General features: G+C 38.0%; 1 protein-coding gene and 2 non-coding genes across 7 annotated transcripts in view; 1 reads left to right on the top strand and 2 right to left on the bottom strand.

The window, feature by feature from the left end:
• NOVA1 (NOVA alternative splicing regulator 1) overlaps positions 1 to 9,583 on the bottom strand; it is a 144,576-nt gene extending 134,993 nt beyond the window's left edge. For 2 of the 5 annotated variants that reach the window (XM_056134404.1, XM_056134405.1), the window contains exons 1-2: positions 9,441 to 9,583; positions 7,393 to 7,536 (exon numbers count right to left, since the gene is read on the bottom strand). In XM_056134404.1, the coding sequence (XP_055990379.1) occupies positions 7,393 to 7,536; positions 9,441 to 9,576 (280 nt within the window). In that variant the 5' untranslated portion in view covers positions 9,577 to 9,583. Of the gene's footprint in view, positions 1 to 7,392; positions 7,537 to 8,597; positions 8,766 to 9,440 lie in introns of those variants that run through there. The other 3 variants (XM_056134409.1, XM_056134407.1, XM_056134408.1) reach the window with 3 other exon arrangements.
• A 24,060-nt stretch (positions 9,584 to 33,643) lies between these two features.
• Positions 33,644 to 33,750, bottom strand: LOC130042161 (U6 spliceosomal RNA). The gene has a single exon (XR_008795135.1). It is a non-coding gene; the product is annotated as a U6 spliceosomal RNA (small nuclear RNA).
• An 11,092-nt stretch (positions 33,751 to 44,842) lies between these two features.
• On the top strand, positions 44,843 to 45,003 carry LOC130042293 (U1 spliceosomal RNA). Its single transcript, XR_008795218.1, has one exon. It is a non-coding gene; the product is annotated as a U1 spliceosomal RNA (small nuclear RNA).
• The last annotated feature ends 27,086 nt before the right edge of the window (positions 45,004 to 72,089 follow it).

Here is a 72,089-nt window from a genome sequence, read left to right as displayed (position 1 = left end):
TACACTACCCTAGGTCTCCTCTTATACCCATCCGCACCCTCCCCAATCAGCCAAATTACTTGATATTGTTCATTAACAAATCTAATTCCTTGGAGCAGCAAATTATGAACTTAAATGAAAACAAGTTTATTCTTTAAGAAAGAAATGACTTTAAAAAATTCAATCAATTAAACATGTACTACACCCTAAAGATAATGCAGGATGTGGTCTTATTTAGTTTCTAAGTTCATTCTGTGAAAATTTATCCTGCAAAAGAATTAAGGAGCATCAGTCTTATAATTGTTCTAAAAAAGAAAAATCTCTAAATCAAAAAAAGTTAGCCTTAAAACTTAAAAAAAATGCTGTTTCACAAGGAATGTAAGCAATATTATAGTCTAAAGCGTAAAAAATTACTGAGTTCAGAAAAAATAAAAATTAGAATATACTGAACATCAGTAAGACATAAAATGGGTTTTGAAAGAAGGAAAAATGGTAAATTTAAATATTTCTACTAAATAAAATTATTTCAAGAATGATTGTTTCAAGTTTTATTTTTCACACCAAGTAATCTTACCTGAATCATTTTGCTGTTAAAAAACTCAAGATACTGATTTCATTTTTCATCTGGTCCTGTCAACGATGCTATGACAGGCCCTGCAGGAAGCAGCAAAAGATCAATGATGGAGTGCAGATATTATGTGTTTTCATGATCAAAGTTTGTTATGGAAAAGGATATCCATATAGTGGTTTGAATTAACAAATATTGAAAGCATTTCAAAAAGTTTGTCCTGTGTACATATTTTTTGATTTTATATTCCTACAATGTTTATTCTTATTCAATATCTTTTTTATCAAAAGTTTTCAAACAGTGGTAAAATATATGCAAAATTTTAAATAATCATTTATATTGATGATAATAAGAAAAAAGTGCATTATGTCAAAAAATCTTGATTCAAAATGGAAATATATTTAAAAGTGTGGGAAATGAATCTCTTGACATCTAGAGATGATTATTTTCATCTTATTTCCCTTAATTACTATAATTACCAACAAATTACCAATGATTATAATTTAATTAAAATGAAACTTAAAAGACTTCTTACAAACAGTAACTTCAAACTCTAATGTTATTGTCAATATCAGCAAAAATATCTTCAAGAAAATTATGTTACCCAAAAAAAAAAAAATTAGGAAAAAATTCTGAGTAAATCACAGAACTTAGTTACTCTGGCATAATTGACAAGTTACATTCAATGGATATCAAAAAATCCAAAACAGTAAAACAGGAAAGTCAAAGGCTTCGCAAAAACTCTATTTTAAATTCTGAATAATCTTATAATAATACAGCAATTTTCCAGATTTAAAAGCAATTTACCTTTGAGACTGTTTCTCATTCAAGGTCCAATTAATAAACAGGACTGTGATGAGACACCTATATTAACTGGGAACTCTACTGGAATACATAAGAAGATGTTGTTTTCATAAGAAAACAGTATGAGTCGGTACTTCAGACAGAAACAAACAACAGACTAATTTTTTTGAGATTTAGTCAAATTTTAATTCATTGATAACAAAACAAATTATATCAATAGCATTCCATTAGTGAGTTGAAACATACTAGAAATATTTTTATATATATCTACCTGTCATTTGTTGGAGGGCTTCTCATAGGTTGGAGTACTTCAAAACACTCAGCAAAGTTTGTTTGCCAAAGCCCTAAACATGCTAAAAAGATACAACTTAATTTACCTGGGTTAATTCTATCAAATAAAGTCAGTTTAAGACTGACTTTTGAAACATGAACTAGAACAGATTTCCACTTTTTCCACTTATCATTTGAAAATGTACTTGCAAAACAGGGAAATGAAAACATTTCTGACTTAAGACTGTTTTTGGTTTTTAACCTAGGGTCTCCATCTCTTTTTCATGTGGATTCTATCAGATTCACCAGTGAATGTAAAACCATTTTAGTTCCAAAAGTTTCCATAGTAAACATGTGCAAAAGCTGGTGTCATATTTTTTAAAGACTATGATGAAGCAAAAGGAAACTTTTCAAACTCCAGAATCAGGAAATGCTGAAAAGTAATTCTTCATTTCTTGCATGTTGCGTTTTATAGTATGACACTTCAGTCTCTGAGGGTCAGATTAATTAAGCGCCATAGCAGCTGCAGTGCAATGTGAGAAACACTCTGCTGAAGTCCCCACCAGTCCAGTCCAATTACCTGTAGTATTCCAGCACTGGACAAGTGACAACCAACCACTCCTCTCTAGTCACTTGCTCCCACTGGTCTACTGATAAATGTTAGAACAAACTAACCTCTTTTTTGGAAAAGACTGCAAAGCTGAATGCACCTGCTGCAGGCTGCAATGATGAGTCCCAGAGAGATGTTTGTCAGTCAGATCTCTGCAGATGTTGTTTAACTTTATGCTAGAGCTGTATCCAAAGATGGAAATGAGATGGCAATCAAGCACAAATCTCCCCATCCTTGTCCCCCCAATTTTATTTCGAAAAGCTGCACTTGCTCATAAAAGTTGTGCTTTAAAACAGAGCTCTACTAAAGTGGAAGCCACCGAGTATGTCACTTTTTTGTTTGGGTTTTTTTTTTTTTAAGGTTTATTAGGTAAGTTTCAGTTAATAGTGACACAGATGTGTTCAGTAAGTGTGACTTGTGTCAGCTAAGAGCTTTAAAATTTAATTCTCTTAAGCCATAAAAACATAATAAACAGCTATAGCATAAAAAAGATTTTATTTTGCTCATATTTTTGTGATATCCCATACTCCTTAGTGTTCCCAAGACACAGACCTCTTTCCCTGTATGTATATTATAAAAAACATCTTCAATATATAAATATTAAACTCTCCCACTAATTGTGTTCACTATGTTTTAAACTATTCCTTAAATCTATTATCATAATATAACTAAGTAATGTTGTTAGATATACTCTATTTTCTTACAATGTCACAAAATGTTAACTTTCTCAAAATCCTTGAAGCTTCAAACAGCAACTTCAAAATTGACATCATGGCATATAATTCACATAAACACCAAAACAGAAATGAATGGTGTTCCATAGGTTACCAAATTGCTAATGAATGATATAAACACCAAGTTAAATAAAAAAAGAAATAGATGAATAGCTATGATTTTACTGTTAATGAAATCTCATACAAAATATTTGCTTTTACAAATATAAAAATTATCTCTCAGAAACTGTACTTTTTGTATAGACTATGCTATAATAGTATCAGTCCTTTGATGATTTCCGCTGCTTAAATAAAGTATAAGAAATAAAATTAAAGCACTTATAAGAGAAAAATAAATATCTAAGTAGAAGATTATGGTTCCCTCCTTTAATTAAGGACAGAGAAAAAGCATAAAGTAAACCAAAATAATAGGAGACATAACAAGTACAAAATATTACAATCTTAAAATTAAACAAAAAATTTTGTGTCAGTAATTATTTTAGCATATTAAAATCAAAGATATAATACAATGTATCACTAACTAGCCTATTCAACTAACAGTTCCGGGAATTATATTATTTTCTAGATGTGCGATTCAAGTTATCTACTAGTTTCACCTTGAAATAAATTTCTTAGATGCTTTACATCAAAGATCAAAGAGTATATATTACAAGTTTTAAAGAAGCATTCCCATTATTCAAATATCTAAAACTCTTCCTTAAATGATGTAAACAAAAAAGTTATCTATTTTTAAACTTCATCAACTTCTGATTTTAAAAAAAATCATTCTAAAACAATCTAAATCATAAAGGTTAAACCAGCCATTAGATTTTTCCATGTTAAAACTAAAATAGTGTAGGGCATTTTCTTCACTAAAAGAAAAATTCACTTACACTACTTACTGTTTTTAAAAATTTAATACAAAAGTGGTCTCTAACTTAACAAAAAGCCATCATCCATGTTTGGACAGTAATAAAATTAAGACAAAATAAAGAAATAAAAGTTTTAACTTACAATCCAGAAAGGAAATTGTATTAAACATGATCTAGTTTTAAAATACAAATATGAAAGCTGTAAAACACAAACATTTTTCAGAAGTATAGTGAAGGGTTCCTGTTTGATATAATAAATATCTTTAGTATCATGTAATAGAATAAACATAGGTATGCTATGCTAAAATCTAAGGCACATGTGAATATATTTATTCTATATATCTTTTACTACTCTCAATCACAATTAAATAAGCTTTTCCAACTACCTGAACCATTCATTAAATAATTTTAACATAAACTCAATCTACTTTCTAACAAAATCTACACATATCTTCAAATGCCAAGTAAAACGGGGGAAAAAAAACTATAGCCATTCTGAAAATGCATACAGTAATATATTTCTCAGAATGTGAAAGTTGTTTTTTATTTTATTACAAGGCAACAACTCTATGTAACCTAATTATAAAGAGGATAATATGAAAACAAAATTAGGTTGCCTTACTCAAGTTAAGAGAAAAGAATTTATGAACCACTAGTAATAAATTAGTATTTGATTAAGAATTAGGTTCTTTAAACTAGATAAATGAGTTATGCAACACAGTAAAAAGTAAAACCTAATAGACATTTTTTCTCTCTGCCACTACAATAATTTTTTAAAATGGGATTTATAGTTCTTCTCATACACTTTCCCCAGATGATTTAACAAATGACAACCTGAAATACATAATATACCGTTGTAAGAAGTCTAAATTCACACTACTTAATGTGCAAAATACTTTCATCATTTTAGCCAGACTTATAAAAAATTTACTCAAGGAGGCAAGGTTGCTTACAATACTTTAAAGATACGATCAGAGCTAAAAAAAAAAAGTTATAAAAATATAGATAAATATGAGATCTTATTGGCCACAATAAAAACAATGAACCTATCATCTGAATTGAAACCTATTAAAATAATCCCCAAAGTATGTCTGCACTCTGCCTTATATATCCAGAAGAAAGTTTTTCTCAAATACACAGTACTTAAACTAAACCTAATGAACATAATTACATTGTTTCAAATCGTAATTTGAATAAATTCATTAGGTTAGGGCAACTAAAGTATACTTTCCCCTGAATATCCTCTTAGCAAATTATAAACAGAAAAAAACTTCAAGAAGTAATCAGTTATCTTCATGCTAATAGAATGAGCCTATAGATATATAGATATATATTATGAAAAAAAAAACAACTTTGAGTTAACCTTCCACGAAAATAATTGTAATTGGACAAAACAAATCAAAGTTTAGAGCAAGGTAGGTATCCCTAAGAAATATCTGAGTAAAAGAAGTTAAAGGGAGCTCACAGGGGCTCTAGGTTGAAGAATACCACATCCTTAGAAAATTCCACAGGATTGTAGTCAAACAGGACCAGAAAGACATTAAAATTAAAGTCTATAAGAAGAGAGAGATCTGTCCAAACAGGTAGTATCCTAATTTAAAAGTATATTAACACAAAGTGTTCAAAATTATTAAAGCTTCTTATATATTACAAAGCTTTATTTTATCTTTAAAACTGATCCCATGGTGTACGATTGGCTTCCACCTGTTACAGGGAGTATGTCTTCCTTTATCCAGACATTTCAACTCACATTTCATCAGGTTACGTCACTACACACACAAAATTTCATTCAAAGCATTCTATTTTCCACTTTTTCCCAACTATCTTCTTGCACTGTATGACCAACATCCCTGACAACTATACATAAAGTAATTTCGATAGTGTAAGAAAGAAATGCAGAACTAAGTAGACTAAAAACAAAAGAACCATTTCTCTGTGCACCCTTTCCAACCTACTGAAAATAAACTATATTGAAATGAAAGGCATTTAATTTACTATTTGGAATACCCTTGATAAACACCAATTTTCTATAATAACCCTGAACATCTGATACCATCTCATATATAAATGCAAAAAAAGCAATTTCATTTTCATCTATTGACAGTGAATCTAATTTACCATTGCAGCTCTTCCTAAAATTATCACGTTATTAATTCTGCAATCAAGCTCTTTTGAGTGCTTTTATTTGTATAAAGAGTTTTCACAATTCCAAACTGATTTTTTATCATAATATGCCTTTTGTATATATGAACGTAAATATGTTAAGCCAACTTTCTTAATGCATAAGGAAAGTTTTAAAGAAAAGGAACGCTATCTACAAAACTACTCTCAAAACAAACTTTCAAAAGATGGCATATCTAACAGATCACATTTTAGTCTTATAAATTTAATGGTTATCAAATATACATTTAATTTATGTAGTATATAAATGATGATTTCTAACTCTAACACCTTATTGGGCATAATGGTTCTTTTTCTATCGCCAAACAATTGATTGGCTATTAAAAAAGAAATCCTCCAAATATCCTGCTTACATTCATGCCAAAGTCTTTGCTGTATTAAGGCACTCTAACTGAACTAGATAGTGAAAGAAAAGCAGCTTTTCATTTCCATCAGGGTGGAGGGAAAGCAGTACTGGTCCCGTCAGCACTGAATTAACACTTCTTTTGGTCATAAAGACAAAATATGCCCCCTGCCCCCCAGGTGGCAGAAGATGCATCTAAGTAAAAGCAAATCAATGAATGTTTGGTTTAGAAGATACACTATTTAATTATGGGATTTTCCAATTAAAAGTAAAACCTGTTATGTTGAATAACAAAATGATTTTAAAAATAAATAAAATGGACATGTAGAATTGTGTCATTTGCAATAGGGGGAAAAAACACTGAAAACTACAAAATTACAGTCATACCACCTAGAAACTTGCCATATTTCTCTAGGTTACAATACCATACACTGTTAACATTTTAAGAAAATGCAGTACATATGTAACACATTTTGAAGCACTATTTTACTTCTTATACAATATCTTTTATCACATTTACATTAAAAAAATCAGTATTTAAAAAATCTGAAGAGACAGCACTTGTTCTCTTCACTCTAGAGCCAACAAACAAAGCAATGAAGCAGAAAAAGGTACATAATGGTTTCAGAAGTAAATGGTCCATCCTTTAAGATGCTTTCCTCCCCCCCCTTCTGAATTCATTCTAGACTAATTGTCATTACAATGATGTCTGAAAACTTCAGAAGAACCCTATTTCCTGATGCCAGCTGTCCACGTTTCTATCTTTAAATTTTGAAGTTTTCTTAATAAGTAAGAAGTATTTCCACACATCCGAAAGATTCATATCACAATTGGCCTAAACCATTCAGTTTATTGATTACAAGAACAGAATATAATCAACAATAGAAATATTATTAATTTTTTCCACAAATATTCTAATCCAGTCAATACAGAAATTAAAACAGTCTACACTACTGAGAATTTCTTTTCAAGACGGCACACACCACACACAACTCTTTCCGCTCTCCTCTCCCTGGGGATTTATCAAACAATCTCTTCATCATTGCACCTACCTGGGTAAAAATCTTTGGACTTAGACAGCTTGATGGTAGCTCCAGTTTCTTTTTGCAACTGCACAATTGTCTGTCCTCCCTTCCCAATTATAGATCCAGCAGCATAACTAGGTATGAGAACCTTTAGAAAATACTGGCCGTCTTCTGAAAAATGCAAAGAAATATATTTCCGTTAACATGCTATGTTTAAACCTTGTATCTCCCCACCACCTCATGAAAGAAAAACAGCAATTAAAGCATTGGGCGTGCAGCTGCAGGTATTATGGGGTTAAAACATTTTTTGAAGAACAAGATTACGCCAAATTACATGAGAAAAATTAGTCTTTACAATTTTTTTCTAAGATATACACTTTAAAACTTGGAATTAAAATCTAAGCATGCTCTATTATTTTGCAGAACCGTGGAAACTGATGACTAAATTCCAGTTGTTATTCCAAACATGGAAGTCTTCCAATTCCATCTGTGGTTACTATGTAAAACAAAATGAATTGGCCCTTGAATGAAACTTCTGAGATTTGTACCAAGCAAACCTTCACTTCATGTATTGTTAAAAAAAAAAAACTGAAAGTAATGTAAACAGTCATGAGCCAAATTTATTTAACAGTATTGAACACAGAAGGATTACAATTAGGCATTGCCTATATCCTATTTAAAGTATGCAAAATAATCATTCTCCTACCAAATAATCCACCCAAACTGTGGGTGTATTCCAAACCTTCAGTAACTGCCAGGAAATACTCAAAGTAGTATGGATTGGCAAATCTAACTCATCCTGGTGTATTTCTTCAGCACTTCTTAGACTATCAAGATATTGGTTAAGCTCATTAATTAAAGGACCTGAAGAAGAATTTTTGCCAACGCTAAAAGCTCAGGAGTCCTTTCTCTCAAAAGATGCTTAAAAGTGACCCAGCAGCTAAATGCTCCTTCTCCCAAATAACCACCGTTTTGTTTTGTTTTTTCAACGGAGGGGCATCCGGGAAAGAGTGAACCCAGAAAAGAGTGAAACGAGACGGTTTTAGAAAAGCAAGCCAACTCCAGAAACTTTCAATTCCGTCACACTGATGCTGTCTTAAATAGGAAAACGCGCCGGGAAATTCAGCTTCCTCGTGCGAATGAACGTTCCCCCAATTCCTTTTTTTTTTTTGCGGGCGTGCCACTCGCAAGACCCCCCATCCGTCTCTAATGCACACGCGGGATAAATTCACCTCTGCCTCGATGCATTGGGTGCATTGTTAAGATGACTCCAGTGCACATGAAGGAGCGAGTCCGGTCCCGTTATAACTCATCTTCCCAGGAAAGCGCAGGATGTTAACTAACAAGTCACCGTCCCAGACACCCCCACCCTCGCACGCACACCCCTAAAGACAAATCAATGAGCTTATCTGCCCCGATCATCCAAGTGCGCTAGAAGCCTGCACTCCTCCAGGCTGTGCATACTACTTGTGGCCCAAAGCAAGGGGATAGAGAAGGGGGGAAGGAAGGTGGGGGGGGAACCAGACAACTCCGGGGCGCCCCAATCATTTGCTTTCCGCTACCCGAGTGCCATTTATTTATTTATTTATTTGAGCAGCCTGCTCCGGGCAAGCGCGCCTCTCCGGGACGGCCATCACCTCCTCGCGCGGGGGGCATCCTCCTCCTCCTCCTCCTCCTCCTCCACCTCCTCCTCCTCCTCCTCGGACCCCCCACCCCGCCCAGGTCCAGGGTATTTAAAGGGTCAGCTTGGGGGGACCCAAGGAAAGCCAAGGGGGGAGGAAAAAAAGAGAGATCTAGTCCGAAAAACCGGTCGCCATTTTGATGAATGATAAAAAAAAAGAAAAGGAAAAAGGAAAAAAAAAAGCCCGAAAAGGGAAAAAGGTGTCGGGGCGGCGCGAGGCGCGGGGCAGGTGCCGGGCAGGGGGCGTGGGGCAGGGGCGCGCGGGCCGCCCGCTCCGGCCCGGAGCTGTCCGGGCGGCTGGCTGGGAGGGCGCCGCGGCGGGCGGGCGGGCGGGAGGGAGGCCGGGGCGGGCGGCGGGGGATGGGGCTGGCGGGGAGGTGGAAGCGATACCCACCGCCCGTATTGGTCCTCTTGGTGCTGCCGGCTTCTGGGGGGGCTTCCAGCGGCCTTTTCCGCGAGTCCGGCGGGTCCAGGTCTATGGGCACCCCCGTGTGGGTCCCGTTCTGTTGGATAGGAGCTGCCGCCATCATGTTTGCAGTTCCTGCCGCTGCTACGGGGGGAGAAGGTTCTTCTCTCCCTTTTGTTTGGCTTTTTTTTTCCTTTTTTTTGTTTTCTTTTTTTCTTTTCTTTTCTTTTCCTTTCTTTCTTTTTTTTTTTTTTGGCTGTTTGGCTTTTTTTTTTTTGGCTTTTGGGTTATCTTAAGGTTTTTTTTTTTATAATCGGATCAATAGAAATCCCTTTCGGAAAAAAAAAAAAAGCAATGTTGCTGGTTTGACTGAGGAGGGGGCTGGGCCGAGGAGCAGCTGCAGTGCAGTGTCAGGAAGGAGAGCGGGGAATGGAGGGGGTGTGAGAGACGGAGGGTGCAAGAAGGAGAAGAAAGGAGAGAGGGGGAAAGAGAGTGGAGCAGGGAGAGGGGCGAGTGGAGGCGCGGGAGGAGGGAGCGGGGAGGACGGGCAGAAGAGGGAGTGGGAGACGCGAGGGCTGGCGGGGCGCGGGGAGAAGCCGAGGAGGAGGAGGAGGAGGAGGAGGAGGAGGGGAGAGTGAGGGAAAGAGTGAATGAGCAGGAGGAGGGGAAGGAGGTGGCTGCGGAGAGAGCGAGCGGCGGAGGAGGGCAGGAGCCGGGGAAGGAGCGCGGCGGTCCCCGCGCTTAGCGCTGCGCTCGCTCCCGCCGCTGGTGCGGCCGCCGCCGCCGCCGCTGCTGCTGCTGCTGCTGCTGCCCGAGCGGTTCTGCCGTGGCCGGGGCTGCTCGGCGCTGCTGCCGCCGCTGCTGCTGCTGCTGCTGCTGCCGCCGCCGCCGCCGCTGCTGCTGCTGCCGCCCGGTCTCGCTCATTATTTCTCCCGCTTGTGGGGGAGTGGGGGGGGGGGGCTGGCGGGGAGGGAGGGGGATGGCTGCGCGGGGAGGGGAGAGCGAGAGAGCGAAAGAGAGAGAGGGGTTGAGTTCGGAGACTCCCACACACTTCGCGCTCGGGTCCCTGCCTCTCAGCAGCGCCGCCGCCGCCGCCGCCTCCCAACCACGCCGATGCCTCAGCCTGCGGGGGTGGAGGGGGTGGGGGTGGGGGTGCCCCGCCGAAGCAGTGTGGCGGGGGGGGGGGGTGGAGGGGGAGGAAGGGGGTGGTGGAAGGGGGGGGCGGGTGGGAAGATGCGGGGAGCCCGGGAGAGGAGACGCGCGTGCGTGTGGGCGCGCGCCCGGGGCGCAGCGGAGGCGCGCGCGGGCCGCGGAGGCGGGGCCGGGCGCCCGGGCACTCCGGTGGGAAGGGAGGGGTGAAAGGTCGCGGGTCCCCGGCAACGCCGCTCAGGCAAACCTAAACGACTCGTCGCGGAAACCGAAGGGTCCGAGAAACGCGCTAGGCTGGGAAGGCGGGAGGCGAGATTACTGACAAGCGTGCCAGCCAATAAAAGGGACAAGTGCGGAAGGCGCCCCAGCCCCTTCCCAATCAGAAAACTTGGAGAGGACCGGGAGTGAAGGGGCGGGGTGCAATCGCGGTCCTGCTGGGACCCGAGCGACAATTTGGGCTAGACGGGGAAGGGCATTCGAGTGACCGTGGAGTGCGGCGGGGACAGCGTCAAGGCTGGGAGCAGAACCTTCATTCGTGTGCTCCCGGCACTTCGCACGAGACGCGTTCGCGTTCCTTCCTAAGAGTTAGGCGACGGACAGTATAGTTAAGCATCCCACTCGGGCGCTTGCCGACCCGGCGGTTTCACCTAACCAGAATTTGGAGCATCAGATTGTATGGCATCCCTTTGGAAACTTGAAAGAGTTCTCTTATCACCTAAAGATCTTCCCCGGAATACACCGGAATGAAGTTAGGCTTGTGGGTCTCGTCTTGACGAGACACGCTCATAGACAGAAAAACCCAAAGACAAAACGAGCGAGGGGGTCACCCAAGAGTAAATGCGTGTACTGCGAAGCTGACGATGAAATTCAATGCAATCTGCATTTATATTTATTTATTCATTTATTTTTACTGTCATTACGGACAGGTTCTGTGTCACGAACCTGAACCTCAGAGAGTACAGAAAAATCAAAAATGTAGTGTTGGTTGCAACAGACAAAGTCTGCAGGACTGAGTTTACAGATGAGTTAAGTGACTCCGTTCAGTGTTTTTGCTCAAGGTCAGCCTTCAGATGAATCGTTTCATTAGATCTGTATAGTAGGAAACAGGAATAGAGGGGAAGCACAGATTTGGCAGTCTGAAATGCGGGGTTTCAAGTCCTTGCATATTCTCAGTGTTCCTTGGGTAAATCCCTTAACATGTTGCTATTTGTCAGTGCTCAGTCAAGCAGTCCACTTTATGCGATGCTCTTTACATGCACTTTATCAAGCGCCTATTGCTGTCCCTATCTCACGAGTCACTTTAACTTTAGGGATATTAAAAATTTATCCAGAGTCACACTGGTATAAACATTATAATAATAATTCAAACTAGTCTCGCTGCTCCCAAAGTCCGTCCCTTTGAATGGTGCTGCAGCTCAGACCCTTCCACTTAAAACAGGGCTTGCGGCTCTACCTTCATAAGGTGAATATAGATCAAGACAATGTGTTGTAAGATGTGAAATGATGTATACATATTCAATAGATTTCTGGAGCAAAGATGCTTCTCTGTTCTTTCCATTACAGTACTTCAACCGGAAAGATGGTTATGGTAATAAGCTAGCATAAGAAAGAACTTCAAGTGTAGTTCCAACGAAGAATACCTGCATATTCAAGCAATAACCCAAAAGAATAAGATGCAATTTAATTGACGAAAAAGAAGGAAATAGGAAGATGAATAACCCTACTTGTTAGTGTGCTTCATTGGACGGAGTATCTAGAAAACATTGGACTTTCTGATACCTTTTAAATATTGAAAGATGCTGAGTAAGAGAGAATAGCCTTTATTTTGGGAATAAAAGTTTATCTGGAATATGAAAAGCAGTTTTGACTCAAGTCAAGGAGTAAGATTAGCTGAGAGTTGAAAGAAATTGAAAGCAGGGAAGTTAGTGCTTATTAGTAAAGGTCTGTGAACCAAATGGAATTTTGACCTGTTGTATGAAGGAAAAGAAAGTCATAGTATGTCCTTCATAATCAAAATAAAGGAGATTCCTATACACAGTTAGGTGGGGGGAAAAAAGGCAAAAGCAAAAAACAGGAGGCCTGATCAGGAAAAAGCAGGGTTTTGGTATGTGGTAGTCAAGATAGAAAAAAAAAATGAGGCCAAACATTGTGTAATCACAGTTTTCTGTGAAGTGTACAAAAACATTAAAAATTAGAAAAGGGCTGGGATCCGATACTAGGTTGTTTTAAAATAGTAAAAAGACCGGAGAACAACAACAACAACAAAATCCCAAAACAAAGCTAGTTCAAAGCTAGATTAAATCTGAGGCAAAATGTTTAGTTGAAGGTAATTTTGAATTGGGTAGAGCCTTTAAGAATTGGAAAATCTGATGTTAAGGATATTAACAGATTACTAAAAAGAAGAAAATGTTTTAAGTATTTCTAAAATAGGCCAGAATATGTGTCATTGTCATTTGCAAGTTAAATTTAAAAGGAAGCTTTCTAAGTTTAATTGTGTTATAGACATAAATTTACCAAGACACGGCATTGTATTCTTACAGTGTTTATTTATTTGAACTCAGTAATTTACTTAATAGTATTTGAATACTAACCAGTTTTCCAGGGTATCCAGAAAATATGATTTTTCATGTAGATAGTATTCTTAATAGTACAAAGCTATGCTATGTCAGAAATTAGAATGCTCTAAAACTGACAAACTGACCAGACTTCTAAGGCTTAGTCAGCTATAAACTGAGTTAGTTCCTAAAGGTTTACAGAGACTAAATTCTAATAAAGTCAAGATTTCATAGTATATTTTGTTTTAAAAATTATACTTTTTTATTTCTCACTGTATATACATTCCATCTTATGATAATATCTAAATATCTAAGTAAATATAAACACTATATATGTTGTCTTCTGCATTTTTATTAATAAAATCAAATAAAAAAGAATAGCAGCTCCTTATTAATACTTAACATGCTACATACTCTTGTGCTACAATAAATTAAATAAAATATTTTTAAAGGTATAACAGATGCATTTGGCCTTTTGATTCTTTGAAGAGAAACATTTTTTAATCAACCAAGCAATTGACATTAAAAATTTGAATATTTTCTAGCACCTTAAGATACAATAGAACATATGTGCTTTTTGTTACTATTCATTTGATAACTTATGAATAGAAACAGAAGCAAGGATGATAGAAAATGTTAATCTGAAGAGTAAGCCCCCCAATATTTTTTGGCTTTCCGCAAGGATTTCTTCTCCTTCCTAAATTTTAGAGTAATATGGTCATTTTAAAAATCTATTTTCAGTAATAATAATTAGCCTTTTCTTTCCAGAGCAAACACAGATAGCTGATATCCACTTATATTTTCCTAAGCCCATCTCTGTGTCTCCATGATCCTTGCTGTCTTTGATACAATCTGCCCAATTACAAAAAACATAAATACTTCTCTCCTTGATACACTGAAAACTATGTCTTCAGCCTGTATTTTGAGAGAATGCATTGTGTCTTTCTACAAACCCATCCTGAGTCCCTGAGTTCTTGTTTTGTTTTGTTTTTTGTTTTTTCGGTTGTTCTGCATCGTCAAGTGTTATTACAAGTATAGTTTCCAGTAATCACCCATGATCAAAACACTCAACCACACATCATTATATACCTTTATCCTATACCCCTGAGTTTTAAGATTCAAATGTAAGTCATTTTATTTTGGGAGTGACTTTCAGGAAGCACAGTAAGAATGTGGGGAAGTGAGAAAGGGAATGGAAGGAAGGCAATGAAGGGTGAATTACCAAATAAGTTATCAATGTGATGAAGAGTTTAATTTCAAATGGGATTTCTTGGGTACCCATTTAAAATAGCAACCTCAGAATTAACCCAATTGAAGTGTCAGAAAACTAAGATATATACACCAACTCCCTTCAAGCTCTGCTTGAGGTCTGTTCCTAGGGTACATTAATTCCATGCATGCTGACCAACAGCCAGCTCTGCATCATTTTCTGAGAACTTCCTCTAAGGGATAGAGTGTGTTCTGCTATTACACTGGCTGGAAATGCAAGGGAATTAGCACTGACCATTACGGAAAATCCAACCAATATACTACAAAATTAAAAGGCAAGGAGATATGGGTGGACACTATTACAAATATCAACATAAATTTAAGAAAAAGGAAAAGGAGAAACTTAATTGTGACTGCAAGATGTTGTTATTATCAAATAAATATGAAAGAAAATGCAGTTTAAAGTAATTAAAATATACCTAAAATTTTATAACCTTCACATTCCAAATACTATAACCAAGTATTAATGGTAAAAATCTTGAATAATTTTGTTTCCTATTTCTGTTTTATAAAAAGATGTTTGTAGTTTGTACTTTTATGTAATATGCATTTCTCAGATTCAGTTTTTTAGAAAAAGGATTTACTGAACTTCTCAAAAATTTGACCAGCTTTATGCTTAAGTGCTTCATTTAAATTCACTTTTAGTAGATATTCATGGAAGTCTATGAAAGATACTAATTTATTTGTAAGCAAATGTACTCAGAATAGTATTAACCCAAATCACTATCCTAAATATTCTACTTGAAAATTCATCATCCTAATATTGAAAGAGATATATAACATTATAAGTAATCCTTAATTCTTTAGCATTGGATATATTTTTTTTAAATTCTAATATTTCAAATTTTTCTAGCAATTTAAATAATTTTAAAGACTGAAATAACAGTTTCCATGGTGCAATTAAAAGGGCTTTATGAAAATTAATATATGATGGGTCTCATTCTTCTAAAGAGCCTTGAATATAATCTCAGGGTTAGGATGAAGGAGACGTTACTGGGGCCTGCTCGAGGTAATCTACGATTAACAGGATTTGTGAATATATAGCTATGGTATAGGTGAAGCTGGGGAAGTTTATGGGGAAGAAATTTTAAAAACATTTAAGGACACTGTGACATACAAAGTTATTCATAGTTGAGTTTCAGGCATACAGTGTTCCAACATCGATCCCATCACCAGAGTCAACTTCCCTTCACTGATGTCATCAATTTTATTCTCATCCTGAAACCTGCCTTTTTGACAGACATATTTTAAAATTTTGGTTTCCATAGTTTGGATCACACTTTCAATATTGTTAGTTCTATGGTTCAGATATACAGAAATACAACACCTCTACACTTCTGTAAAGGGAATTTTTTAAATCAGTTAATAGTATGTGTACTTTTCAGATATGCTTTAGGCAAAATAAAATAATAGAAAAAGTAAACAATATTAATGTTATAAATAATATATTTGTTCTCTACTGTTTTGCATTTTATAAACAGTAATTTCATTAAAATCTAGAGTTGGAATATTTTCAGTGGACCAAATTTAAAAAGTGACAGTTGGCTGGAGAGATGGTACAGTAGGTAAGTTGTTTGCCTTATATGCAGCCTATATGGGTTTGATCCTCAGCACCACATATGGTCCCCTGAGCCCTACCAGGAGTCATTCCTGATTTCAGAACTAAGAACAAGCCCTCAACACAGAAATGTGTGTCTTATAAACAGAAACAAAAAAGTGCCACAAACAGTGACAGGGTCTTCTTTTAAGCCATTTGAATGAAAAACTTACTCGGATAAAAACAGTAAAATATAAAGATATTAGAGTATAATACAAATGAAAAAAAACTATGAAACTAGTGGTCAGTGCCATAGCTCAACTGATAATGCTCATACACAATGCCCTGAGTTTGAATTCCCAGCACCATACGGCCTCACCTCAGCTCCACAGGGTAAAATCCTGCTGGCTCTGAGGACCCTGACCCCCAATACTTTCCGGAAGTGACCCCTATAAAAATTGCAAAAGTATTTTAAATTAGAAATTTTAATAACTTGCTAATCACTTATTTTATAAACTAATAAGTTGAGTTAATTAAACCACATTTAAGTGTGAGTCTCTGGTGATATACAGTACTGTTGAGGTGTTATATCACCTGTCTGTTTCACTAACAGCATACCTTCAACTACTGTCACTGTCACGGTCACGGTCCTCCCGTTGTTCATTGATTTGCTCTAGCGGGCCCAGTAACGTCTCCATTGGGGACTTCGTTGTTACTGTGTTTGGCATATTGAATACATCACGGGTAGCTTGCCAGGCTCTGCCGTGCAGGCGAGATACTCTCGGTAGCTTGCCAGGCTCTCCGAGAGGGGCGGAGGAATCAAACTCGGGTCGGCCATGTTGGCTGCATGCAAGGCAAAGGCCCTACGACTGTGCTATCGCTCTAGCCCACCTTCAACTACAAATACTTTATTCTGATAAAGCCAAGGGATGCTGAGTCCTCTGTTTGTCAAGATAGTCTGGTCTTATGCCAGATGTGATAAAGCAAAAAAAAAATCATCCCAATTTGGAGAATCAATGATATGGGCATTTTTTTTCTTTTTTATTCCTGTTTTTTAAATTATTAAATCACCATGAGATACAGTTACAAAAATTTCATGTTTGAGTTTCAGTCATACAAGGACCCAACACCCATCGCTCCAATAGTGCACAATCTCCACCACCAATGTCCCCAATATACCCCCACCTTCCCAACTTTCCCCCTGCCTCTATGGCAAACAATTTCCCCCATACTCTCTCTCTACTTTGGGGCATTATGGTTTGGAATACAGATACTGAGAGGCTATCACGTCTGGTCCTTTATTGCCTTTCAGCACACATCTCCCATCCCAAACTATCCCTGCAACCATCATTGACTTAGTGATCACTTCTCTATTCCAGCTGCCTTCTCCCCCACCTCATGAGGCAGGCTTCCAACTATGGAGCAACATTCCTGGCCCTTGTATCTACTTGTCCTTGGGTGTCAATCTCATATTATGTTAGGCCTTTTATTTTAACTTTGCCAATTAGAAATCTTAAAGCCTTTATTAGTTGCTCAGACCCCATTATATGGCAACTTTCCTATGTGTTATAGTAAAATGTTTACCTTAATTCACTCATGTCACAATGTAGTGTAATGAATTAGCACTCCCCCACTTTCTCCATAGCGTTAATTCACTACTTTTATTTCTCTTAGCAGGATCTAAAATCAGAGATCAAGAATAGAAATTGAGAGTAGTAGAATGAAATTTTAAAATATATCTTTTCACAATTTAATATGTAATCAATCATTTTGATAGGATAATTCCTTCATTAGAAAATACTGATTATGTAGAAAGAGAGGGACAAATATAGAAAGATTGCACTCATTTGTGGAATATAAAGTAACAGAATGGGAGACTAACGTCCAAGAATAGTAGAGATAAGCACCAGGAGGATTACTTCACAGCTAAGAAGCCAGCCTCACATGCTTGGGGAAAAGGCAGCTCAGATAGTGAAGGGAACACCAAGTAAAGGCTGCTAGGAGGGCCCGCTCAGGATGGGAGATGCATGCTGAAAGTAGACTGTAGATCAAGCTTAATGGCCACTTAATAACTATTGCAAGCCACAACACCCAAAAGGAGAGAGAGAACAAAAGGTAATGCCCTGCCACAGAGGAGGATTGGGGTGGAGGGGATGGGGGTGGGTGGGTATGGGTGGGAGGGATATTGGGACCATTGGTGGTGGAAAATGGGCACTGTTGAAGGGACAGGTACTCAATCATTGTATGACTGAAACACAAGCATAAAAGTTTGTAAGTCTAACTGTACCTCACAGTGATTCACTAATAAAACATTAAAAATAAACAAATAAATAAAATAGTATAAGCACCAAGGCCAAGAGTGACCCCTGGTGATTCTAACAATATTCACAAAGAAAAGGAAAGAAGGGGCAAAAAATAAAATATCTTCAATTACGTAAGCAGCACTGAATGACAAACGAATGTCTTAACAAGAAGTCAAGGTAGCGTTGTAATTATAGAAGCCATAAACATCCAAGATTATTAAAGTGCCTTCTTACCAATGGGGGGAAAATAGAAAATAAAATGTTGACTATAAGAAGATGAAGTAAATTGAGAAGTAATCACTGTATCACTGTATCACTGTCATCCCATTGTTCATCTATTTGCTTGAGCGGGCACCAGTAATGTCTCCATTTGTCCCTGCCATGTGCTAGTGTAGCCTAATGGCATCTGCTTGCTCCAGGAACATGAAGAGCCTGAGAATTTAGCAGCCTCTCCTTACTCGTTCGTCCCAACATTGTCGCATTGGGGGCTCTTTTGGGGTCAGGGGGATGATGCCTGTTACTGTAACTATTTGGGGCATATTGAATAGGTCATGGGTAGCTTGTCTGTGCAGGTGGGATACTCTTGGTAGCTTGCCGGGCTCTCTCAGAGGAAAAACTGTGTGTCTCTCTTCTGGGCACTTTGTTTTATAGTTGCTGGATCTTGGCCGTTGATGAGATTCCATGCAGGCTTGGAGATCTCAGCCACTGGTTCTGCATACCTGGGTTCCTCTGCTGGTTCCTTCATGCGTGAGGCTGTTCCGAACGTGTGGAGAGTGTCCTTGAGTATGTCTGTGGTTGGGTTCTGGAGGTTTTCGGCTGCTGGGGTTCTGCTTGGGGCAGGGAGGGAAACTCAACCCGCCCCCCTCCAAGGAGCCCCAGTGAAGACAGCCTGGCACGGGGGCAGGAGGTAAATTTTAAAAATTTAAAGTAAACAATGTCAAGGACAAGGAGGCTAATGGGAACATACCTCCTTTAAAAAAAAAAAAACTGTGTCCAAGTCATAGGTCCAGGAAGACCAGAATGAGATCTGATATGAGTAATAAAAATAGGTTCAGAACGCTTTTGTCTCTTCCCTGGATTTGTGACTGCATTTCTAAATGCATCATACACTATAGTTCAAAATTGCTTCAGCAGCAACAGGCTTTTACAAAAGTGTTCTGAACAAAATTGAGAAGTAATATATGAGAATATTATAAATATAATAAAACACAACTTTATAAACAGTTGGACCTGCAGATAACATTGTTTACATTATAAATTTTTCAGGTGTCCTACCAGCTACTTCCTGCTTGCAAACAGACTATAGTTTTCCTTGACTTACAGACAAGTTTTTTGTTTGTTTGTTTTTTGGGGATTTTTTTTTTTTGCTTTTTGGGTCACACCCGGCGATGCACACCCGGCGATGCTTTTTGGGTCTCCTGGCTCTGAGCTCAGGAATTACCCCTGGTGGTGCTCAGAGGACTATATGGGATGCTGGGAATCGAACCTGGGTCAGCCGTGTGCAAGGCAAATGCCCTACCCACTGTGCTATTGCTCCAGCTCCATACACACAAGTTTTTAAAGTCTCCAGTCAAGCCTTTGTTTAATGTAGACTGTTATTTTCATTTTTTTATTATAGGTAAAAATTATTTACATTTATAAATAATGCTTTTGTTATAACAATGCTGAATGCTAATGTGTTTATTGATTTCTTAAAAATTATAACAGGTACAAAAATCTTGTATTCTTAAATATTATCTCTAAAAAAATATAATAGAGGATTAATCCCTAGATTCTGTCTTGCTATTTAATCTCATGCTTTCTCTATGAAGCACTTTCATTTTTAAATAGTGTTTTATTCATTCACCATTAGTTTATAATATCATACAAGCTTCAAGAGTGGAACTTCATATTTCCATATGTACATATAATAATACCAAACTGCTTCTCCTACCAAAATTCTGGTTGGCTATAAACATTTCTATAGTGAGAACATATAATTTATAGCATATAACCCGAGTTTGATTCCTCCGCCCCTCTCGGAGAGCCCGGCAAGCTACCGAGAGTAACTTGCCCGCACGGCAGAGCCTGGCAAGCTACCCGTGATGTATTCAATATGCCAAACACAGTAACAAGTCTCATGATGGAGACGTTACTGGGTCCGGTCGAGCAAATCGATGAACAACGGGAGGACCGTGACCATGACTGTGAAACCTAAGTTCTTTGATTTTTTGTTTTTTTATTTGTTTTGGGGTCATACCTGGATATGCTCAGTGCTTATACACTCCAGGAATCACTCCTGAGTGTTGCTGGGGATGAAAATTGGGTTGACTCAGTGCCATATCAATTGCACTATCTCTTTATCCTCCCAGGAATCTAAATTATTTTATCTGGTCATTTTATAACTGGAAGTGTATACAGCTTACTTACAAAAGCATACATATCAGTGTTAGTACAGGGATTAAGTTGTATTCTTTGCATGTGGCCAACCTTGATTCAAATTTAAACACAACGTGGTCCCCAGTCACTTCAATGATGTGGATAGAGACAGAGAGGGTGTGTATGTGAGAGGGAAAAGATGAGAAGAGATTGGATATAACAGTGCTACCTAATGTCTATAGTAGAATAAGAACTTAATAAAAGCATGTTATTTTTTGCCTTTAATTAGCTTGTTGTCTTTAGGGTTTTTTTTATTTAAATTGTGTGATGAAGAATCACAAATAGTGTATATTCCCTTTACATCTAACAACTCCTGACCAATTTTGTTTGATTTACAGACTCTTCCTCTGGATAATTTTGAAGAAAATTCATATTGTTATATCACCCTTATTCTAAACATATCATCATTAAAATAATGATAACTAGGCTGGGGACGTGGCTCATTGGTAAGACACATGTTTTGAATGGTGAGGCCCTTACTTAGATCCCTGAAACCCACATACCACCACCCCCAGCACCACAGAGTAGGAATGGGTAGACCTCAGGCATAAACTAGTGTCCCCACATCTAACATAATATATATATTATATGTGTATGTAACGTCTCCATTGGAGACTTTGTTGTTACTGTGTCTGGCATATCGAATACTCTCGGTAGCTTGCCGGGCTCTCCAAGAGGGGCGGAGGAATCGAACTCGGGTCGGCCATGTTGGCCGCTTGTAAGGCGAACGCCCTACCGCTGTGCTATCGCTCCTTGAGTATTATAATAAATATAGTTGAAAATAACTTAATACTGTCAAATAACCAGTTCATTTTATATTGTCTATGTTTTTTTTCTATTTTGTTCAAATTTCTGTCCAAATAAATATTTTGCAGCTGCTTCACATTTCTATTAAATTTCTTTTAGCAAGACAGATTGTAACCGGAAAAACAGATTGGAAGGATGTATGCCTTGTGTTTATATGTATGCCATATATTACATATAGGAATATAGTGGTGGTAATATTAAAGGAATTAGTCCACACATTCTGAGCTCTAGCAAAGCAGATTCAGATTCAAAGTCCACAGATGAGCAGGAGGAAGCAAAAACAGAGAAGGAAAGGAGAGCAATTGCAGGCCAAACCATATTGGGAGAACTTAGTGGTTTCAGTAACTCCCTTTAGATTAACACAAAATTAGAATTTCAGGTTCAGGGAGATAGCTCGAAGTCTACTGCAGATGCTTTGCTTTCAGGAGCCCTGGGTACCATATGTTTCTCTGAATATCACTAGAAGAAACCTTTGATCCACAAGTACCCACTAGGTATGGTTTCAAACGAAAAGAGGATAAGAGATGTAGCAAAAACTGCTAATGTATATATACTTATTAATATCAAAATAAATGCTAATGATTACAGTCTTATTTCTAAAAATAGTCACAACATCATAACTAGTGTTTCTTCCACCCTTCCGTTACTTTTTTCTTTCTTCCATTAACATTTCTATATTCTGTTCGCTCCAAACAACCTCAACTTGATGTGATTCTTTACTAAACGGTGTTATCCAAATCTTAATTCTGAAAGGTCTGGACTATTAGAAGACGACCTAAATGTGAGAAGACAAAGTTATGCTCTAGAGGATCTCTAACATATCCATACATAATACTCTCCACTTTCTGTATAATAGTACCCAATTTTCCTTGATGCTAAGGGTCCACTTTCCTGCTGATTTAGAAGCATAAGGAACAAAGTTTCCAGTGGCAGCTGTATGAAGTAAGGCCTCACAATCATATAATTTAACTTAAAGCTAATTTACCCCATAACTGAGATAAACCTCCACTTCCCATGTACAATGAATTATGAATTTCTCATTCTATATACAAGGAACAGTAAGTATTCCCAGCTCTGTGTGGGTACTGGGTACTAGTGCCTCTAACCTTAGGCTATTTCTTGCACTGCATATTCTTAGCTGAAAATCTAAGGATCCCTTTCAAATTTCCAAAATTCTGTATCCAGGAATTCTTTTGTTTTAGCACTCTGACATAAGATCTAGCCACTATGTTTGATGGTTCTAAAAAAACTAAACATAGAATTTCTATAAGACTCCACTTCCACTCCTAGGTATGTGCTTGCCCCCAAATAATAAAAACAAGTTTTGCATAATTCACAATTAAAAAATGGAAACAACATAAATCTCCATCACTAGTAAAGGGTAAACAAATGGTAATAGAATCTTAAAATTGTTTAACCATAAAGAATAAAATGTTCTGTTATAACTTATTGGTAAATGAAAAAACATAAAAATAAAAATTTTTAGAGCAAATAAAGTTATTACTCATAGAAATTTATAAAATGTTTTGTCCCTATATTCTCTTACGCTCTTCTATTTCTATATACATTGTTATATCAGCTTTTTTCCTAATTTGGAAACAAAAGAAAAAGTTTAATCTTTACCCAATTATAGACAACTTAAGCAACTTTCCATAAATGACCTGGTTATATTTATGAAATATATATACGGAATAGCAAGACTTCTCCTTTTCTTCACATATATCAAAGTAGCATGTTCTTAGTGTTATTAATTGGAGACAGAATGGGAGATCTCCAGCTAGATAATATATTTTCCCTATTATTAATAGGTCACGGGGGAGGAGGACCTCAATTGTCACAATGGAGACATTACTGGGCCCGCTCGAGCAAATCGATTAATAGGTCAACTAGATTTAAGAGATGTCAGATTAGATAATAAATTCTGCAGTTTTATTTCAAGGTTTATTTCTATCTCTAATCTCACCCCCTTCATACTCATACAATAAACCAAGACATGGTTTTATACTCCCTTTAGTATTTCCAAAGATTGCTACAGCTATTTTACTAATAATAGCTTTCCATTCTACCCCTGACCCATTGGCGCATTCTTGTTTGAACCGTTTTTACTTACCTGCTGTGAAGGTAGTTCTATCTTAAATGAAACTGAGTGTCTGTGTTAGAAGTTTACTGAGTCATTATTTACTTTGTATCAACTCAGTACACAAGACACTGGGAGGAAAAGAGAGAGAGAGATTTCCTGTGAGAAGCTGGTCATACGTCTGTATTCTAACTCTAAAATGTCTTCCTTTAGAAAGAACCTCAAAGGTTTTCCTTCTCAAGTCCTCAGTAAAACAACTGCCCCCACTGGAGAGAAATTGGAGAGAAAAACTCTCCTCAGGATTTCCTGATGTGAGAGACTTTTTAAAAAATGGAGACTGATTCTGATACTGAGAGTTCAAGAGGAGGACTTAACTCTACCCAAGAGGAAAAAAAAAATCTCAGTTTATATACAGCGACCTAAATGAAGAATGATTGAATGATACTGTGATGGGCCAAACACAAAAACACAATCTAGAAGGCTGGTGAGTGTAACTGAGTGTAAACTCAAGTATGGTTTCTTGAAGCCAAGGTTGATGATGCGTTGTTGCCCAATCCATAACATAAGATTTGTTGCAGGGGCCAGAGTGATAGTACAGTGAGAGGGTGTTTGCTTTGCATGTCGTTCAATTCCTGGCATCTGCTATGGTGCCCTGAGCACTGCCAGAAGTAATTCCTGAGTACAGATCTAGGAGTAACATATGAGCATCATGGGTGCCATTTTGGGTGTGACCCCAAAAACCAAAAACAAGCAAGCAAACAAATTGTTGTATTGATAACATCATGGAATGAAAGGAAATAATCATTTAAGTTAGGGGCAGATGCCAACCAGTCGTCTCCCAGAACCTGGGATATTTCTAAAAGATTATATAGTCCCTTGTATTACATGAAACAGTTGTAATTTTTTACAACCTCTAGAGAATAGGCATTTGGAATATGAGTTTTGGTTTGTCTTCAACCAAATAAAGAATGCTGATTATTATGTGGAGCATTCTCATATAGTTGGTTGCATTAGTATCTAGCCCTGGTGACCTTTCGAAAAATCTTATAATATGGTACCTTTAGTTACATATTCACAAGTAGTAAAGATTGACTGAGCAAAAGATCGGATTGTCCTTCAACAGGATATGAACTGAGGTCTCTACCCTGATTCCCATCATTTGCACTCAGAATTCTTTGCTCGTTTTGGAATCTATCTGGGATTTTTTTTTTTTTGCTTTTTTTGAGTCATATCTGGCAATGCACAGGGGTTACTCCTGGCTCATGCACTCAGGAATTACTCCTGATGGTGCTCAGGGGACCATATGGGATGCTGGGAATCAAACTTGGGTTGATGGCATGCAATGCAAATATCCTACCCACTGTACTATCACTCCAGCCCCCTGCCTGGGATTTACCCTTTTTTTTCATAGCCTCTTCATGCGATGGGCAGCACCCCACTTTGAATGCATGGGAGAAGTCAGGGAAAGCAACTGAGAGTACAGTGTAGTGAAGTGAAGTGAGGCATCCATTGCTCTGGCTTTCAAACTTCAGAGAAAGATATCAGTGCTCTTAGAAAGTAGACCCAGCTATTGATCAATACTCTCCTTGCAAAGAGTTGCTGCTTGGTGTTCTTCTGGCAAGGATGCAGAACCACAACCTCACCAAGTCCTACTTAAGCCCAAACTACTGATTAGCCTATATGTTCATCCTCATTTCTTAGGATTATCAATGGTGGGTGGAAATGAACTTTTCTTTTTGTTAATAGCACAGGATTTGGACTTCTGGTGAACCAAATTTTAGCATGTTTTTCCTAAAGTCTTCTGAAGTGATTCAGTGTCAACTTTTGATTGATACAATGTCCAAATAAAAGACAGGCATTGAGTTATAAACTCTTTAAAAAGAAAGTATATAAAGCTATTGAGTATTTTAACATTTAAAAATTTTGAATGTCAATTAAATGGTCATAATTATAATAATCTCAAGGATATCAGTACAAAATAATTTTTGTGCTTTGGTTATTTTACTTTGACGCTAAGAAAGCTGTGTATACATCTAAACACTTAAAATAAAATCTAAACTAGATTCATGTATGCAATAAAGTTTGCAGTTTTAAATATCCCTTTATCAAATAACTAAACGTCTCTTTAAAAATTGGAAATAAAGAACCTTTTTATATATACATATACTATAAATCTAAACCATTTCTTTAAAAATTTATATGGAGAAAGATTAAACCATTTTATGAATTAAAATTTGAAGTGAGAGGTTGTAAATAAAAGTTGAAGTGCGAAGTTGTAAATAACCACTTTAGGATCTTATTTGTAAATGAGATCTTGTAATAGGATCTTGTTTGGTTGTAAATAACCAGTTTAGGATCATTTGGGGCATGTGGATATCAAGAAAATCCTGATTTACAAAATCAAGTTGTAATTAGCAATGTTTAAAAATATATATTTTATGAAATTTGAAATCTTTCAAACAATCTTTTATAAAGCAAAATTTAAAATTTCACTAATTTAGTTTTGTGAATTTTTAATTAAGAAATCCCAGAAGGACAACTTTTAAAAGTAATGACCATAAAATTAATGTGGTAACACAAATGTAAATGTTGCTGGTTTCCATTGTAGTAAACTTTATTTAATGTGTGGCTGAAAGTGGCTGTGTAATGATAAAATAGATATTTAAAAACTCAAAAATTCATGTCAAATATTTGAATCCCTGAGACTCTTCTGCAAAATTCAAGGAGGCACACAGTTTGCATAATATTGTTCAAGAATCTATTAGGCTAAGATAAAAGTATTTAGAAGATCAGAAAACTTTTTTACTTATAATGGGCTTACTCCCTGCCCCCTTAACTGCCACCTTTTTTTCCCTTTCTACTTACAATGAACTTAATTCTAAAAGAGAAATCTGGAACCAATTGAAAAAAGAAATTATCTTGTTGCTTCAGCTGTATCTTCTGTATTCTTCTCTTTTGAAAAATTCGGATGACTAGTAGAAAAGAAACCAATATATCGTGTTTACAGAAGTGTATGTAGCACTAGAGAATAAAGATAGAGACCTTAAAGTCAGTAATTCACACTTCCTAGAGTTGTATAATCCTAAAGTTGCAAAATATTTTTTGATGCTGTAACATATATTCCCCAGGCCCCTGCATAAACTATGTGGCACAGACATGTAGTTTATCTGAATTTTATTGTTTGTTCTGCTTTATTTTGTTTTGAGAATTTGATAGAGATGCTGCAAATAAGATAATGAGACATCTGGAGATACACTCAACCAGATGTGCAAGTATTGAAAGTCACTTCACTACAGTTATTTGCAAAGTAACTGTTTTCTTCTTGTAGCTTACTTTTTATAAATAGAGCATCAAAAAGTTTTATTGACCTGGCCAGTAATTCAGTTTAAATAGTTTTAGAGTCCAACAAAGAAAATATGGGGGCTAGAGAGATAGTATATTGTGGTAGAACACTTCTCTTGCATGTGACTGACCCAGGTTTGATCCCTGGCACCACATTGGATCTCCTGCGCCCCATCAGGAGTAATCTCTAAGTGCAAGGCAAAGAGTAATACCTGAGCACTACTGGGTGTGACATACAAACAAAAAATAAGAAATAAAGGAAAAAGAGGAAATATGTTGGATCCATTTATTAAACAAAAGAAATAGTAGGCCACAAATAGAATTATACAAATTCCACCAAGACTAAATGTCTAATGGAAGTTCAATTTCAGCCTCTCCAAAAAGAATTTTAAACCTATTAATTTGGAATTTTCTGGTCAGAACTGTGATAATCTGCAAGAGACCTCTTCTTTCTCCTAAGGGAAGGTAGTTTTACTTGAAATAATCTTTCAATTCTTTTGCCAATAACCTAGTCCAGCTCTTTTCTGACTTTATCATAAAAACCTATTTTGTACGACTCGTTATAGTACTTTCCTATTTGCTGGATGGGAAGCTGTCCATTCATGATCTTTGAATAAGCCAGTTCAGTGTTCAATTTATTTGGCTGAATTTTTTAAAAAACAATTTACCTTGTCAGATTACGAAATCCAAGTTAATAGGGCTTTATATCTGGCTAGGTCATCATTTCATTTTCCTTCTCAGCATAGTACATGGCCAGAATATATGTCTGATAAATATTTTTTAAATGAATCACTGCTACAATTTAATTACCTATTGATTTCATTCCTATAGGTGAGAACTCAGAGGTTTGGGAGTATACATTCACTGTAATGAAGACAGATGCAAACTGCTCCAGAGGAGTCAAATTTGTAAGGTTTATGCTACCTTTAAACAGCTACAATATGATGTGTAACCTTATCTAACTATTTTTAGTTCAGTGCTGCTTAATATCTTAATGCTAAATCTACACAAGCCTCCACATTTGCTGAACTGATGATAGATTTAGTACTGCATTCTACTGCTGCTGTTCTGTAGGCCATATAAAAATGAAAAAAAAGTTCATACAGATGGCACTACTCTTGTAATAAAAACAGGATGAAAATTTAAAATATTTTTAAGCCGTGTATTTGGTTACAATTATTTTTATTTTCTTTGTATAATAAGAAGCACTTTTATCACATTAATGTGAAATCTCCCTCAACATCATCAGGTAAGCTAATTGTAAATATACTTTACAGCTTTTTCAAATAAGCACCCATGTATAAATACACATCGCTGTTAGTTACGTGTATCACTGCTGAACACTTAAAAAAGAGTAGACAATAAAACAACATACTGATGAGCCCAAAGGAATAAATTACTTAAATACAATAAACATCTATCAGGACATCATAATGCAAATATTGTCCCTGATAATATTTCCAAAGTTACCATGTCATCTATGAGGAATTGTATTGATTTCTTTTTATATATGGAAGGATTCAACAGTGCTCATTACTCTTGTCTTATGTTTGGATCACTTTTATTCTAATTTATTCCTATTTATTACACTGCTAAAACACCATCATAGATTCCAAATGGAATCACATACTCTATCACCAAACCAAGAGTTAATCACAAGTTCTGTTCTTCCATAAATGTTATTTCAAAGAAGTCAGTGAGAAATAGTTTGATCAATACTAGTTAGGTAACCTGTCTGATAGATCTCTGCCATTCTGAACATCAGGACTATCAGGGCATACATCCTCCCTGTGGGTTCCAGGATATGGATATTCCAAGAGGGCCACAGATGAAAGTAATGTACACACAAGGTCAGTCACTAGACTAGAGGGCCAGGACAGGGATGCCACAGGAAGGGAGCCAGATTGGAAGAGAACCAAAGTCAGAAATGGTTAAGAAACAATGTTCTAAAGGAAAGTGACTTAGTAATTATCACCAACTTTTTGACCATGTTAACTTCTTTCTTCCACCTTTCTTCTTTCTATAAACATCTTTCTCTTGGGGTAAAGGAGATAGCTCAAGTGGCTGACACAGATGTTTTGCATGAAAGAGCCTCAGGTTCCACTGTTGCCTCAAGAGCAGATCCCCAAAGATTGAGTGAGGTGTACTCTGAGCACCACTGGGTGTGGCTCAAGCACCAAAAAAATTTTTTTGAAGTCATTTTATGAATTTCTCAGAGCTCCATCCCATGCCCTCGCCCCCACCCCTCCCCACATATTGTTCCAATCCTTTCGCTATAGCTGTCCAGGGACTGCACACTTGCTTGTGGTGACTTGATTAGGATGCTCAGAGCTTCTTTCTATCTGCTCGATTGAATAATGTCTTATTTGATTTAGTTTTTTACTCAAATTCTAAATGTTTTTATTCACCTCAATTTAATATTTGCCATTATTCCCTTCACTGCCAAACTTTACCTATAATTCTGTATTCTCTAGTCCTGATTTACCTGCCATACTGTACTCTCTAACCCTTACTTTACCTGTAGCATTGTATTCTTTAGCCCTATTTTACCTGCTATACTGTATTCTCTAGCCTTACTTTATCTGTGGCACTGTATTCTCTAGCTTGACCGCTTTCTTCTTTGGCTCTATTTCACAGATACTCACCAAGCTGTGACTAGCCAACTACATGCCTCGAAGACTTCTCTGCTATCACCATCTAAATCCAAAGTCAGACTGGAAAGGTAAGGATTTATCAGTCTACCAGAATAGAAAGAAATGCCAATGTATATCGATGTATTTGTAAATATATAAGATATGATTTGGTGATAAAGTTAGGGTATTTATATATTTTCTTGTAATGTATTTGTCTGTGAAATATAGGTTTCCTCTGGGGCTGGAGTGATAGTACAGCAGGTAGGACGTTTGCCTTTCACGTGACTGACCCGGGTTTGATTCCCAGCATCCCATATGGTCCCCTGAGCACCGCCAGGAGTAATTCCTGAGTGCATGAGCCAGGAGTAATCCCTGTGCATCGCTAGGTATGACCCAAAAAGCAAAAAAAAAAAAAAATAGGTTTCTTAAAGGCATGAAGCTTTCACATGTAGATAAGTCCAAGTTGAAATCAGGTAAGACTCAAAACCAGAGAGACAATACAGCAAGAAGAGCACTTGCTTTTCATGAGTCTGACCTGGATTTGATTCCTGAAACCCTTTGTGGTCCCCAGGATTGTCTGCTATGAATGATTTTGAATGTTGAGACAGGAGTAAGTCCTGAGCACCACCTTGTGTGGTGTGCCCAAAAGCAAAGGAACAAGCAAACAAAAGATGAAATCATTCAAGACCTTAAAATCTAGTGAAAAAATTTTTACAGCTCTTTTAAAGGAAAGTAGATGAGAGTTGCAGGTCTGGAATACCCACAATTAGGTTACCACAATTATTGCCAAAAATAATCTTTTTTTGAATCATAAAATTTTTTTTTTATTGAATCACTGTGATATACAGTTACATAGCTTTCATGTTTGAGTTTCAAAAATAATCTTCATTTTCCTTTTCTTTTTGGGTCACACACGGTGATGCACAGGGGTTACTACTCCTGACTCATGCACTCAGGAATTACTCCTGGTGGTGCTCGGGGGACCATATGGGATGCTGGGAATTGAACCCTGGTCGGCCACGTACAAGGCAAACACCCTATGCGCTGTGATATCGCTCCAACCCTTAAAAATAATCTTTTAATCTGAAGAAATTATCTGAATGGTAGAGAAAAATTACAATTTTAGTGGATCTACTCTTTGTTATGTGAATTATTTCATTGTGACTTTCTCTCCTCCTGAAGTTCTGGACTTGATCCTGATCCTTAGCTCAGAATATGTTAATAGGTTAAAAAAAAAAGTTCCTTTTTATTCTCCTCCTAATTTTCCTGATGTTAATTTGATTATCTGACCAGCCTAAGAAGAGCCTAGAGAGGTAGGAAATATTCCGCTCTACCCAACATCTGGCTTAGTATCATTGACCCCATTCTATTAATAGAATGTGTTGAAATGCATTGCCTACTCCTTCTTCTACTTTCTGAAATACTTTGCATATGATTGATATTATTTTCTTGAAATTTCCATAGAATTTACCTAAATCTATCTAAATCTGGGAGTTAATTAAAATAAAAGTTTTCAGTTGCTCTTTAAGCAAAGCAACTTAGTGATATTCAGAGTTTTCTGTCTGCATACACTTCTTATACTCTGTAAATTCTCTACTTCGCAGACAAAATGGGGTCACACTCACACTTTTTTGTGGTGCTCATCAGGGGTATATATCCAGTTGTGATGCTTGCACACGTGCTCATTGAGGGTTGCACACTTCGGTTGTGGTGTTTAGTAGTGATTACACACCGGACCGTGGCGAATCAGGAATAAAACAGTTTATTGGAGTACCTTGAGAGTCCAGAGATCAGGGCTTCAGGGATATGGGCTTAATGTTATGTGGGCATCAACAGGATTAAATCAAATTCTGGGCTTTATACTTGTAAAACAGATCCTTTTGCCACTATGCCATTCTTGACCCTCAACAAAAATATCTCTAAAGCCTTCAATAATAATTTTGTCACACAGGACCAGTATAATAGGTTGAATCATATTTTGGTAAGTAGCCTATAAAACTCCTTACAATTTTATTGTCTAGTGACGTAGGTGGAGAAGAAATTTTATTGTCTAATGACGTAGGTGGATGATATCCTAATTCTGCTCTTATTTTTGCAAGCCGTTGGTTACCTTACTTATTATATTTACTTCCTTTTTATATTTTTGGGAGGAGCAGTGATAATGCCAATTTATATGAAGCTTAATGTTTACAAAACACATTGCACCTGAAATAGTACTGTGTCCTGTTTTAAAATATGGTATTACCTTGAAAATAAGCCATTAAGAATATATATTAGCTCCAGACTAATGGAAGTTTTTGAATGAGTAATAGGAATTTTGGCAATGTAGATGACCACCTACTTGGTTATAAGTGATGATATGAAACATTTAGCTTAATGGAAGGGATTTTTTAAAATGACAGCAATTAGATATATTTTTAAAAGCTGAAATTTCGAATACATAGCAAACTATGAAAACACTTTCATAGTGCTTTTATATGATGAAAAAAATCTTTCAGGACATACAGTCCCATAGGAAGATTTTTTTTCTTAATGTACTACCGAAAAACAAGCTTCTTACTTAGGATATTAGCGCTGAATGTCAAGATGCCACACAGCTAGCTTTTGATGTTAACTTTTAAAAGACGGGAAATCATCCATAGAACATGAATTTAGATTGTCATGAAAAAATACCATGGAACAAATGTTTCTGGAACACTATTATGTGCTGGGCATTCTTTTTTGTGTGTGTCACACAAGTACAGCAGAGACTAGGCAGACAAAAAACACCATTATTCAGATATTCTTCACGTGTGTGTTATAAAGTAACATAGTACGAAAAAAATGCCCCCAAATGCTCCCAAACAATGGAAACTGAAAACTATAAGAGACTTATCCCTGCCAAGGGGGTGGAGAAAGAGGGTGGGAGGGCTCTGGGTAAATGGTGGAGGGAGATAGACACTCTACTGGAGGATGTGGTGCTGGAATGTGTTACATATGAAACCTTCTGTTGACGTATTGCAAATTGTGGTGCTTAATATAAAATAAATTCAGAAAATACTGCTTCTGCCATAAGCATGGTTAAACAACCAGTTATCTGCTTTTTAAAGTACAAGTGATTTGATTCAATTCTTTCTTCAAAGTTGGATAATTGAAGAGACAAAATGATCCTGTTTTGTTTTGTTTTGATTGGTTTCATTAGGTATGAGTAAGATAGCATAAAGAATTCACTTCAATGTGGGTTATTATACATGCAATGTCTGAAGCAATAAGATGATACAAAGTAGTAGTGGAAGTACTACCGTTAGGCACTCTGATAGCAATACCTGAAATATGGCCACATTCAATGTCAAGAAAGTGAATCTCTTCAAACTCAGTCAAAAACATAGAGCTATAGGACCTAATTTCTACAAAGAGAAATCTAGATTAGGTCAGGCCTTTGGTAGGTTGACTTGCCTGGTGGAAAAGGGAATTTGTATGTAAATATGAACCCAAAGTAGGTTACTAATTATAATGAAAAAAAATAGGAAATGTGATATTTAGTCTAGCCATGAGAATATAAATGTCTAGAGAGTTCATCTACAAGGTTTACAGTATTGCTCTAAACCCTTTTCATCTAAGAATAGACATCAAAACAGTCTGCTATACATAAGTGATTTCCAACATTGGTACCACAGAGTGATAAATTTTCAAGGTGAAGAATTCTGTCCTTGTAAATGCCCAGGGCAAATATGCGGGGTCTGATTATAACAACCATCTACTTCATTAAGCTACTTTCATAGATAATGAAGCTTTGAATCTTATCAACCTGTATTGAAAAATAATTTCCAAGAAATGACTTGTGATCTTTACTTCAGAATTCTGATGGGAATTTTCTATTTGCCCTTGTAGCTTATTTTCACTTCTTCAAAGTTGTCTCTGTACCCAGCACACTGACATCTCAGGGATGATAATATTCACATGGATCAGACATTCCTGAAATGATGTAGGGGGAGAATGAGTATTCATTTTCTTCATTAGTTAGTTTTCAAAAGTGTTCCTTAACAATTCCTAGTTTTTTTTTTTTTAGTGAAACACCATGAGGTACAGTTGTAGACTTACAAACTTTCGTGCTTGGGTTTCAAAAATATGGAATTCTTCACGAATTTGTGTGTCATCCTTGCGCAGGGGCCGTGTTATTCTTCTTTGTATTGTTCCAATTTTAGTATATGTGCTGCTGAAGTGAGCACAACAATTCTTATCTTGCTTGTACATTCATGGCTCTCTTTCAATGAAGCCCTTGCTTTCATTGAATCCAAGCTAGCATATGACTGTCACTCTCATTGTCATCTCGTTAATCATCGATTACTCAAGTGGGCTCCAGTAGCGTCTCCGTTTGTCCCAGCCCTGAAATCTTAGCATCAGGAACTTTTTGCTTTCTCTCGTGGATGCAGCACACCTGCTGGATGCCCTTGAGCGTAATGGTGACACGCTTGGTGAGGAATAAGCAGAGGTTGGTATCCTGAAAGAAAGAACCCCACCAGGTAGGCCCCGCATGCCTCCTGCAGCACCATGACAGCCAAGCTCTGAGAGCGCACTTCGATCTTTTAAGTCCTACGCGATCTATAGCAACAGTTGCTGGAACAGCAGCCGGCAGATCTCGTGTAGTGCCACGGTGTAGGGCTGGTAGCAGTGCGGCTTCTTCACGCCACCCGTGGCTGACTTACTCTTGTAGGCTGCCTTGGTGGCCAGCTGCTTGTGAGGCACCTTCCCTCCCGTTGACTTGTGTGCCGTCTGCTCGGTACAAGCCCTCTCCATTCTTCCCAATTCAGCTGGAGACTCCTTCAGGGTTAGGGAAACGAGACCCATTTTAGCTACTGTTGTTGGCAAATTTGGTATGTCACCGGTGGCTCTGCCGTGTGGGCTGGATACCCTCTGTAGTTTGTCGGGCTCTGGGGGAGGGGCGGGGGGAGATAGAGGCAATACTTTCAGCATATGATTAACTTTTTTTAAAATTTTTTTTTTTAATTTTTATTAGTGAGACACCATGAGGTACAGTTGTAGACTTACACATTTTTGTGCTTGGGTTTCAGTTATACAATGATCAAATACCCAATCCCTCCACCAGTGCCCATATGATTAACTTTTACAAATAAAATGTTGCAGGAAAGTATTCTAGTATTCTAATGCCTGGCTTAAATACATGGTTATATGCAACAGATGGGGTTCAATACCCAGTACCACATGGCCCTCGAGTATTGCAGGGTGTTGCACTGGGAACTACAGGGTCAGAAAATCGGTTTTCTCCATTTATGTCCAGTTCAATTGGCTAAGAATTATTCAGAGTTACTCCCCAGATACTCTAAACACTTCTTATGACAGTCCCACCCCACCAATAACTGAAAACTTCTCCCTTCTGTATCCTGAGACTCAGCCTCCATACTGTAAGAGGCATAGGCAGATAGGCAAGCTATTAAAAAAAAGAGAACTAAGGCTTTCTAGTTACATCCAGTACTGATTAAAAACCATATAAGTGAGTGATTATGGTAGACAGTCGCCAATATAACACCCAGTGAAGGCTGGTTCCTGTTATTTGTGTTCATTGATTGTCCCCTCTAATTTGTACCAATCATATTGGTATATATGAACAACAGAACACAAAAGAAGTGATATTAGATTATAATAACATTGATCATTTACTCAGGGAAGCCAACATCATATCATGAGGAACCTGTGTTATCCTCTGCTGAGGATATGTGGTGAGGAACTAAGGCCTGTTGTACTAACACATGAAACAGATCTACCAGTCTTTATGACCACAATTCCACAAACAACTGCAATGTCAGGTCAGAAGAGACCCTGAACCAATACAACCCAGCACAGCTACAATTTACATTACTGATGCATAAGAAGTGTGAGATAATAATTCATATTGTTTTAAGCAACTAACTCTTAGAGTAATATAATATACAGTGATAAGTGATTAATAGAGCCATCTTGGCCATTCCCTCCTATTTATGGTCTCAAATTATTAGAGTAAGGACATGAATAGTAGAAAAGGCTATCTGGCCCAATTTAACGTAGAAAATCATCGAAGAGAGTGAATTATAGCTATGTTCAACCATTACAACTTGGAATTTTAAAACTAGAAATAAATAACTAAATCAGGAATTAGTACCTTGAGTGATGTACTATCACAATCAAAATCTAAAGTAAGTGATATTGACTTTGGGACCAAGTAGTGAATACAGGTCAGGGGTGCCACAAGGGGACAGTCTGCAGAGGTGAGGTAAGTCAGTTAAAAAAAAATTTGAACCTGAAAGAAGGTAGATTTCTGCCCTGTAACATAGAGTAATGTTTGACAATGCTATAGTTAGTGGCAATAAGAAAGATAACAAGTATATCTCATGAACACTTAGATTTGGCTAAATAGGTTTCTGGAAAAAAATGCTGTGTCAAGTAATTTTTAAGTAAATGTGTTAACTATATATAATTATTTCATTGGATAAAATGGAATAAACAAGGAACTACTCCATAATCAAGCAGTATATAAAGTATAGATCAACAGACATTTTCTGTAATGAGCCAAAAATAAATATTTTAGGCTTAACAATTGTATGGTATTTACGGCAATTCTACTGTTGTAACACAAAAATCACTTAATCACTTAATCACTGAACTTCCCGTTAGTCGTCGATTTGCTCGAGCGGGCGCCAGTAACGTCTCCATTTGTCCCTGTCGCGTGCTAGTGTAGCCCAATGGCATCTGTTCGCTCCGGGAACATGAAGGGCCTCAAACCGATCGTTCATGATCTTCAGGAAGAAGTCTGACCATCTGGTAGGTGGGCGGCCACGCGGTCTCTTGACATCCTGTGGAATCCAATCAGTAACAGCTCTAGTCCAACGGTCGTCTTTAAATCTCATTACGTGACCAGCCCATCTGATTTTCGACACCTTGGCAAATGAGACAGCGTCCCTGATCCTTGATCGTCGACGGATGTCAGAACTCCGGATTCTTTCTCTCAATTGAGTGAAACGTGATATTCCAAGCATAGCTCTTTCTATTCTTCTTTGGGAGACCTGAATGGCGTTCTCATCTTGTTTGCGTAGGGCCCAGGTCTCTGAGGCATATGTTAATGCAGGAAGAACAGTGGAATCAAAGAGATGTGCCCGGAGCCGGAGGTTCTTCGTCCTCTTAGCTATTTCTTCGACGTTCTTGAAGGCGTTCCAAGCCGCTCTCTTCCTCCTGCGCAGCTCGGGTGCCAGGTCATTTGTCATGTTGACCTCTCGACCTAGGTACACATAGCTGTTGCATTCGGAGATGGTCGTTCCATTGAGAGCGAATGGGGCGTCAGGAACAAGGCTGTTTCTCATAAACATTGTCTTCGTAAGATTCAGCTGTAGTCCTACCTTTCCACACTCACGGTCAAAGTCGGCCAGCATTTGTGCTGCTTGGCTGATGTTTGGTGTTATTAAAACAATATCATCAGCAAAGCAGAGGTGGTGTAATTGCCGACCATCTATCTTCACTCCCATTCCTTCCCATTCCAGTCGTCGCATGATGTTCTCGAGGGTGGCACTGAAGAGTTTTGGTGAAATGGTATCACCCTGCTGCACCCCTTTCTTGACATCAACGATCACTTCTTTGTAGAATGGTGAGATCCTGGTAGTGAATCCACAATAGAGCTCACGGAGGATCCTGATGTATTGGGCTTGAATGCCCTGATTGGCTAGGGCTTCAATGACTGCTTCCGTCTCAACAGAATCAAAGGCCTTCTTTAAATCAATGAACGTTAAGCAGAGCGGCATCTTGAACTCCCGAGAAACCTCAATGAGCTTGGTTATTGTGTGGATATGGTCGATGGTGCTGAATCCTTTGCGGAACCCTGCTTGCTCGCATGGTTGTCCTTCATCTAGTGTTCTGCCAATCCTATTCAGGATGACTCGAGTGAACAACTTGTAGATGACAGACAATAGGCAGATCGGGCGATAGTTGCCAATGTCATGGATGTCTCCCTTCTTGAACAGTAGTACGGTCCTGCTGGTTTTCCATTGGGACGGAATCTTGCATTCAGACAGGTAGCGAGTGAAGAGCCGAGCCAGTGTATTGATGAGTACCGACGGCAGGTTCTTCAGGTGTTCAGGTCTGACCTTGTCTGGGCCGGGTGCTGTTTGTTTCTTTACCGACGAAATGGCATGTCGGATTTCGGAGGGGAGAACGTTGGGAACAACATACCCATCCTGTGGAATTTGGTATGTTGGCAAGTGGACATGGCTATCGAAGAGATTTGAGTAGAAGTCATGGATAATCTTCTCCATTGCCGTTCTGGAGGATGTGATGGATCCATCAGGACGTCAGAGGGCAGTCATCTTGGTCTTATAGTTGGCGAAGGACAGGCGGGCCTTACGAATACTTTTCCCGGCTTCTGCCGCATCTACCAGTACTTCTGCTCTTCTCTCTTTGAGGTCTTCCTTGATCGCATCTCTGCACTGCTTTGCAAGCTCGGACGTTAGCTTGCGGTTGCCTGAGGCATGCGCCAAACCACGCTGGCGAATTAGCTCAAGAGTTTTCGAAGATAGGCGACTTCACAGAGCGGGGAGAAAGGGCTGCAAAGTTCAAAAAGAGAACTCCCAGAATGACCACCAACTGGGAACTCTTTGGTACTATTGCGGCAACATGGGAAGATGCCATTGTTGACAACATTGACGAGGAATACGATCGACTGGTTCAGCACCTCCATGAATGTGCGAGGAACGCCAAGAGAGAGATAGCCACAAACACAAAAATAGAAATAGAAAATACATAGACAAATGAACATGACTATGATACAATAAAACAATTGTTCAAAGCAGGTGGAAATTTGTATTTTACCCATGTTCCTAGATTAAACTTTAATCTAAAAGAAATACTTTTGGGGCTAGAGCAATAGCGCAGCAAGTAGAGCATTCACCTTGCATGCAGCCAATTTGGATTTGATTCCCAGCATCACATATGGTTCCCTGAGCACTGCCAGGAGTAACTCCTGAGTGCATGAGCCAGGAGTAACCCCTGTGCAACTCTAGGTATGAGCCCCAAAGCAAAAATAAATAAATTAATAAAAGAAATACTTTCGCGGGGGTATGGTGCTGCCAGCAGGTCAATCTGTACCTGTGAGGCGAGTGCATCTGCAGCCTCATGGCGCCTTCAGACTTCTAGATACCCCAAAATTGCTGCTGTGCCTTTGGCCAGACCCCAAAAACTTGGGGCAAGGTTTACCAAGAGGGTAAATGGCCAAAAGTTAGGTATGTGGGAAACACACCCACAAACCACCTCCGGCTCAGCTATACAATTGGAGGCAAGGTCTCTTTGGTTCCTGATTGAACTGCTTAATGGACATGATCCCAGAGACTCAGAAACAAATCTCAGAACCCAGTGGCTTTAGGTAGAAATGCGTCTGGTCTCTGCAAAAGGCTACCGGTGCTGGGCCAACCCAGGTGGGAATAGGATCCGTGCCTTGACCTGTTCCCCCTGGCGGCCCAGTGGCCGCCATCCTTCAGAGGCCACTGGATAGTCATATTTGGGCCCCCAGTGACGAGACACACAGGGCCTCACGGGACGGGGGTGGAGCCGGGCTTGTCCTCCCCACCCCAACGAGACCCCAAGTCACCGCCCACGAATGGCCTCTCTGGCTCCTGATCAAGCTGCTTAACGGCCATGATCCCAGAGACTCAGAAACAAATCTCAAAACCCAGTGGCTTTTGGCAGAATTGCATCCGGACTCCACAGTACGTTACTGTCGCCAGGCCAACCCAGGGAGGAAAGGGTGTTGTCCCCCCGCCTGCTCCTCTTGGCGACTTGGTGGCTGTCATCCTCCAGAGGCCATTGGACAGTCAGGCTTGGGCCCGCAGTGACGAAACTTGTTGGGCCTCACAGGATGGGGCGGGGGCAGGCCTGTCCTCCCCACCCCAGTGAAACCCCAAGTCATCGCCCACGAATAGCCTCTCTGGCTCCTCATCAAGCTGCTCAACGGCCATGATCCCAGAGACTCAGGAACAGATCTCTAAACCCAGTGGCTTATGGCAGAAATCCCTCCAGATTTAAGTGTTAAAATTTTGGTATTTCAAAACCACATGCCCTACTGCAGCCACACGACATCATATGTTATTCATAACCAGCAATAGCACACAAATTGTCTATTGTTGCCTTTTCAGCAGATCTGAGTGTTGGGGTAAAATCTCAAATAATGGTGGGTCTGGTGTCGAAATAGTGAATGTGATCAAAGTAGAGAGAGAGTAATGTGGAAATCATCTGCCCCACAGGCAGGGGGAGGGTGTGGGATGGGGGTATACTGGGATTTTTGGTGGTGGAGAATGGGCACTGGTGACAGTACGGGTGTTTCATTGTATGACTGAGACTTAGACCCAAAAGCTTTGTAACTGCTCTCACGGTGATTCAATAAATAAAATTATAAAAAATGGAAAAAAAAAGAAATACTTTCAAATCAGAATTTGCTGCGATGAAACATAAATTATGCTTTATATTCAACTTGTCAGTCTGGGTTTTGCCTTGCACGCAGCCAACATGGCCGACCTGAGTTGGATTCCTCCGCCCCTCTCGGAGAGCCCGGCAAGCTACCGAGAGTATCTCGCCCACACGGCAGAGCCTGGCAAGCCACCCGTGATGTATTCGATATGCCAAACTCAGTAACAACAAAATCTCCAATGGAGACGTTACTGGGCCCACTCGATCAAATAGATGAACAACGGGAGGGCCTTTACCTTTACCTTTTTTTTAGTCTGGGTTTTAATTACAAAGTAAAATAAAACCTAGAGGCAAAGATCAATTCCTGCGTTATTCCTGTAAAACAACATTAACATGAAAATCAGTGCAAGGATTCAGTTGAAAGTCTATTCAACCCTCAGAAAGCTAAAGGATTTGTCCTTGGGGCCCACTCATATACATATAAAGGATTTATCAGAATCTTCAGCTTCTTGTTGATCTGCTCTGCTAGATAGCAGAGTTTCTGAGAATCTTTAGGAAGTACCTCTTAGGCCCTTCAGATTAGAAATAAAAAGATTTGAAGAATCTTAAAAATATTTTCCCTCTATTGCCCTGAGTATAAGACCAAAATAGAAAGAATGACTTTAGGAGTCTGTCTTAGTCTGGCATAAATGCATATAAAGATGAAATTTTTTGGCAGAAATTTAAGAAAATTGGATAAAAGGGGATAGAGAAAATTCAACATGGAAACAAAGACCTCTTTGCTAGTACTCTCCTATGAGCAGGACACAGATTGGGAAAACTCGTTAGTCATAAAAATGTCCCACTTCTTATGGAAAATTAGGGATGGCACAGAAGTCAAGTTGTGGAGATTCATTCGAAGGACAGAAGTGGGATTCTTGGCAGAGGGAAAGGAATTGGTGACATGCCTGTTAGATTTCAGAATCACTATAAATTAGTAATTGTTGTTTCCTATTTTAAATGTTGTTTAGAGTGGAGATTCCTATTGTGGCATGCCCTTTTGTCATGAGTATATATTGGGTCTCTTTTGGTAAACTTTTGGGTAATGTTTTATAATTTATTTCACAAGTACTCTTAAGAAGCAATAGGGGGGCTAGAGCGATAGCATAGTGAGTAGGGCGTTTGCCTTGCACACGGCCAACCTAGGTTCAATTCCCAGCATCCCATATGGTCCCCCGAGCACCGTCAGGAGTGATTCTAGAGTGCAGAGCCAGGAGAAACCCCTGAGCATAGCCGGGTGTAACCCAAAAAGAAAAAAAAAAAGAAGCAATGGGAGTTCATTCTCCTGTGATACAAACTGATGTGACAATGGAACGAGAATTTATAGTATTCATGAATGGGTGTATTTTGAGTGTGTTGTCTTAAAATCAGAGGTGGGAATCTAGAAGGCCTTTCCAAATTCTACCCCTCTCTGTTATATGGATGTTGCTCCTACTATTGAGTGTTGCAGTTCCTCTCACCTTTTGTTGAATACAATCAAACGACTGAAAACTGGTGAAGTTGTTTTGGAGTCCTCAAGTTCAGCACTTAAGAGCTTTATAACTGTGGTATTCTTCCATAGGGAAGAATCTATTGAGCAACAGGAAGAAATGAAGATAGTATAGTGCCATCAGGTGTCAACTTTTTTGGTCTTTGCACAGCTATTAAAATCTGGCTCTTCTGAACTCTCAACTTGACTGAGGACTAAACACAGGAAGAGTGTCAAGATTTGGACATTACACCCTGATGTGTAATGAGGCTGCAGTTCACTAATAACAACGCAGTTTCACTTCTCAAAGTCTTACCTTATCCTACTTCTTTTTTTTTCTCTTAGGTGTTAAGATAAACGTGTGTGTGAGTGCCTGTTAAACTCAAAATTCAACCATACAAAGCATGCACCCTGAGCTATATACCAGGCTCACTAATAAATATCTCACACTGAAAACACTTCTTACAATCTTTTGTGACCCTGACCTGTGACAAGTATGTTATACTTCCTGCCCCTCTGAATCCAGCAGCCCAGACATGAAAACTCAATTTATGTACACATAAAACAAATCTCTCATTTTTGGCAGCTCTAGAACTTCGGAATAGTTTTTTAAACTGATCTGAAAGCTGGAGCAATAGTTCAGAGTAGGAAACTTGCCTTGCATGGGGTTAACCTGGGTTCAATCCCCTGCACCCCATATGGTCCTCTGAGCCTCTCTAGCAGTGATCCCTGAGCACAGAACCAGGAGTGAGCCATGAACACAGCTGAGTGTAGCCCCAAAGCAAAATAAATAAAACTTATTCAAATAGGTATCTTTGATAGTCAATGAACTTCTTTAAGAAGAAGCGCAGAAATATTCTTGCATAGGGTTTACCAAAAGAGGTCATAATGCATCCACAGGGAAAGAGGTCACTGAAAAGATCCAGGGGGTGGCAGTAGCTTCAGGTGCAATTGGGAGGCAATTAAAAAAATAAATAAATAAAGACCCGTGGAAGCATAGCACTGTAGCACTGTAGCTAGCACTGTCCTCGGTTGTTCATCGATTTGCTCAAGTGGGCACCAGTAACATCTCCATTGTGAGACTTGTTGTTACTGTTTATGGCGTATGGAATACGCCACGGGAAGCTTGACAGGCTCCGCCGTGGGGGCGAGATACTCTAGGTAGCTTGTCGGGCTCTCGGAGTGAGGTGGAGGAATCAAACCCGGTTGGCCACGTGCAGGGCAAACACCCTACCCACTGTGCTTACGCTCCAGCCCATGAAAGCATAATGAAACAAAATTTTTTAAAACTGTTGGTAGTACATGTTTCATGTGTTTTGTAGCATACAGTAAAAGTTTTAGTAATCGTTTATCAAATAAATGCACAAAATGCAACTTATATCAGGTTCCACAATAATTCTTAGCAACGAAATGCTGGCAAGTGAGTTTGTAGTACATTGTTGGGAAGTACTTCACACTGGGCAGAAATATGTTCATGTAGTGATTTTTGTGCAGTATGATACCATAACTAGGTGACATACTGAAATCAAATTTAGAGTTATGAATTATTATTATATATAATAATAATGCGACAATATTTAAATTTTTAATTCATATTTGGTAGCTCCAATTATGTGGATCATGTACAAGGCAAATTATAATATTTTTGTTTAAAAAACCCCGAAATTTACATGAGTTTTTTTTGTTTCATTTGTTTGTTTTTGGGAATACACCATGAGGTACTCTGGCCTTACTACTGGCTAGACATTCAGGGCTCATTCCTGGTGGGACTTGGGAGACTATATATGGTGCCAGGGGTTAAACCTGCCTTGTTCACATGAAAAGCATATGCCCTACCTGCTGTACTATCTTTCTGGACTGAATTTTTGCAATTTTTCTATATATCTACTGTATGTTTGTTTTTATTTTTGTTTTGGGACAACACTCAGAAATCCATAGAGCTTACCCTGGATCTGCACTTAGAAATCTCTGTTGGCTTTGTTGGGTGACGATATGGAATACCAGCGATCAAACTGGGTCAGCAATGTGCAAAGCAAACGCCCTACCTGCTATAGCATAGCTCTGGGCCCTGTACAGTTATTTTTTCTTCTCTTCTTCCTCTTTTTTTTTTTTCAACACCCAGCTGTGCTCAAAGATTTCTCCTGACTCAGGGCACAGGGATCAATCCTGACAGGGGTCTAAGGACCTTATGGTTTCCAGAGATGTGACCCAGTTTGGCTGCATGCAAGGCAAATGCCCTGAGGCCCACTATACTATCTCTCCAACTCCTCTATTGCGTGTTCCTGTAACTTCTAGTGCTTATTACAAATAAAAGTAGCAGGCTTGTTTCAGTACAGTGCTTTTTGAAGTGTGCAGTCAATATATTTATCACATTTTATTGTAGTATTAATAAAAATTGAAATAAAATTATAAAAACATACAAGATTTTCCCCTAAGCCTTGACAGTTGTGATCCCTGAACACAGATCCAGGAGTAAGTCCTGAGCAACACCAGGTGTGTCCTGCAAACAGTTTATTAGTTTCATTAGTGTGTTCGTCTTTTGTTGTCCTAGGCAAAATCCACAGTATTCCTGCTGTTGTTGTGTACTGTTCTTATAACACATCTATTGCCAAAAAATTGGTTCTGGCATGAGTAGTTGCACATCTTTAATTACACAAATTGTTGTTACTTCTTAAAAATTATATTCTCCTCTATGATAAACACATATATTTAATTTTTCAAAGACAATATCATGTCAGAACTTCAGAAAAAATTCAGAAAAGATAGTATTGAATATTTGAACTATGCTTCTAATCATTCACCTACAAATTATACATTACTGATGTGCCTGATTTACCAAAGAATTTTACCAAATAAAGCTATGAAGCCTTCAAGACTGCAAGAACATTTGACAAAAGGTGTGCCTCATACAATTTTTATTAATAATAAATAAAAAGAAAAAACTGAAAATGTCTTCCAAAGCAACATGATTATTTTTCCTTATCAAGGAGAAATGAGAGGTCCTGGTGTTTCATATCTTTATTAGGTATTTGGTGTTGTTAGTGTATATTACCATTGTAATGGATGTGTAGTAGTATCTCATTGTTGTTATAATTTCCATTTCCTTAATGACACATGATAAAGGGGCACTTTTAATATGGATATTTACCATATGTATAACTTTTAGTGAGTTTGGTGAGAGTGTCAGATCTTTTCCTCACTTTTTTGAATTGGTTACTTATTTTCTTATTGCTGAGTTTGAAGCATTATTTGTATATTTTGTGTTCTCATCTTTTTTTCAGTTAGAAAAAACAGATCAAGAGAGAAAAATTCACAGAGATAAGACCACAAGGCAAAGATCAGAGAATGCGTCTGCTTAAGAGGTAAGCCTGGCAATAGTTACCTGACAGGGGAGATACATTATTGTAAAGGTGGTTTTCCCAGGGAGGGACTATTTATTGCACTCCGATGAACTGACCCCTATCATTTCCCCAAATGTGGGAAATTGGACTGCCTAATTTATGGTAGTAGGGGACTGTATCTCTACTTTTTCCTTGCTTATTTACATATTAAGATAAAGTTTAAAAGAAAAGAGATAAACCTGACAAACAGTCTTAATGGAGAAAAATAGCTTATCTAATAAATCAGTTTTTAAATGTTAGATTATATGACCTTTATCTTTTATTTTAAATTACAAAGAAGGAAGCAGGGACCCAAATGCTAGGTTGGCAAGCATGAGGCAGAGAATTTGATATCCTGTACAGCTCTATGAGCACCCAGTGGTATGTTGTAAGCACCAAAACTGAAGCGTGTAACACCCAGATATGCACTGCTATTTATTTTTCATGCACCAAAAACAAGTGTGTGCTGCCTGGTCAATATCACAATCACATGTGTGAACACAACAACCAACTATAAGCAACCTCCAGTCATCCCAAAAATAACAACAAAAAGAGAGGAAACGAAGAATAAAAATTTTCATAGATTAAAACAATAAAACTGGTGGAATAAAAAGATTAAACTTACTTTTGAAAAACTTCCTAGTCATTGACTTTACTATCCAATTGTTTCTCAAATTTAAACTTATTTAGGGGCCATCATATGGACACAGATATTTATGTGACTTTTGTACTCTTACTAATTGGCATAACACAAACATCATGTAAATATACAAACCTCATTTGAAAGTCAATTACAGAATGTGTAGACAAACAGGTTTTCAATCAAAACTTAATCAACTTATTCTTAAATATTAACATGAAAGTCACTTTTTAATTTATATATCTACTGATCAAGTAAACCTTAATTTACCTTTTGGTTTCAAAATAATTTGTCTTCGTCTAGTAATAGGAAATATTTTGTAGACCAAATAGTAAAAATTAATTTATGGAATATGGTTTTACTGTTTAAGCTTATTTCAACTTGAGAAATTATATTTTTAACTAATCAGATCTAAAGTTGTATAGATTTTTATTAAACTCCATGTCGCCTTTGAATTTTAGAAAAAGCAGTATGGAAAAGTGTCATAGAAAATAAAACAACTATATTAGGTACTTTCCAAGAAAGAAAGAAAGAAAGAAAGAAAGAAAGAAAGAGAACAGCCAGTCTCAGTCTTGACTCACACCTTAGAACAGATATCCAAGGCCAATTTTACTGTCTCTTTATTAAGCCCAATGTGTATTTACTCACATGTCCTGACTGCATAATGCAAAGCTAATGATGCATGAGATACAAGCATGTGTTTCTCATATATGCCCAACTTTAGTGCTACCTAAATTATGCTACTCATACCTGATACCTTATGCAAAATCTTGCCCCTTAGTTAACTTCTTAAAAAATTCTAGCCCCCAAATCCATTCCACCACCAACTTTCACTTGAGAGATCTTCTTCCACTCTTCAGCTGTGTGCTATTGCTGTAATAATCTTTTTGCTATTATCCTCACTTTGTTGTATTGAATTCTTTTCTCCAGACTAAGAAAAGAACTTCAACCCTGATGGAGGTCATTAACTTCTTTTCTTTGTTTATAAAATGCAAGAATGTACTCCTATTTGAGACCAACAACTTCCCAAAATTTGGGGGACAGGAATTCAGTTTCAGACCATGCAGATCAGTGGAACTCAGGTATCATTTTACTACTGCCTCAGTAGGGCTAGCAAGGATTTGTCTCACACCATAAAGAATCTCACATAAGGTTTCTAAATATCCCCTTTTCCCTATTCTTCTGACCAATCTTGAAATTACATCAGTATCATCTGATGAGATTAAGTCCATTCTCCTATTTCTTTCTGGAACTGAAAGAGTTAGATCTCACCCCATCTAGGTTTGGAAGCTCTACTGATTTTAGGATAGTAGGAATTAAGTCTAATGTTGATGAGCTCAAAGGGATTTGGGTGTGGCCTGATGTCACTTTGTGCAATTGGTTAGGTAATCCTCCCCTCAAAGCGAACTCACCCAGGGCCTCCCTTACTCCTGTGACCTCCTGTGATACTTAAAAAATATATCAATACATTGCAAAGTACTTACATACTATTATTTGGAAAACTTAAATATTTAAAATGTTTAAGCATTTGTAACATTTTCCTAGGTATGCGTAATTTTGTTTTATATATAACTCTTGAGATAAGATAATCAGCTAATTTGTTATCAAAAAGTATAGTTTGTGAATAAGAGATGGCAATAATGATGACACTCATAATAATAATGAGATCATGGGCATAAACTAACTTGTTCTAAGAAAACATGTGCAAAGGGTTTTAAGTATAACCTTAGTATAAAAATATCTGAGTCAAACATTGCCCAAATTGTTCAAGTTTAAAAAGTACCTGCCATAAACTGGCACAAATATAATAATTTATTATTTATGATAGTAAATTACTGAAATGAATAATTATAAGAGCATTCTTATATGACATTAATGAAGAGTGGAAGGTTAAAAAAAAGAGTTGTTTAGTTTATAAGGAATTTAAAATGTAAATCTTTGAAAGATTTTTTTTCCCCTCAAACATAGCCATAAAAGCAAGTTTCCTAAATAGCTACTGTTAAACTTCATTGGCTTTTGTTAAAGACCACATTTTAAAAATAGTTTCAAAGCAAAAAAAAAAAAATCAAGTTGTCACATGGCAGAAAGTTAAAAAAAAATGCAAAAGTTGAGGGCTAAAACTTTTGTCTAAGACATCCAACATTTATATTTAAAGAAATGAGAAGAATAAATAAGTTTCTTCTAAGCTCATTTTTAAAATAAGTTGAATAAAATTTACCCCCGGTATTTTATTTATAAGCTGAAAGAAGTAAAAAATGCCACTTTCAATAGATAAGGTGTATTTTTTTTGCAAGAAGGAAGGATAAAGAGCAATATCTAAAAGATTTTTGCTTTAACCTTCTGCATTCAAAAATTATGTCTGCTTGATATTCATAAAACATGAGAGGCATTTTCTCTTTTTACAAAAAATAAGACAAAGTGATATTGAATTTCATAATAGATGCACAACAGCTTGGGGATGATAAAATGAGAAAGATATTAATATTTTACAGTGTTCAGGGCTAGAAAGATAATACAGTGGGCAGGGTGCTTGCATGCAGCCAACCAGGTTCAATCCCCAGCAACATTCCTGGGTTCCCCTAGGAATGATCCCTGAGTGCAGATCCAGGAGGGAGTCCTGAGCACAGCTGAGTGGGCTCCAGAAACCAAAACCAACCAACCAAACAAACCAGGATCAAGAGGATATAACTAGAGGCGGGTAAGGGGAATTTGTCAGACAGAAGTGGCTTGGTAGTGGAGCACAACTCTTTTTTTCCTGGGGAAACTGCTTGGGAGGTACTCCTATCCAGGTGCTTAGGAGTTACTCCTAGAGGTACTTGGGGAACCATATGTTGCCAAGGTTAGTACCCAGTCCTCCAGCATATCAGCCACATGCTCCAACCCACTGAGTTATATCTGCTGTCCAGAGACAAGTTTTTTACAGGCGTGCAACTGAAATGCCTTGATAACTGTTGCTAGAAAGCACATCACCCCTGTGGTAAGCTTCTACTGAAGATCAGTTCTCAGTTTCTGTTTTTTAGGCAACTTTGGTGCAGTTTTTTAGATTGATTTTATTTTCCAGATTAATATTCAAACTTCTTTTACTTTTACTATGTGTACATTAATAAACCAAATACATATTTTACATAGTCTAATTATGAATTCTACTTTTCAGAGTTTTCAAAAATGTCATGTTTCAAAAGAACAAAAAGTCATGACTACTGCACTCATTTAATTTGCAAGGTATCATTTCATCTCTGCCCTCACAGATTGTTATCCAGAGATGCAAACACAAGATCATCTTTGATGAAAGAAAACTGAGTCAGTATATTGGGAACCCAAATTGTATCCCAATTGGTCATTACAGAAGTTTCCTTCATGTTCTGCCTTTTATGCCATTAGGTTACTCCACCGTATTTAAATGCTGCCTCCTGTTAAAAGCTTGTCACGATTAATTTAAAATCTCCTTGTCAAATGATTTATTTTGTAACTCAATTAATAAAAAATGCTTCAAATAATTTAATTGTGTACTTAAACAATACATTTAGAAATATTGATCTGCTGTCCTGTCATGGTGCATTGCAAAGAGAAGCAATTTTCTGCTGACTGCAGCTTGCAGCTTGCAGAAGGCACTTGCAATTGAAGCTCTAGGGACTGTAAAACGACCCGTCTGGGATTTTTCGGTGGCACAAGAGGATGAGGACCATCTGGAAGTGGTCAATTTAGGAGTCCCCAACACTTACAACCAGGAAGAGTACTTCAAGGCAAGTTTCACGTTTTCCACCCACTGATCTCACTCTCCAAGGGAATTTGGTTCCTCACCAAAATGTGCACCCCCCACCACCACCTCCCACGCCCCCCCCCCCCCACACACAAATATGCTGTGATGGAAACAAATGCATCTGCGTCCTCCACCCCTGGGTCTTGAAGAACCCAGAGCTAAAAGCCATGGACATCTTCCCTCCCAGGTCAGAACTAACCTCCTGAACATCAACTCCCTACACTGGGCACCCTGCACCTTCCTTCTTCCCGATGTGGGCTGCGCCACCAAGAGCCAGGCAGACAGAAGGAACAGAAAGGCAGTGCCAGCACTCAGAGGGCCTGGGGGCTGGCACTGGTCCTGTGGGTGAGGGGCAGGGTGCAGGGCTGGATGCCGGGATGTTGCCGGCCACAGTTATTTTTCTAGACCCCAACCTGCCTGCAGCCATCAGGAGTCCCTACTCCAGGCCACTGTCCAGGGAACTGCCCAAATTAGCCTCTCTAGGCTGGTCTGCCTTGCTTTCAGGGCACCTCGTGACACCGAGGCTGTGCTGTCTTGGTAGGTCTGTGCCCTACTTCTTCTTTGGGTTATTTTCTTTAGATTCTTTATGAGGCTTCCACTGTTCACTGTCCACGACCTCGGGGCCCGCGCTTGTATGAAACACCCGGTGGGACTGCCCGCTTTGGTGGAATCAGGGCGCCAGGGAGTAGGGGCGACCCTCACCTTTGACTCTGTTCCAGCTGGCAAAGTGTTCTGGGTTCTCATCTGGATGCATTAATCCAAGAGGAAGGATTAATTTGTAGTCTGCTTTGGCTTGATCAGAATGTGAAGGAAATCACGTGTTTTGTTGATTTGGGGGTGACCTCGGTGGTGCCGGGGACCACTCCTGGCTCTTCGCTCAGGGAGCCATATGGGATGATGGGGAGTCAACCTAAGTCAGTTCTGTACAACACAAGTGAACTAGCTGCTGTTGTACCTCTCTGGCACCTAAAGAAAGACATTTGGAGGCAGTATGAACAATAGTGTTTTTCGAGAAGAGATCCCTGGAGCTGATAACTGGTGCTTTGGAAAACTAGCAAAAGTTAAGGACCTTGAACTTTAGTGACAATTATTTTTATTTCGTCTTGTTGATTATACCACACTACACTAGATCAGAGGAATCATCAGTGTTGTTGCTTAGTTACAGTGGATTTCCATTTCAGTAATTCTTTACCCAGTAGAAAAGGAAATGACTTTTGTGGGGTTATTTTTTTTTTTCATTAAAACAAAGGTACTGTCAGTGTCTCTTTTTTAATTCAACTCTGATTATTCTTTTTTCCCACCTTTATTTAAAAACATTTTTTTTGCCTTTTCTCCAGTTAGCTGCCTTTCCTCATTATAAAGTTAGCTTTTCTAAACTTGAGTATCTTCTGCCAAAATGCTTTCTGGCAATCTGCCAATGTTTTTAGCACTGATATGTGTCAGCTTTTAGGATTTTTCAGTTCGTTGGTTTGTTTCTTTTTGAATTCATCTTTCCTCCCCCTTCCAATAGATCTTGTATTATAAATTGCAGCTTGGTTATTACTATGGAAGCCATATTCCCTATTTATCAGATAAATTTGAGAATTCCTTCAACCCCAGAACCAGAAAGATCAAGTTATAGTCACAGGAGTCTGATTATCACCTAAACTTGGGGGCAAACAAATTGAGCAGAAAGGAGTTTGCTGGTTCCATTACATTTTATGCTGTGTACTCAGTCAACCAAGAAGATGATTTTAAATGTATTCAACTAGGCTTTTTATTATTTGTAAAAGCTTCCATTTAAAACCTTGATTGACGTTTCTTTAATTCACCCAGAAGCCTGAACATGAAAATTTGCAGCCACAGCAGTGGCCACAGAAACAGGGAGAGCTCAGCAATTCCCAGATTGTTTGGGTGACAGGGTGGAAGAATGCCACATGTGGGGCATCGCTACCAGCACCCCAGGACTGCACTGGATTTCCTTAGTGACTTCATGTAACCTATTAACATAGCTAAAGTAGGTGGTACTAATAGGAAGGGCTAGCATGCATAGTGTCCAGGATTTTTGCCGTTGACTCAGGGAATCTAAACTAGTTGTTATATATTCTCTGTTGAAGAATATATTTTTTTCACGAAACATTATATTTCTTATATTTGAAGATCCTTTTCTCCTTCTAGACATGTACAAAAGATAGTAGATTTAGTTTTAGGAGACAAATTCTTATTATGTGTTGGTTCATTAAAAATATTCATTTTGCCTGATATCAATTGATATTGTTTAAGGTATGAAAGCCCACCCTAGCTAATGTAGGAAAAAAAATACTCTCTTGGGAGGTATAGAGAGGTATAAGGATAGCTTATTTCATAGGAAATTTATAAGATATGCATCAGGATAGCTTTTGGAATTCTTTTTTTTTTTTTTTTTGCTTTTATGGTCATCACACCTGGCAATGCAGAGGGGTTATTCCTGGCTTTGCACTCAGGAATTACTCCTGGCGGTGCTCAGGGGACCATTTGAGATGCTAGGAATTGAACCCAGGTCGGCCACATACAAGGCAAACGGCCTACCGGCTGTGCTATCTCTGCAGCCCCAGCTTTTGGAATTCTTGTAGTAACAGCAAGTGGTCTTACCCAGTGGTGCTGCTGATTAAACTCCCTTTCTCCACCAAATTCTAGAAAGGTTATGTGCAACTAAATTTAAGGATATGGAGGGAAATTGATCATCTTCATTTGTCTCAGTGTGCTATACCTAGTGGGAAAGGACAATTTGTCTAGATGCAAAATTCTAGGGTTGGTTTTTTAATGTATTGAACTTCACTGTAGCACTGTCCTCCCGTTGTTCATCTATTTGCTCGAGCAGGCCCAGTAACATTATGAGACTTGTTGTTACTGTTTTTGGCATATCAAATATGTCACGGGTAGCTTGCTAGGCTTTACCGTGCAGCGAGATACTCTCGGTAGCTTGCAGGGCTCTCCGAGATGGGCAGAGGAATCGAACTCAGGTTGGCTGGGTCGGCCGCATGCAAGGCAAACACCCTACTCACTGTGCTATAACTCCGGCCCTTTAATATACTAACTAGCAACAACTTAGTTATTAAACCTAAAGCAATATTAATAGAAGAATAGTAAGTTGGCAAAATAATAAAATCTGAAAGAATGTGATAAAAATAACAGGCTTACTCATCTATGCTTCTGAAGATATGCCATATGCTGTAGTAAATTTTGTTTAAAATTAGAGGCAATATAAAAAAATAATTCTTCATTTTTTTAGAGTGGCATTTTTTTTTTTTTTGCTTTTTTTGGTCACACCCAGCGATGCGCAGGGGTTTCTCCTGGCTCTGCACCCAGGAATTACACCCAGCCATGCGCAGGGGTTTCTCCTGGCTCTGCACCCAGGAATTACTCCTGGCGGTGCTTGAGGGACCATATGGGATGCTGGGGATTGAACCCGAGTCAGCCGCGTCCAAGGCAAACACCCTATGCGCTGTGCTATCACTCTGGCCCCCAGATTGGCATCTCTTTTTAACCTATCACTTTTTTCACCCAGATCCTTATTCTGTCTTTATTTGGCCTTTGTATTTTCTGCTGCATAAGTGTCTTCCAACACTGTTAGAATTATTTTTGTAGACTACAATTTTGTATCCTGGACACTTTAAGTAGTTTCACTATTGCTTGTAAGATATTTAATACCCGTGCTTACCACCTTGCTGGGAAGAATAAGATGCTCATACTACTTGATTATTATATTATTTTATACATAGCTTATTTAAAGCTCTCTATTCATGGTAATATTGTATCTATTGATAAAGCATGTTTATATTCCTGTAAACCAGAATTCTAGTATTCTTTATATATAAACACATATGTATTTGTAGATTAATTGATTATTGGAAAATCTTCATTTAAAACGATATGCAAACAGATATTCTCAAATACACTTAATTGAAACTGTATTGCTGCTTCTGTTTTCTAAAGACAATTTTTATCAAAAATATATCCATATAAACACTTGGGAGATGAAGCACATGCTTTTCATGAGAGAGACTAAGTTTTATCCATTGCACCGCATCTCAAATCCCCAGAGCTCCAGTGGGGGTGGTCCCCAAACAAAAACAAAATGTATATAGTTACCTTTTACAGAGCTTTATAGGAAAGCAAAAATTTATAGACATAGTCCAGCCTAATAGTACAGGTAGGGCACTTGCCTTATACGTTGCCAACCCCTGGTTTGATCTCTGGCACCTCATCAGGTCTTACAAGCCCAGAAACAGATGTAGACCATGAGCACTGCTGGGTGTGACCCCAGAACAAAACAGTAATATAGAAACTATCAAAACAGTAAAATAGAAACTTTTTGAAAAACTTTTGCTTCCCTTGTGACTCCACTGCTGCATGTGAGGGCATGTCATTTAGTTTCTGATAGCTGTTCTTATATGACCACTTGTGGAATTATTGTTAAGAAGGTTGTGAATAAATGATGGGAAAAGGAAAGACAAGATGAATCTTTGATGATTTGGTGAGTCAGTAAGATCAAATAACCTATAAATTGATTGTGAAGCCTGTTAAACCTCTTCTTTCTTGTTAGATGACCCTGAAATCTCATTTACTGAAGAAAGTCAAACTCTTGATTTTCTGCTTTCCAAATAACCTTCTCTTATAATCTTACTAAATTTATTAAATGCACATCTGCCCACCCAGTTCATTTATTTCTTGCCACCTATTCTAATCCATTAGCAAATCATTTCCTTCCAACTAGATTTAGAATCTCTGTACATCTCATTATTTCCATTTCCATCACTCGAATCTAACCAGAATAATTTTCTCCTGTTTTATAAGCAAATAGTTCTCTGCTCCCTCCATTGCCATATTCTCCTCTATTTAGTAAACTATGATTTTCTGTAAATGTGAGTTAAACCATAGCAGAATTCTGTCAAAAAATTTCACTATAAATAAATCCTTACATTAACCTAAAATGTTCTTCATGGTGGATGTTCTAAATGTTTTTCAAACATGTCAAGTTCAGTATCCCTGAATTTTCTTTTTCATCTACTACTAAAACTCCTCTTTTAATTGCATACATGACTCTTTTTTCCAAGTCTTTAATATTTCTCTTTAAATACAGAACATTTTTTAATGAATTCCTCTGTGAATCCCTTCTCTAAAAGAGAAATTATCAGCTTGAGAGATAGTAAAGTAGGTAAGGTGTTTGCCTCGCTAGGGTGGCTGCTACCCTAGTAACAGCCCTAGCAAAAAAAATTCCTATTAACCAGTGTATTGCCAGGGGTCACTCTTGAGCACAGAGCTAGAAATAGCCCATGTGTCTCTCTATGAACTAGTATTCCTTGTAGTATGACATTTGCACATGCACATTTAATTACTTACTTGCTTATTATTTCTTTCCCCATGAAAGTTCTTTTTCCTGACAGCAAGGATGGATTTCCTTTGACTTTTTTCACTGGGGAATGATAATGATAATGAAAATTCTCCAATGTCTGGCCCAATAACTTTATTGAATAAATAGATCTTTGTAGGTCTTTTCTTTTATTGCAAGAGAACTTATATACTTCCATCATGGAGGGTGGACCATGCTCAGTTGTGCCCAGGGCTTACTCTTGTCTCTGAGCTTAGGATCACTTCTGACAGTGCTCAGAGGAGCATGTGTGGTGTAATGGTTAAACTTTAGTTAGCTGCCTGCAAGGCAAGTGCCTAAACTGTACTATCTTTCCAGATAGTCCCAGATTCTTTCTATTTATCATTGCTTCAGTACACAGAGAATGTGTTCAATAAATATGTGCTACATAAATGAAATAGTATTGGAGAAGAGCTCTAAAGTTTGTAACACCAGTAACTAGATATTAGATATATTATTTAGTCTGCCTTTGCTATGCTTTGGTACTTTCATCTATAAAAATGAAAGTGCTGGACTTCATAATTAAGTCGTTTCCAAGTATAAAATATTCTATAATTTTATCTGCTCATATATGAGTGGAGGCATGCACACACTTTCATCTAATGGAAATAAAGATATACTTCTTAAAAATTTCCTTTGCAAATATATTTTGGTTAATATAGCTGCCATCAATTTGGCTTATAAAATAGTGTTTTCAATGATCTTTTAGCATGATAGATTAACTTTTATGTTCCTAAAGCCATTTCCTCTGAATGCTGCTGAATTCACACTTCACTAATGGCAAGGATACGATTAGAACTAATTTCATAGCGATTCTTTGACATTTTCATACATAGAAATGCTTTTCTGAATAAAAGTCAGAGCATATCATAAATTGTAAAAGTTACTATTAAAGTTCAGTCTAATATTGGATAGTAGTTATGAAACAAAATGTGCCTGAAAGGCTAAACTCCTGTTAAAACAAGTTTCTCTTAAATTTCCCTATTCCTCTAGTTCTTTTACGTTGAGCTCCCATATGATCTTCACATTTTGATCCACCTGAACTCTGAATGTAGACTTTGATCTGTGTCATCAGCCTCTTTGTCACTTCCTCAACTACACCTTTGATTGTATTTAAAATTAGAGAAGCTGTTAGTGTCTTAAGGAAGAGCACTGACTGATTAGTCAGTCTGCTGAGTCTGAAATTAAGATTGAAACTTAAACCCATGGCCAGGGTGAACGGGAGACAGATGATTTGACTTTTAGTGACATAGGCGCTACCAGTTTATCCCTATTACTAAAATAATAGATCTGAAAGGTAACAAGGGAATGTACAGTAGTGCAGGTTGACAGGGCATGTATGACTCAATTTTAAATCTTACTTAAATGATGGACTTGGTGCTGCTGGAAAACTTCATTCAGAAATAAAATGATGATCCTGTTACACATTTGGAACCAATTAGTGAAATAAGCCAGAAAAATAAATGGCAGGGGCAATGGGAAAGGATTAAAAATGTCTTTATTTTTAAGGAAAGCAATTAGTAAGGGAAATCAAGGAAGGAACAGTAAGATATAAAAGAGAAAAGGCAGATGAGCTACATCTTTGAAACTAAGGAAGGAAGTGATTTCACAAAAGGAAGAGGTTTAATGTAGAGGATATATCAGACCCTGGCATAGCTCAGTGTTAGAGCAGTTGCCTTGCAAATGTGAGGCTGCAATTTGTTCAGTGGCACTTCCCCAAACATGCTGAGTTCTATTCTGGAGGTACAGCTGGTAGTTCCTTGGATGATCACTGGTGCATTGCAAACAAGTATGTGGGAACACCACAACTAGATGTGCAAGCCCTGATCATTACAGTAGCAGTAACAATAGGAAGGGAGGAAAATATGAGTAAATAAATTTATGTAATACATAAAATGTCACTGTCACAGCCCTCCCATTGTTCATCGATTTGCTCAAGTGGGCTCAGTAATTTCTCCATTGTGACACTTGTTACTGTGGTTGGCATATCAAATATGTCACGGGGAGCTTGCCAGGCTTTACTGTGCAGGTAAGATACTCTTAGTAGCTTGCCGAGCTCTCTGAAAGGGGCGGAGGAATCAAACATACAATACCACTAATTATATAAGGAATTTTCATCCATCCATGGAGACTATATTTGTGATACATGACATTAGTCATCAAAAATGTCCAGTGCAATATCCAGATATACCGTATTTTAAATAAAAATTCAACACAAGGGGAGGAAGAGAGATTAAGGTTAAGGTTCTTATCTTGCATGTGACTGACTACAGTTCTCCAGCACTGCATATAGCCCTTTGAGCACTACAAGAAGTCATTCCTGAATACAGAGCCAGGAGTAGTAAACTTTGAGCACTTATTGGAGTGTTCTGCAAAACAAATTCAATGTAATTTTTTTTAAATTCCCAAATGAAAATCAACCCTTTCTTCCTTCCCTCCTTCTTTTCTTCTTTTTTCCCTCCTTCCATCCCTCCCTAACTAAACTATGGTTAAATTTCATATGGGGTCCACTGTATCACTGTATCACTGTCATCCTGTTGGTCATCGATTGCCTCGAGCAGGCCCCAGTAACATCTCCTTTATCCTAGCCCTAAGATTTTAACAAGTGCCACATTCGAGGCTCTTTCAGGGTCAGGAGAGTGAGACCCATCATTGTTACTGGTTTTTGGCATATTGAATTCACCATGGGGAGTTTTCCAGACTCTGCTGTGTGGGCAAGATACTTTTGGTAGCCTGCCAGGTTCACCAGAGTAAGACCTAGATAACAAGATGTCGCGTAGTCTCGAATGAGGTTGTGCGCTTCTGGGAGCAGGGTTTTATAGTCTCTGGGTCTTGGCCTTGATGGGATTACACGGCACAGGGGGCAGTTGGTGGGTGTAAAGCCTGGAAGGTGGCTGATCTGGGTGGAGGAGGCCCAGTCCCAATTCGAGCAGGCTTGAAGATCTACGTGTAGATGGGGTCCACATTGAAAGTAAAATACAGAGTTTTTAACATTGATCAAGAATTTTCAACATTGATTAATCAAAGAGCAACTAGCTCACATTATGCGGTTGCGATTGAGAAAGTAGATGACTTATGTATCCCATGTGATGCCTGATTTGGAGCAGAGATTTGTTGACTGAAGTGGCCCTTCGAAGTCACGGTCACGGTCCTCCCGTTGTTCATTGATTTGCTCCAGCGGGCCCAGTAACGTCTCTATCATGAGACTTGTTGTTACTGTGTTTGGCATATCGAGTACGTCACGGGTAGCTTGCCAGGCTCTGCCGTGTGGGCGAGATACTCTCGGTAGCTTGCCGGGCTCTCTGAGAGGGGCGGAGGAATCAAACTCGTGTCGGCCATGTTGGCTGCGTGCAAGGCAAACGCCCTACCCGACCCTTACTATACGTTATATTCAATAATGTTCTTTCTTTACTTTGGCTAGTTCTTCAGTTTGGCAGAACTGAAATTTTAGAAACATGCTTTATGATAATATCATTTTTTTTTAAATGCAGAGAGGTCAAATAGAATAGAGCTGGGGAAAGAAGGTCATGTTAGTATCTATTTAGTGAGGTGAAAGTGAGCTCTGAGTGAACTTTTTAGATGCTATTGAGGAATAGAAGCCAGATTTCATAGCCATTTAAATAAAAGGAAGATTCTGAATCTATCATGTAGACAGGCAGGTATTGATAGAGATTATGAAAAAAATATTTTTGAAATCTTGTTATGCCTAAGAAATTCCTGAAGGGCTCAGGTATTATGTGTAGATACTAGTCAACATTGCAGAACTTTTTAGTTAAATAATATTAAGGTGAAAAGTAAAAAGAGAAATTTGACAAATGCCAATTTTGGTGCTGATGTCCTCAAATTACAAGCTAAAATGCTCAGGTCCTAAAGTGACGAACAAACAGCTAATACAGAGAAAATTCATTGAATTAGCTTTGGCAAGGAAAGAAGGGAGGTTTTATCCTGAGTTCTCTAAGGAAAGATAAAAATTAATATCACAAAAGAGTTTAATTGAGGCAGAAAGCCTTTTAAAATTTGACTTTTTAACTGACTTGATTGGTTTATAACAAAGGCTCCAAAATTTATTTGGCCTACTGCCTCCTTTTCAGAAAAAATAAAAGTTAAGTGACATTTTTAAAGTCTTAGAAGTACCCTCTTGGAAATATATCTTGTTTAAGAAAATAAACATAAAGCACCCCCCACCCAAGTTGCACCTGAGGCAATTATTACACTATTGGATTATTCCAGTAAGATCTACACTGGGCAACACTGGTTTACAATGTTATGGGATATCAGGGGTTTTGCTTCACATCTCTCTAGGCTTATAGTAATTCCCACTTTTACTATTAAAATTCGAGTCAATTCTACCACCAAAAGACCCTTCTGCCCATTCCTGAACTTGATTTCTTTTTCAAATATATACAGTCCTATGCTTCTTTTGAGAAGTGGCTTATACTTTTCCAGATGATATACCACTATCTGTAATAGATTTTTGAGCAGGCATTTTCTACAGGGAGAGTGGGTCTTTTCAAAGAGTGTGTTTTACTCTTAAAAAAATTTTCCAACTACAGTCCTCCTCGATAACTTTTCTGATATTGAGAATTATTTTTGTAGGGTATGAAGAGTAAATTAAATGCAGAATTACAAAACAGCTAGTTTAAATTTAGGCAGTATTAATTTTTGGAAAATTGGATCTTCAAGATTCTATGACTTTGTCCTATTCCAGGAAGCAAAATCAGTAATTTGGAGGACAAAGGCAAAGATTTACTCTAATTTCTATCTCTTTTATTCTTCCTACACAACTTTTTGTTTGTTTGTTTTTAATTATATGCATTTCCGCCTTCTTATACTTATTTTTTAACTTGGCATTTGCTCTTTCGGACATTACCAAGGACTTTTTGGAAATGAGTTTTATAGCATACAATGAATCTCATTTTTGGACACAGTTAGTAGAAAGAAATATGTAGCTGTCTGTGCAGTCATGAGACCTGGGGACACTGAGACCATTATGCAATCTAGGGCTGGTGGCTGCCTCAAAGATATGCATGTAATGGATAAGCTTTGAGATACCATCCACAAGGACCACAGACTGATGATTATATGACAAAGTTTACTCAGTGAGAACAATGGTTATATAGGGACAGAAAGAAATGCACTATGTAAGGAGCATAAGATAGGAACAGGAAGGCAAACTATGGTTTCTCATGCTATATTAGAATGTATATATAACATAACACACACATATATAACACCTCTAACATGTAAATGTGTTAGAGGTGTCATGGGGTCTCTATGAGCTAGTGCAAAGGCAGGACAGTAAGTTTTACAGATTCCACACGTGTTGACTTCCTCTGCCTCAAGCCCCGGCCACCAGCGATTGCAAGGCCATCAAGTCATGCTAATCATCTGGAATGCCAGTTCCACTGGGATGCTTGCCCCCCCTCAAGGCATGATCTCAGAGGCGTTCCTGCCTAGATAATCAGGGAGCTGTGCCAGGAAGAACTCCAACAGAAGTTGTTATCCATTCTATTTTTTTGGCCAAGTTTTAATACGTGGCTGTCTTAAACATGATGCCAAAGAACAGACTAAAATGTTCAAACACAAAGTAATTTATTATTTATTTATTTATTTATTTATTTATTTTTTGCTTTTTGGGTCACACCCGACGATACACAGGAGTTACACCTGGTTCATGCACTCAGGAATTACTCCTGGCGGTGCAGAGGGGACCTTATGGGATGCTGGGAATCAAACCTAGGTCAGCTGCGTATGAGGCAAATGCCCTACCCGCTGTGCTATCACTCCAGCCTCACACAAAGTAATTTATTGAATGTTTATTTTGTGCCAGGTTATCACTGTCAAAAGAGAATACCCAGAAAGGTACTTTTAGGCCTAGAAGATGCAATGGTAAATTTTATATTTTAAAGAGACTAGGCTACGATATCTTAAAAAAAAAAACCAAAAAAAAATCAAACAAACAAACAAACAAAAAAACACCAAATACCAGGGACTGGAGTGATAATACAGCAGTTAAGATTCTTGCCTTAACTGCAAGGGGGGGATTGGGGGTGGGGGGGGATTGGGGGTGGGGGGGATAGGGGGTGGGGGGGATGCTGGGACCCGTGGTGATGGATGACGGGCACTGGTGGAGGGATGGGCACTTGATCATTGTATAACTGAAACCCAAACAAAATTTATAAGCCTATTGACACTACCTCCACTACCCAGCCGCTGCCACACTCCAGGACACTTTCCAGACACATCACAAGACACTAAATACCCATCTTCCGGAATTGTCGTACCATATTTGATAGGGTTCAAATATGGTAACACCTACAAGGGTGATTAGAGGTCGCCCCAAAAGCCTCTATCCCTCTCGGAAAGACTGGCAAGCTACCGAGAGTATTCCGCCTGCACGGAAGAGCCTGGCAAGCTATCCGTTGTGTATTCGATATGCCAAAACCAGTAACTACAACTGGTCTCATTCACCTGACCCTGAAGGCTTCACCGATATGGCAGCACTGAGAAGGATGAGAAAGGAGAGGCCGACAAAATCTCAAGGCCGACCTAGGCTGCCACAACGAAGGAAGGCAAAAATGATCGTCTGTACTTTCAATGCACATACTCTAGCATCAGATGCATCCATCGAGGACCTGATGGTACAAGCGCGAATGATCAAGTACAACATCATTGGTCTGACCGAGACAAGAAGGCACGAATCTCACCATGCCGTTTTCGACACTGGAGAAGAATTGTTCCTCGGAACATGCGATAAAAGAGGTGTTGGAGGCGTCGGTGTCCTTGTCAACACAAACTTGGCCAAGAGCATTGATTCATTCGAATGCCTAACAACCCGAATCGGACGTTTACATTTGAATAGATGTGGCTCACTGCCTGCAGTTTCTATCTTCGTTGTCTACACACCAACATCTCATTATGATGAAAGAGAAATCGAGAAGTTCTACATGGAGCTAGAGAAGTTCTATAGAGAAGACCACACCTTCTACAAGATCATTGTGGGTGATTTTAATGCCAAGATAGGACCGAGAAGATCAGCTGAAGAACTTCACATCGGGACCCATGGCCTAGAATGGAACGAACAGGGTGAGAGACTGTCTGAGTTCATCATGTCGACCAAGACCATTCATGGTAACTCACAGTTCCAGAAGGCAGAATCTAAACGATGGACATGGGAGTCTCCCGGTGGACGATTCCACAACGAAATAGACCACATCATATTCAATCAACGGTTTTGCCTGACTGATGTCGCTGTTGTCCCAAAATTTCGAATGGGATCGGACCACCGTCTCCTTCGTGCAAAATTCTACTTCACAGAGTGGGGAGAAAGGGCTGCAAAGTTCAAAATGAGAACTCCCAGAAAGACCACCAACTGGGAACTCTTTGATACTATTGCAGCAACATGGGAAGATGCCATTGTTGACAACATTGACGAGGAATAAGATTGACTGGTTCAGCACCTCCATGAATGTGCGAGGAACGGCAAGAGAGAGATAGCCACAAAAAATCGCCTATCTTCGAAAACTCTTGAGCTAATTCGCCAGCGTGGTTTGGCGCATGCCTCAGGCAACCGCAAGCTAACATCCGAGCTCGCAAAGCAGTGCAGAGATGCGATCAAGGAAGACCTCAAAGAGAGAAGAGCAGAAGTACTGGTAGATGTGGCAGAAGCCAGGAAAAGTATTCGTAACGCCCTCCTGTCCTTCGCCAACTACAAGACCAAGATGACTGCCCTCCGACGTCCTGATGGATCCATCACATCCTCCAGAACGGCAATGGAGAAGATTATCCATGACTTCTACTCAAATCTCTTCGATAGCCATGTCCACTTGCCAACATACCAAATTCCACAGGATGGATATGTCGTTCCCAACGTTCTCCCTTCCGAAATCCGACACGCCATTTCGTCGGTAAAGAAACAAACAGCACCCGGCCCAGACAAGGTCAGACCTGAACACCTGAAGAACCTGCCATCAGTACTCATCAATACACTGGCTCAGCTCTTCACTCGCTACCTGTCTGAATGCAAGGTTCCGTCCCAATGGAAAACCAGCAGGACCGTACTACTGTTCAAGAAGGGAGACATCCATGACATTGGCAACTATCGCCCGATCTGCCTATTGTCTGTCATCTACAAGTTGTTCACTTGAGTCATCCTAAATAGGATTGGCAGAACACTATATGAAGGACAACCATGCGAGCAAGCAGGGTTCCGCAAAGGATTCAGCACCATCGACCATATCCACATGATAACCAAGCTCATTGAGGTTTCTCGGGAGTTCAAGATGCCGCTCTGTTTAACGTTCATTGATTTAAAGAAGGCCTTTGATTCTGTTGAGACGGAAGCGGTCATTGAAGCCCTAGCCAATCAGGGCATTCAAGCCCAATACATCAGGATCCTCCGTGAGCTCTATTGCGGATTCACTACCAGGATTTCACCATTTTACAAAGAAGTGATCGTTGATGTCAAGAGAGGGGTGCAGCAGGGTGATACCATTTCACCAAAACTCTTCAGTGCCACCCTCGAGAACATCATGCGACGACTGGAATGGGAAGGAATGGGAGTGAAGATAGATGGTCGGCAACTACACCACCTCCGCTTTGCTGATGACATTGTTTTAATAACACCAAACATTAGGCAAGCGGCACAAATGCTGGCCGACTTTGACCGTGAGTGTGGAAAGGTAGGACTACTGCTGAATCTTACGAAGACAATGTTTATGAGAAACAGCCTTGTTCCTGACGCCCCATTCGCTCTCAATGGAACGACCATCTCCGAATGCAACAGCTATGTGTACCTAGGTCGAGAGGTCAACATGACAAATGACCTGGCACCCGAGCTGCGCAGGAGGAAGAGAGCGGCTTGGAACGCCTTCAAGAACGTCGAAGAAATAGCTAAGAGGACGAAGAACCTCCGGCTCCGGGCACATCTCTTTGATTCCACTGTTCTTCCTGCATTAACATATGCCTCAGAGACCTGGGCCCTATGCAAACAAGATGAGAACACTATTCAGGTCTCCCAAAGAAGAATAGAAAGAGCTATGCTTGGAATATCACGTTTCACTCAAATGAGAGAAAGAATCCGGAGTTCTGACATCCTTCGACGATGAAGAATCAGGGACGCTGTCTCATTTGCCAAGGTGTCGAAAATCAGATGGGCTGGTCATGTAATGAGATTTAAAGACGACCGCTGGACTAGAGCTATTAACGACTGGATTCCAGGGGATGTCAAAAGACCACGTGGCCACCCACCTACCAGATGGTCAGACTTCTTTGTCAAGATCATGAATGATTGGTTTGAGGCCCTTCATGTTCCCGGAGCGAACAGATGCCATTGGCCTACACTAGCACGCGACAGGGACAAATGGAGACGTTACTGGCGCCCGATTGAGCAAATCGATGACTAACGGGAAGTTAAGTGACTATAACTGTACCTCATGGTGTTTCACTAATAAAAAAATAAAAAAAAAAACAGAAAAAAAAAATAAAATAAATTTGATGTAAAATTAAAAAAAAAAAAGATTCTTGCCTTGATGGTGGCTGACCCGGGTTAAATCCCTAGTACACTGTATTGGCCACCTGCCCCTGCCAAGAGTGATTTCTGAAAATAAGCCACTATTGAGTCCCGAGCAGTGCAGGTTGTGGCCTCAAACCCAGACACCAAAAACCAAAAATTAACAATCACAAATTAAATAATAGTCTAGGAGTTATTTTAAAGAAATAATGGAAAACTTGTAAAGCTCAGCATTCTCCATGATGTGGAGAGGCCTTATCTAACCAGTTGAAAGCCTAAAGAGAAAACTATCTGATGTCTTCTGAGGGAAAAGGGAATTCTGCTTCTAGATTGCGTTTGGACTCAAGATTGCAATATTAACTTTTGCTAGAATTTCTAGTCTGACAGTCTGTTCTTTGAATTCCAGATTTTCTAGCTCCCATATTTCTTAAAATCTGTCTACTTACCTTTTTTTTCTGTTTTGTATTTTATCATGTAGTATACATTTGTATTAAAACTTTTAATATGTAAGCAGAATACCCAGGGATTAGGAGGCCTTGTTTTAGGTGTAGAATCAAAGTGAATCATTTCTAATTAAAATATAGAGAGACTTAATATTTAGGAGGTTTCAATGGATTTTACATAGGTCATAATTAGGAAAAAAAGACAATTTGGTAGAAAGACAAAAATATGATTACATCCTAAAGTTTCTGAAAACGCTGGAGACCAAATCAAAATACATCTTGTAATGTTCGTTTGAAGGACTCTGAAAGTGAAAAAATATATATATATATGTATATATATACATATATATATATATCCTAAAGCAGAGTGTCGGCCAGCAAAGGGTAGACAGTGAGAAAGTTAAGGGGAAGAGCAGGAAACTCCATATGGATTTTGGATTGAGGCAATGATTTTACCAATTTCATCCAGAAAGTCAATTAGTGGAAACAAAAAAGAAGAAGTTAGAAAGAAGAGAATTCCATATAGATACTAGATATTAATTTTAAGGTCAATGGAGAGTAGCTTAATTTCCTGCCAGAATACAGATTGTTCTTGTTCCTTGTTGTTATGTAGATATATATTTCTCTTCCAAATAACTTCATGGATATTTTTCAATGAGTTTTAGAGAGCTGATGCTAACAGGGTTACCTTCTCAAGTTATGGTTTGTAATTCAAATATGACCAAAAAGTGGTTGTTAGGGATTAGTATAAAAAGGACTCAGATTCTGCAAAAGTTAGAAAATAGTTAATAAAAAATTATGTTTTAATATAAGGTAAAGTATCAGAAAATATCATTGATGTTACATGCTGTATTTAAAATATCAAAGATACCTTTTAACTTTCTCTTCAGGGTTGATTCATATATATATATATATATATATATATATATATATATATACATACCTATCAGAAGAAAAGGCTTGTTCTGTCATCTATCCATATATTTGAAACTTTTCTCTTTTTTGTGAAGCAAAATAGTTTTTATTTAAAGGAATTTAAAGAGGTAGAGGGAATGGGAGAAGGAGAGGAAGATGGAGTGAGGGAGTGGGTAGAAACGGAGGAGGACACGAATTTCTCCATGTTGGAAATACTGAGGCCAGAAAGAGATAGTGTTCAAGAGAGACCAGAACTTGGAAAAAAAATATTTATTTGAAGCTTTTTATTAAATTGCTACATCATAATTATAATGCTACACTAATAGCAAAAATGTTTAGATCCTTGCATGCCAGGAATTGTGTACTGTGAAAGGGAGAGTAGTATTATAGCATGCACTTACTTGTTTGCACTCAATTTATGTGCCCAGAGAAGTTCAAACATGCTTAAATCTTACAATTTAATCCTGGTGAAGCTTAAATCATAGGATACTATTTTTCCGTGGGTTAGCAAAGAATGCTATGACATACTTCATATATAACATCATTTAACCATTAGTTTTATGTATCAACTTGAGTTGGTCACATGGTTCACAGATGTCTGGCCAAAAATTCTGTACATTTTTGAGGCTGTTTTTGGATTTAATTGGGACGAAATGGGCATATTTCAGAAAACAGGTCGTCTCGTAATATAAGTGGATCTTATTTAATTAGTTGTAGCTCCACCACTTCCTGAGTCTTTCAGAATTTCTAGTTTCAGTCTTTGGTTAAGAACTTCACAATCAGCTCTCCGGGGTTTTAAGCTTGTTAGCTTACTCTGCAGACACTAGAACTTGTCAGTCTCTACAGTCATAGAGAATCAATTTCTTATGAATTTTTCTATCTTTATTTCTAAACTACTTTGTTGGTTTAGATAAACATCTTTTTTTTCTATATAAATAGCATTATTCAAATAGTTTTAACACTTATTTTAAAATTTGGATTTTTTTGCTGTTTAATATAGAAATGTAATAAATTTTACTTTTATTTTTACTGTTGCTTCAGATGTGCAAGGAATACTCTCAAAGTACTCTCAAAACTAAAATTATTGTAAATACAGCACATTTGGGAAGTATCAATCTCTAGTGAGGTTAATCTAGTTTAATATGAAATCCAACACTGTATTATATTGATAAAGCTACTTATCTGAGGCATTCTAATTAAAAAATAGAAAAATAAAATATTTCAGAAATTCTTCCACACAATCGCTAGAAGTTTAACAATAAAAAGCTATGAGTAGACATTTTAAACAAGTTATTTTTGTTGGCGATCATTTGTATGGCAATAAAAATTGCTCAAACTATTAGTATGTTTATTTAGTGAAATTTTAAAAAGAGTTGTGTGATCTTTGTCAAGTTACAATATAATAAGAAACAAAATAAAGTGAGCATAAAAATAAGGCTTTCAAATTCTTTCAGAATAAATGAAACAGCTTAATGTTATTGAAAATATATGCAAACACAATTTGAATCTGATGCTGAATATGCATTTATTAAATGACATTCTATTATACTGCAACGATTATATTGCATTAGTAGGCAGCTAGAAAAATACAATTAGTACATTGTCTGAGAATAAAGCTAAGAAATTAATGTAAGAATATGTGCACAAGTTACTTGACTAATTAGTTTATAGACTGACACACATGAAAGCCTAACAATTCAACTGTTAGGGAAAACTAAAACTCTATTTCTTATTTTTTGTAGTGTCTGTAAACATTTGGGTGTTTGTTACTTTGAATATCACTTGACACAGAAGTAAGATTTTTCACAAATTGGCGAGAAAACAAAATATTAGCAAGTTGTCCAAATTTCATTAAAAAACATAATTGAGCATTTCAAAGATTTAAATTTATAAGACCAATTACTCACACTCTTTGGAAATTAATCCGGCTTTAATTATATTTTAGGATAACTTATTTGTAATAAATATTTGCTATATTTTAGGATAATTGTCTTATAAATACTGTCACCATAATATTCTACAATTTATGTTTCTGATTTACATTTAAAGAGGCTAAGACATATTAGTAAGTAATTTGGAGAGAAAAAACTCTAGACCCAGGATTGCATACTTATGTTATTATATTTTTATCTTGTATATGGGGCGTTTGCCTTGCATGCGGCTGACCCGGTCAACCCGAGTTCGATCTCTGCCCCTCTCGGAGAGCCCAGCAAGCCACCAAGAGTATCTTGCCTGCATGGCAAAGCCTGGCAAGCTACCCATGACATATTCAATATGTGAAACACCGTAACAAGTCTCACGATGTTACTGGGCCCTCTTGAGCAAATCAATGAACAATGGGAGGACAGTGACAGTGAGAGTTTTATTTATTTATTTTTTGAGTATTCTTTCAAGGGCAGAGCCTGACAAGCTACCCATGGTGTATTTGATATTCCAAAAATAGTAACAACAAGTCTCACAATGGAGACATTACTGGTGCCCGCTTGAGCAAATCAATGAACAACAGGAGGCTACTGTACTATTCTTTCATGCTTGTGCATCAAATTGATATGCATTAAGATTGTAAAGCATTCAAATAGTTCTGGTTTTGAATTGAAAATTATGACATTAAGAAACCATTTTTAAATGAAAAGATTTTTTGTTATCAAAAAATTTATTATTAAGGTTACTATAATCCACCCACAATTGTAAATTTTAAGACATGTAGAAGTACATTTTTATATCAGTTATCTTAACTGTAAACTTAAAAAGTATTACTATACTAATGTTAACATGTTTACCACATTCAGTAAGTTTAAGAATTTGTTTGAAAATCACAAATTTTATACAAAGAAATATATATAGGCATGCCAATATCTATAATATCTTATTTTCATGACAAAAGTACTGTATAACCAAAGCCATCCTAAATTAAGGATAAATTCAGAATTCTCATTGATGAACCATATTACTTAAGATTGATACATAAAAATACACAAATAAGTAAAAATTTTAGAAAAACATGAGCAAAGCAAAACTTTTTTCATGATTGTATCATTAGATTATAGAATTATTTGCCAGTGGCTTACTAAGATATTTAAAATGTGACCTTTTTTTTAATACGTTAACTTCCTATGTCATGTATATTTTATGTTTTAGCTTTGGTAAAGTCAGAGTTTTTTAGGCACATAAATTTTTTTTAACTTTACAAAACTATTCTTACCTGCCAATTATTACACCTGTGCCATTATTTTTCTACAGTACTAAATCTCTATCTTCTTCAAAACCAATTTCTCTCATAAACTATTTTGTAACAGTAATTGAACCTGAAATGTTGTACTTTTGAAAAAAATTGTTTCCCTGTCTTTTAATCAGGAGCACAAAACATTTTATAAACTCTTAAACACTCTTTTTTAATCAGTAGCAGTTTATCAGAGTAGAACAGTTTTATGGAATAGTATGTATTAAATCCAAACAAAAAATAAATCACAATTACTTTTTTTTAATCTTTCAGTACTGCATGGCCAATTTCACAATCAACTATGTCAAAATTAACTGTGACCAAAATATGCAGAGCATCAATTTGCAATGGCTTGTAAATATAGGCCTACATGTTGTGAGATTAATATTTTTCATGCACATCAAATCAGAACAAACATTTTTTTCAGTCATGTCAGACCTCCATACTGTTATATTCACATGCCCTTCACTACCAAGACCAAGAAATTCACAGTTTATAAAAGACTGATTTGATGAATGACAGAAACTGACAAGCACCGGCTTCAGATATCATTTCAAATATTCCAGATTCTGAATCAATGTGAAAACATTGAAATTAGTGTATCTAGAATCACATTTTTGTGATGTTATGTTAATAGAAGTATCTCCTTTGAAATACGGTAGAAAATGAGTACAGACAGCCATTATTAGCTGCATTACTTTGTTAAATCTCCTAGTGATTATTTTTTTATCTGAAATACAAGGATATTAAGAACTCCTGAGCATGATTTCTGTGAGGATTAAATATCAAATTAATGTGAAACTATTAATGCAGTCTCGCTACCACTAAGTACTCAGTAAACATTTCTTGTCTGTTCTTGTTTCATCAATGTTTTCTTTCTCTCAAAAATGAACCAGAACTGTGCTCTCCAGTGTGCTAACTACCTGTAGGCATGTCAAATCACTGAAACTTGAAGAGATGATATTTTGAATTGAGATGTGTTGTAACTATAAAACACTCCTGGGTTTGGGGAAAAAAATGTAAAACATGAATGTAAGACATTTGTTTTAGTGATTCCTAAATCATTAAATCATTTGTTTTAATGATTCCTAGGTTGAAATGGCACTATTTTAGGTGTTTAGGGCAATTTATGAGTAAACTAATCACTGTATTTTTTTATGTTTAGCAAAATATAAACTACGTATTATTGTATCACATTACATTTCTATTAAATAGTCATGATCTAAGAATGAGAATGATTCATAAATAAAGAATCTAATAAAAATGTAACTTTATATAAAAAAGAGAAAGTTCTTACTATGTTGTCATACTTTTCTTGTAAAAAATTATCAGATATCCTTGCAGTCTGTTAGAGCAGATTATAGTAACTAACAAACATTTTTGACTAGGCTTCTTAGCGTTATAACACAAAAGACTTTTTTTCCTCACTGAACTTTCTACTATGATTTTAAATATTGGAATAAAGTTGATAAAATCATACTGTGATCCCTGCTTTCTCTGCCCTGCATTTAATAACTACATCCGGCAGCACTCAAGCACATATTCTTTATAGCTAATGGAGCTAAGTGTCTCCCTGAACTATATCAGATTTATTGAGGTCTTGACCAGACAAATTTCTTAACCTAGAGAGCGCTTTAGTCAATTTCTCAGAAGGGAGAGGGAGAGTGACAAGAGGATCTACCAGTATTAGCTAGTCTGATCAGCAACGGCATTTCCACTTTGTAATAAAGCTAACTCATATGTCCTTCTTTAAAAATTATGGGGGAGTGGGCAAAGAGATAGATAGAACAGCAAGTAGGGCACTTTTGGCTTACATGTGGTTCACTTGCATTCAATCCCCCACACAGCAGATTGTAATCTGAGCACTGCCAAAAGTGATCCCTGAGCACAGAGTCAGGAGTAATTGCAGACTAATGTGAGATGTGGCTCCAAACCAAACTAAATTTTTAAAAATAATTTAAAGAGAGGTGAAGGAAGGTATTGCAAACACTGTTCTTGGGACCCTGGGGCCACTTCTTGTGATCCATGGCCAACCAGGCCTTATAACTCATAGCTCAATGCTAGGGCTTGAGGATGGGTGTTGCTTGTGCCTATTATGCTTGGGATCATCAGGCTGCCAGTGTTTGGGGGAAATCACAGTGCATTTGGAAATTCTGGGGGGAGAAAGGAGGTGGTGAGATGTAGTTGGTTGGAGTCAGGTGCATGCATGGCTATCCTTTGTATTATCTCCCAGCTCACCATTTTTATTTAATTAGAGTCACATTGGATTAAAAGAGTATAAATGAAGTACAAGTTGAGTATTCTTCCACCATTGTCTACTGCATCATTTCATCTCTCCCACCCTAGTAACCTCAATTCTGTGGATAAATCTCTGTGACTAAGGGTTTGTTTTATTGGACACATCTCAGTGACTAAGGGTTTGTTTTCTTCCCTTGCCTTCTTTCTTCTTGTATACAAGTAAGTTCATTTGTTGTTAGTCTTTCTCCTCATGACTATTATGTTTAGCATGACCCCTTTGAACTCATCTATGTTGTCACAAAAGGCAAGATTTCATTATTTTTATAACTGAATACTATTCTATTGTGTACATAATAATTGCTTTGTTCACCTCAATTGTTGTGTTCTTGGGTTGCTTCCATATCACTATGGTAAATAGTACTGGAAATAGTTTTGTAAATTCTCTCTATATCTTAGATATTGCTACTTTCAGATATATGGTTTTAAGTATCTTCTCCCATTCAATAGATTTTTTTTTGGTTTTATTCTCTTTTTCCGTATCCCCATCAGCACTTGGTGTTAGACGTTTTTTTTTGGGTCACAATCTGCTATGTTCAGGGCTTACTTGTTGGGTCTGTGCTAAGGGAACTTTCTTGGCAGACAGCAGGAACCCTGAGTTTTGCCAGTAGATCCCTGTGGTACCAGGGATCAAACACAGGTTCACTGCATTCAAGGCAAGTGCCCTACCCCTAGCCCGTTTGATATAGACCATTCTCACAAGGTCTGAGGTGATATTTCAGTGTTGTTTTGAATTGCATTTTCATGATCAGAAGTGACAGAGCATTTTTCATGTTGGCCATTTATATTGCTTCTTAAGTAAAGTTTCTAAGTCTTCTCCCCAATTTTTTTTTGGTAAGGGGTTATTTTTTGTTGTTGCTGAGTTATAAATTCTTTATATATCTTGGATATTGCCACTTTTCAGATATATGGTTTTAAACATTTACTCCCATTCAATATAATTTTTTGTTTTATTGACATTTTCATGAAAGATTTTTGTTTTATTGGTAGTTTTCTTTCACTGGAAGAAATTTAGGTTTGACGTGATCTGATATGTTTATTTTTACTTTTGATTCCTTTACCTATGGG

Source organism: Sorex fumeus, unplaced genomic scaffold (assembly GCF_029834395.1).
Source record: "Sorex fumeus unplaced genomic scaffold, SorFum_2.1 ptg000098l, whole genome shotgun sequence".
NCBI classification, from domain to species: domain Eukaryota; kingdom Metazoa; phylum Chordata; class Mammalia; order Eulipotyphla; family Soricidae; genus Sorex; species Sorex fumeus.
This window is presented reverse-complemented; position numbering and strand designations above follow the sequence as displayed.